The 70,974-nt window shown below is 45.8% G+C and overlaps 4 protein-coding genes across 4 annotated transcripts; 2 read left to right on the top strand and 2 right to left on the bottom strand.

Annotated features, from left to right (window-relative positions):
* Window positions 1-13,011: 13,011 nt before the first annotated feature.
* Window positions 13,012-32,261, bottom strand: LOC139832486 (uncharacterized). Its single transcript, XM_071822262.1, has 4 exons — window positions 31,617-32,261; window positions 30,809-31,384; window positions 15,250-15,519; window positions 13,012-13,044 (listed from the first exon to the last, which is right to left on the bottom strand). Exons 1-4 carry the CDS (start codon window positions 32,259-32,261, stop codon window positions 13,012-13,014), a joined length of 1,524 nt encoding a protein of 507 aa, XP_071678363.1.
* A 2,563-nt stretch (window positions 32,262-34,824) lies between these two features.
* On the top strand, window positions 34,825-39,399 carry LOC127334658 (chaperone protein ClpD1, chloroplastic). Its single transcript, XM_051361176.1, has 12 exons — window positions 34,825-35,429; window positions 35,811-35,980; window positions 36,075-36,304; window positions 36,412-36,520; window positions 36,606-36,733; window positions 36,831-36,932; window positions 37,018-37,299; window positions 37,382-37,485; window positions 37,570-37,864; window positions 37,969-38,202; window positions 38,608-38,838; window positions 38,925-39,399. The coding sequence occupies exons 1-12, from the start codon at window positions 34,840-34,842 to the stop codon at window positions 39,234-39,236; spliced, it is 2,787 nt and encodes a 928-aa protein (XP_051217136.1). The 5' UTR covers window positions 34,825-34,839; the 3' UTR covers window positions 39,237-39,399.
* A 7,619-nt stretch (window positions 39,400-47,018) lies between these two features.
* LOC127334660 (chloroplastic import inner membrane translocase subunit HP30-2) lies at window positions 47,019-50,547 on the bottom strand. The gene is made up of 6 exons (XM_051361178.2): window positions 50,207-50,547; window positions 48,743-48,858; window positions 48,355-48,481; window positions 47,449-47,603; window positions 47,297-47,359; window positions 47,019-47,206 (listed from the first exon to the last, which is right to left on the bottom strand). Exons 1-6 carry the CDS (start codon window positions 50,492-50,494, stop codon window positions 47,179-47,181), a joined length of 777 nt encoding a protein of 258 aa, XP_051217138.1. The 5' UTR covers window positions 50,495-50,547; the 3' UTR covers window positions 47,019-47,178.
* A 70-nt stretch (window positions 50,548-50,617) lies between these two features.
* On the top strand, window positions 50,618-57,632 carry LOC127334659 (protein WHAT'S THIS FACTOR 9, mitochondrial). The gene is made up of 2 exons (XM_071822627.1): window positions 50,618-52,423; window positions 54,119-57,632. The coding sequence occupies exon 1, from the start codon at window positions 50,872-50,874 to the stop codon at window positions 52,042-52,044; it is 1,173 nt and encodes a 390-aa protein (XP_071678728.1). The 5' UTR covers window positions 50,618-50,871; the 3' UTR covers window positions 52,045-52,423; window positions 54,119-57,632.
* Window positions 57,633-70,974: the final 13,342 nt, after the last annotated feature.

Genomic DNA, 70,974 nt, shown 5'->3' with positions numbered 1-70,974 from the left:
TCCACCTTCAGGTTATCATCCGAACCCCTTCCAGTATTAAGTTGCAAAGCAAATGTACAATTGCATTAAGTATGGTGCGTAATGTAATAAACAACTACATCCTTATAAATATCATCAATTTTTTATCCCTAGTGGCAACAGCACAACACAACCTTAGAACTTTCATCACATCGTCCCAGTGTTAATGCAGGCATGAACCCACTATCGAGCATAAGTACTCCCTCTTGGAGTTACAAGCATCTACTTGGCCAGAGCATCTACTAGTAACGGAGAGCATGCAAGATCATAAACAACACATAGATATAACTTTGATAATCAACATAACAAGTATTCTCTATTCATCGGATCCCAACAAACGCAACATATAGAATTACAGATAGATGATCTTGATCATGTTAGGCAGCTCACAAGATCCGACAATGATAGCACAATGGGGAGAAGACAACCATCTAGCTACTGCTATGGACCCATAGTCCAGGGGTAGACTACTCACTCATCACACCGGAGGCGACCATGGCGGCGTAGAGTCCTCCGGGAGATGATTCCCCTCTCCGGCAGGGTGCCGGAGGCGATCTCCTGGATCCCCCGAGATGGGATCGGCGGCGGCGGCGTCTCTGGAAGGTTTTCCGTATCGTGGTTCTCGGTACTGGGGTTTTCGTCACGGAGACTTTTTATAGGCGGAAGGGCAGGTCAAGAGGCGGCACGGGGGCCCCACACTACAGGCCGGCGCGGCCAAGGGGGGGGGCCGCGTCGCCCTATGGTGTGGCCCCTCCGTGGCCCCTCTTCGTCTCTCCTTCGGACTTCTGGAAGCTTCGTGAGAAAATAGGCCCCTGGGCTTTGATTTCGTCCAATTCCGAGAATATTTCCTTACTAGGATTTCTGAAACCAAAAACAGCAGAAACAAAGAATCGCACTTCGGCATCTTGTTAATAGGTTAGTTCCAGAAAATGCACGAATATGACATAAAGTGTGCATAAAACATGTAGATAACATCAATAATGTGGCATGGAACATAAGAAATTATCGATACGTCGGAGACGTATCAGTTAGTCTCGTTCATCCCCTCGTTGCTACCATCTTGTAGATTGCATCTTGGCTTGGATTGCGTTCTCGCGGTCGGAATTTTTTTGTTTTCTATGCTACGAATCCCTAGATGGTACTTAGTCCTAGATGAGTAGTACCCTTGCAATGAAACCTCCACCAATCAACACATACCATGGTTCCATTGCCCACCACATAGTCATATTCATAATTGTAAAATAATATTTTGCTTTTCAATGCAGGAGTGATAAGTATAGTACTTTGCATATAGTTTGATAAAAATAATCAAATGACATGAGCAAGCGATGAACTTGCCTTTCTTGACTGCAAGATTATGCATGCAAAAGCTTCGATACGTGAGAACTCCAAATTCTGAAATACCATCATTGTCCGGTAAGGACAATGTTTAAAGAACTGGCAAATATGCTATAATGCATAGTATGAGATGCAATCGTCCCGAGCGTAACCTAACCTTGATGATTTAGGATGGATGAGTTGTAAAGATTTCTTTAGGGTGCATTGAAATTTTAGGATGGTTCTCAAACAAGGTTCTTATTAGGGTTGGTGATATTATAGCATAAACAAGTGATATAATGCATCATAATAAGCATACACACAAATAAATAGCGGTTATATAACAAGTACAGAGTAGTTGTCAATTTTAAGTTCTACAGGACATGGTTGATGATTACTTATATTATACTTCAAAAGAATAACTTTTGAAGAACATGTTGATTAAGAAATAGTAAGTATTTCAAATAAGACTAGGGCTTCTATGGTTTGATTGACATTTACACTTCAAAAGAATAACTTTTGAAGAACAGGTTAAATAAGAATAAGAACTACTATTAATAGAAGCTAAGTGCTGCTAGGTTTATAATTGGGTTCATTTAGTTCATTATTAGGGACTATGAGTTCTTAACTTGGATGGATCTATATGTAGCAAGTATTGGCAGGTTTATTACTATGGTTGATTATAGGAATCATATCAGAGGATGGTTATTAATGTGGTACCATGAGTTATACCTTAGGGTTTACTATAACTTCTTATTTTCTTCACTAAGTACTCAATCAGGGTTTCTAAGCTAGGTGGTTTATTATTTCCTAAATAGGGTTTAGTGGGATAGGAGCATGTGATGTGAATTACTACACAAGATTGGTATTAGGATTGATCTCCATGGTTCTTCTGGGGTTTGATGGTTGAGGTTGATTCCAATGGTGTGATACTAAGTATGAGGATCAATGGTGTTAATATGTGGGTAACAAATTAGGGTTTGCTCCTAAGTGGCACTAGTTAGTTATATAAGGTTTATTCAAAACAAAATACATAAAATGATGATTTCATGTGAATTGTACCTAGTTTTATTTAAGTAGATCATGAGCATGCATTCATTTGTTTCTTATTAAGATTATATATGTAAAGGTTAAGTTTACATGATCACATGGGCTAAATCCCTAGGGTTTTAGGATTGCAACTAATTTAGGGTGAACACATGAAATAATGAGATCAAGGTTCTTGTTTATATTAGAACTAGGGTTTCTAAATTGTGACATCATTTTTAAAATGATAAATGGAAATGGAGATGAAGCTATTAACTACTTTGAAATAAATTAATAATGGGTTTAACTTTTTTTAATTTTAATTGATTTAATACTTAAGATAATTACTACTTAGGGTTTAATTTAGGAATTAGGGTTTTATAATTGTTATTAAATTTTAAAGTCATAACTTGTTCATTAAAAAGTTTGAGTAAATCAACAACTTTTGTTTACAAAAATAATATTAATTTTTTTAAATATTTTCTTGCTTTATTATTTTTTAAATAAAATGATAAATGGAAATTTGCAAATTAGGGTTTATGAATTATCACTAATATTTAAGTGGATACAATTATGATAAAGAAAATTAATCTAAATATTTTACTTAGTTACTGAATAGCTATTATTTAATTTTTAAAACTTAACTAATTATTGAATTCAAATTGTATTTAAAACAAATGAAAAGGCATATTTAATAAAGGTTAAAATACTTAAATTTTCATTTTGACACACATTTTTATTTTATATTTTTATTGAATAGAGTTAATTTTTTTGAGTATTTTGATATCTTATTTGCATTTTTCATATTTGAAATTAATTTTATTTATTTCATCAGAGTTTCAGTTATTTTCTGGAATTTAGAATTTAAACAAAAGACTACACTTACCCGACCTAACCTTACCCTACAGTCACTGACTAGTGGGCCTTGGCCATGTCAGCTGCCACGTTGGCAGATGACTGGTCAAAATCGGGACATGGCGCTAGAGCTCTCTGCCGGCGGGAAGTCGACGATGGCGCTGGCGACTCGGGCCTTCCCCGGACGATAGATTGGGGACTACGGTTCGCATCAGCGCACGATAAGGAAGCGAATGATGCTATCGCCGCTACCTAATGGTCGCCGGAGCATGATCGACGGCGAGGCGAAGCGGCGGTGCTCACGGGCTCACGGTGCGACGATGATCTAGGATGCAATTGAGCTGTTTGAGGGCACCAGTGGAATGAGTGGCTCACCAGGAATCTGTAGATCTTGACGGCGTAGCTTGAGGTGGTCGCAATCGACAGCGACGACGGTGACCAACGTCGGAGAAGAGGGCTCGGTGAAGATCCTCCAGAGATCTTCTGCTCGATTCCTAGCGTGGGCTGAGCAAGTCGAGGTCGGGGAGGACGATGGTGACCACAACATGGCTCGGGAGTGCCTCCATCGATGGCGAGACGAGTTGGCCGGCTGAAATAGGGTTTCAGCATGAGAAGAAATTGGAGGGAAAAAAGAAACAGGAAGCTAAGGTTCGTCGGGGGTACTTATAGGCTCCCCACGGTCGGCGAGGTGGTCGCAAAGTCCACGAAGACGGCCGGGACATGGCCTTGGCATCGCGCTATCGAGCTCTACGCGTGCGAGGACGAAGGAGATGAGGATAAGCTCGTCTACCTCGAAATATCTTACGCGAAGGGGTATCCGGGTCGGGCTGGTGGTGGGCCTGGTCAACGCGGTGGTGATGGGCTAGTCCTGGGCTGCTACGGTGCTATCTTGGCCTGGCAAGGTAAGCCTTCCCTCTCTTTTTTCCTTTTTAAATTTTCTGTTTTATTTCCTGGTTTGAATTTGGTATTTGAATTCAAATTGATTTCGGTTTTGTTTTGCAGGTTCAAAATTATTTGAACATCAAGATAACTTGATAATAATGCTTACTGTATAGTTTTGTGGTGTAAAAAAAATATTTAATATATGATTAACTTGGTGTTCTTGTGAGGTGCATTTAAAATTTATAATGGGTATGGATTTAAGGGTTTATCTCGATTTCCTATTTAATTTAGGAACTAGATATATTTGAATGGTTTGAAAATTTCTAACCTCTGCATGGTAAACACATGATTAGGTTTTGCTAGTACTTAGCAATATGGATTGTTCACACATAATTTCATTATGGCTAGATTTTAAATTAGATGGTATTGAGAATGGGTGAGTTTATGATTTTATGTGGATAATTGTTTCTAAAGGTTTAAGGAAAATGGTTGAATAAACTTTATGATGACTAATCTCATTTAACCAACTTTAGCTTGGATTGCTTAGGGTAGATCCTATGTTCATCATAGTTAATCCACTGGCTTATACAATGATTCAATTTCATAAAACACTATTTTATTTGGTCCACTAAACAAGTTCCTTGGAAGGCAAAGTAAATTTGGATATTGGTTTCACTCTACTCACCAAATGGCCTTTAGTCTTTAGGTATATATGGCTTGGTTTATACTTGTGATCCATGATACACAAGTTAGGACATAATATTTTATGTGAAGTGGATTCTATTTGAAAGGTTTAAGGTTTTGGTGATGCTTCACTATTTGAAATAGAAAATAGGCATGAGGCATGGCAGGGTTCTACTTATAATCCAAAGTGATACTTCGATTAGTATTCAGATGTTGTCTAGGGTTTTAGTTGTGATCACCCAAGTGATACAAAACCAAGAATTAGGATATGAGCATAAGCTTTGATCATGTTTCATTGGCTAAGGTTATTCTCTTCACTTTGTTAGGCTTCTTGTACCAAGACAATGCTAGGTTATCTCAAGTGTTTGGATAAACAAGGGTTGAGTTTATGCCATTACTCCTCCATTCAAGATATGTTAAAGGGTTTAGGTTTAGTTGCTAGGGATCTATCATTTTATGTGGTGGATGATCTCTGATTATCTCACAAGTTTGTCTTATCATCTTAATCTACAAAGTAAGATCATGCATTAGACATGATCCACTTATTTCTCACTAATCACTCTTTATTATTCCTCTCATCACACTCCCTTAGATTCTTAGGGTTTATGATCTTTACCCAAATTGTAATGATCAAGGTATTGACTTCATAATGGTTTATTAATGAATCATGGTTCTCCTCTCCAAGATCAAGTATTGGTCAATATACTTGAGTATACACATTTAGCTTGAGCTCTCTTGGATAGTTAGAGTTCCTCTAGGGTTTATGATCATTACCAAGGTGTAATGATCATAACATTGGTCTCCTTATGAATTACTAGAGAAATAGGTTCTTACTTACCATCAAGTGTTGGCTAGGTCAAGTAGGGTTTAATACTTGGCTTGTGTTTCTTATAGCATTAGTTAGATCAATGACTTACCTCACTTAGATATGGTTTGAATATAACCTATAGTTCTACTCAATGGATAGTATAAACATATGAATGGTTCTCTCCTTTCTCTAGGGTTTAATAGGAATAGGTTTGAATAAACAAGATTGGAATGGTCAAGCTTTAATAAGGAATTAATGTGAGTGTCCTAGACATGGACTCAGGTATTGTAGTTGAAAAGATATACCATGTGACTCATGGTAGGAATATTTAGTTAGTGAAAGACATGGAAAAGATAAGTAAAGAACAGTTTCTTAATTAATTGTGTTCTCTGATTTATAATTGAATAATTATTCATATGTTGTTGTAAGGAATGTCATGTTGAGATCTTTTATAAGATCTTGTAGTTGATTTTTACTTAAGGTGTTATTTGTTGTAAAGCTAATTCCATTTGATCTAATCCATATATCAAATCATCTCTACCCAAAACAAGGTTTTAGCAAAGATCACAGTGAAGTTTATAGCGCTTGACTTCATGATCTACTTCAATTCCAGCGAGTCAAGTGAAACTTCAGTTATTGTGGTAAGTTTTATTTGAAAGCGCGAAAATTCCCCAGATTTTCTATGCATGAATGCAATGCATACTTTGGTGTTCTCTCATTTTGTTGCCTCTAAACCTGGGATATTACACGGTGTGTCAGCCGAAGAAGTTTGGTAGCCTTGGGTGCTTAATATGGACAAGTTTACTATGGCCCTAAGGCTTCGTTGGCCATGGCTCGAGTGGAGAGAGCCATGGCCAACAAATCTCCTTTTTAGCATTCTCCATGGCTACAAGGGCGAAACCAATCGACGCTGCACCTCTCATCTATGAAGTATTCAAGAGAAAGTATTGGAAAGTGCACCAAGCGTTGTTTGACAATAATTGGGTGAAGAAGATCGACTTAGAGAAAGTCATCAGCTTCCAACAACTTGAGAAATTTGTGGAGCTTTGGGTTCTTATTCGTAATGTCCACCTCAATGAGGCCACCGAGGATGATATTCTTTTGAGACTCATGGCGAATGGAGAATACTCTTCAAAATCGACTTATGAGGTGTAATTCTTGGTTGCTATCGCCTCTAATATGAACAATTTGGTGTGTAAGGTTTGGGCTCCGCCGAAAGTGAAGTTCTTTGTTTGGCTTCTCGTGCAAAATAGGATTTAGACGGCCGACCGCTTGCAAGCGCGGGGGCGGCCGAACTGTGATCGGTGCCCTCTTTGCAAACAAACTTTACAGACCATTGATCGTATATTAATCAACTTCTGCTTCACAATTCGCCTTTGGAACGCCATCAAGGATTGGATTGGTATCCCCAATAATCATCCCCCGCTATGGGCGGGTCTCTCAATCGATAATTGGTGGATCACCATCGTGGGTGGATTCACTCCGCATAGGAAAGGGATTTCTTCGCTAACCTTGCTAGTCGCTTAGGAGATTTGGAACGAGCGCAATGCGAGGATCTTATACAATAAGCACGCATCTATGCAAGTCGTTTTTTATAAAGTTAAGAGCGAAGCCCGGTTGTGGGTTTTTGCGGGTGCAAAGCATTTTGGCAAAATGATGTCGGGAGAGTGATCCCATGTAATAACTACTTTACATGCTTGTAAAACTCCTACTTAATTAATAGATCGGGGCAACAAATCGACATGACTGAGCATGCAAAAGTATGTGTGTTTACACATCCATCCAACTAAGATGCATAGTTACGTGACACATACACCGGTGTGTCGTAATGTGTACCACGGATAACAGACCTTCATAAAAAAGTTGTGAGTGCATTTTCAAACAGAGAGGTGGTTCCACAAGCCCATCTCTGGTGGTGTATGCTACCAACCAGGCAGAGATGAGTGATATTTTTTAACACTTTTTCAAACAAAAAAAAAACTAGCAGATCTCTCATAGAGGTGTGGGTCTTATAGTCGCACATCATGACATCAATAAGAAAATATGTGTAACTATGAATTTGAATATTTTATAGGATAGTCGAAACCACGTATTTGAATTGTAATATTTGTTTTTTAGGGAAGATAATCTCGAAGAAAAGCATAGTCTTTTTGTCCTTTAAAAGGAAGAAAAACGTCTTTGGAAAATGTATAGTCAACTCGCGAAAGAGAGAACAATAAAACTCAAAGAGCTTGTCTAAAAAGCCTTAAACAGATAAAAGAGGAACTTGTTTTCCGGAAATCCAGTTTTGATCTAGGGTGTATATGCTCCTGCTATCAGAGAACACATTTTACAATCAAAATAATTCCGAACAAAACTTTCGCACGTACATGTCAATACTCTGTATGCGCACGCCAAGTTTCGTGGAAAATTAACATTTTTTATGTGTTGTGTAAAAAAGATAAGAAAATTTCCTTATGAAGAGCTCTTTTTAGCTTCAAAATTGGTCTTTTTTACACATGACATAAAAATGTTATTTTTTTGTGAATCAACTTTTCAAGTTCATAGAACATTAAGATGTACGTGTGACATTTTTTTGGATTTTTTTAAAATTTTAAATATATTTAAAAAATCATTTGAAAAATTAGGAGTGGGAGCAAAAACACCACGTCGGTTCCATCTACCCAACTAAGATGCATGGTCACGTTGTTTTCCATCTACCCAACTAAGATGCATGATCAGCTCACGCATACAAGGTGTGGGCCGGAATGTGTACCATCCTTAACCTTCACAGCAAGTCGTGGTTGTATTTTCAACCGAGAGGTGGTTGTTGCACGGAGGCCCATCTTTGATGGTGTATCCTGCTACCAATGGAGAGAGTAGCGATATTTTTGAACTCCTTTTGCGAGAAAAAAAAAAGCTAGTGGATGTATGAGAGAGACGTGGGTTTTATAGCCTCGTATAAAATATGGTGTGAACATGTATTTGAATATTTGACGGGACAATCGAAACAATGGATTTGAATTATAATATTTGACTTTTTTAGGTGGAAATAATCTTGGAGAAAAAGTAGTCTTTTTTGTCTTTTTAAAGGAAAAAATATATAGTCAACTAGCCAAAGAGAGAAGCAACGAAGCTGAAAGAGCTCGTCTAAGCTTCAAAGAGAGAAAAGAGGAAGTTGTTTTCGGCTGAAGTGTGTATGGAGAGTGACAATAAGCCGTGTAGAGGAAACCTACCATTGTCTCCCACGCACCTCCGCACGTCACTCCATGTGCTAGTATTGATAGCTTAGCTTATTTGTCGTGCATTACTACTTGCTTTTCGTGCGCAACCGCTCGTCCAGTACGTCGCCATCTGGATCTGGTCATCGGTTGATAACGAAACTAGATGAACCAAACCAGAGCCTCGTCGCCCGTCGGTCGTACAGTATTATTAAACATGTCAAAGCTCTACTGTAATCAATTTTAAGTTATTAACGACAGCTCCGACCCAAATTGGCAATACGCATGTACGGAAACGAAGGAATTTAATAGGGCGTCGCGCTGAAATGAAGACATGTTCGATCTCCGTGTTACAGATACAGTCATACAGATGTCAGAAAATAGGGAAGGGAAAAATGTGAGCACTGCTGCTTTGCTCGCTTGTACACGTGGTTTGGTTCGTGTGCACCTGGCCCTAGAGCAAGAACCAAGAACCAAGAACCAAGCACGTACCCCAGCTGGCGGCTAAGCCCCAGCGAGTTCTTGTCTCTACGGATGCGATACTGGGAGAGTGACTGTTGCAACTCGTAAGCACCACGCAGGACGCGTGCTTAACTAACAAGTTCATCCGTCCAAATTGAAAAGGGGAGTGTCGGGCGTCTCTGGGATATTTCACCCGCATCTCCGCCTCTTCTAATTGACACGTGTCTAATCTGATCTTAGACCTCGCCGCATACATAATTTGCGCATTGCAGCATCTTTGTAGCATTTTTTCGTGGTGGGGGTTAAAACATTGCAACAATTTGAAAACAGCAATGAGCCTAAAAAAACGAGCATGTAGCAAAATCCCGTACTAGCCATAGCAAATCATGAACCATGACCTTACACGGTAGAATTGTCAGCCTCGGATGGTGCCAACATCGAGCACCGTTGGTATCCGAGCAACGTCGGTAGCAGCGCTGCCTGAAGCATTGCCGACCTCAAGTACATGCACTCTTCATTAGTAGCACGGTCGCTAACGGACGGTAGCACCGGTCTCTTCTCCTGGAAGCATCATCGACCTCCACTTGTAGCATCTGCTTGATCTCTCCTCCTCCCACATCCTACCACCTAAGGCCTTGTTCGGTTTCATCTAATCTGAGGGGAATTGAGGTGGTTTAAATCCCTAACAAGTCAAAATACCCCTCCAATCCCCTCCAATACACTCCAATCCACCTACCTAGTGGTTTAACCGAACGAGGCCTAAGTAGTTGTTATAAAACGAACATGAGGGTGTAATGAAGGGCAGCCTAGACATGGGAATGAAGCGGATGAGGCCCGGCCAGAGCTGGGGGCCATCCGTTATGACCAGATGATACGTCTCCAACGTATCTATAATTTCTGATGTTCCATGCTTGTTTTATGATAATACCTACATGTTTTGTTCACACTTTATATCGTTTTGATGCATTTTCCGGAACTAACCTATTAACTAGATGTCGAAGTGCCAGTTCCTGTTTTCTGCTGTTTTTGGTTTCAGAAATCCTACAAAGAAAATATTCTCGGAATTGGACGAAATCAACGCCCACGATCTTATATTTCACGGAAGCTTCCAGAGCACCGAAGAGGGCCCAGAGGGGAGGCCCAGGGCCCCCACACACTATGGCGGCGCGGCCAGAGGGGGGGCGCCCCCCTACTGTGTGGGCCCCCTAGGACCCCTCCGACTCCGACTCTTCGCCTATTTAAGCCCTAGTGACCTAAAACTTTGAGACGAATAAGCCACGATACGGAAAACCTTCCAGAGCCGCCGCCATCGCGAAGCCAAGATTCGGGGGACATAAGTCTCTGTTCCGGCACACCGCCGGGACGGGGAAGTGCCCCCGGAAGGCATCTCCACCGCCATCTTCACCGCCATCGCTGTCTCCATGATGAGGAGGGAGTAGTTCTCCCCCGAGGCTGAGGGCTCTACCGTAGCTATGTGGTTCATCTCTCTCTTTGTGATCTAGTTGAATATCATCTATGTGCTACTCTAGTGATGTTATTAAAGTAGTATATTCCTCCTCCATGATGTAATGTTGACAGTGTGTGCATCATGTAGTACTTGGTATAAGCTATGATTGTGATCTCTTGTAGATTATGAAGTTAACTATTACTATGATTGTATTGATGCGATCTATTCCCCCTTTCATAGTCTGTCGGTGACGGTGTGCATGCTATGTTAGTACTCGGTATAATTGCAAAGGTCTATCATGCACTCTAAGGTTACTTAAATATGAACTCCGAATGTTGTGGAGCTTGTTAACTCCGGCATTGAGGTGCTCTTGTAGCCTACACAATGAATGGTGTTTGTTATCCAACAAAAGAGTGTAGAGTAGTTTCAGTTATGTGATCAATGTTGAGAGTGTCCACTAGTGAAAGTATGATCCCTAGGCATTGTTTCCAAACATCGAATTTCCGTTTATTCACTGTTCTGCTACATGTTTACTTCCTGCCATAATTATTTCAGATTGCTATTACGACTCATATTCATCCATATTATTTGTATTTCACTATCTCTTCGTCGAACTAGTGCACCTATACATCTGACAAGTGTATTAGGTGTGTTGGGGACACAAGAGACTTCTTATATCGTGATTGCATGGTTGCTTGAGAGGGATATCTTTGACCTCTTCCTCCCTGAGTTCGATAAACCTTGGGTGATTCACTTAAGGGATACTTGCTGCTGTTCTACAAACCTCTGCTCTTGGAGGCCCAACACTGTCTACAGGAATAGAAGCGTGCGTAGACATCACCAGACCCACTCGCCAACCGTCCTGCATGCCCCAAAGATTGCTAGGGTGTCGTGAAGACGAGCCGAAGGTATGGAACGGATAGGACGAGGGCCGGCCGGAGCCTAGGCTGGAGCTAGGGTTAACGGGAAGTGTTATGGATTGCGGTAACACCATGCATGTTAGCGTCCACTCATGGCTAACCGGTACCCGACATACGTTGGGACGCCTATGTGCATACAACTCAGTTACAGGCACAGAGAGTACTCCATCAAAAAAATTCCGAACTGAAAGAAGGAGGAACTAAACATTACGCAATTCAACCGGGCTAAAAAAACTCCCTCCTCTCTTGAAACTTATCTCAACTTTATTTAAATATAGATATATGTAAGCACTATTTTCAAGATACATTCAAACTTAAGACAGTTTGATGGAGAGAGTAGATTGAGCAGTCTAAACACAATTTGCAACTACAACTTTTAATTACATGGCGGAACCCTCTCATTCCCCCCTCATTCTCTCTCACATCGCTACAGTTCCTGAGGGAGAACTTCTCCTCGCCGGGCCGAACCGAAACAGACCTCGCCGGCGATGCCGGCCGAGGGAGGCGGAGGGGAGGCGCCGGGCTCCACTCTGTAGATATTAGGGTTAGGTTTTGGCAAGTTGCCAGTAGTTGGTTTAGTTTAGGTGCAACTCCAGATTGGTTCGGCGAGATCTGGAGGCTAGGGTTATTCCTCGCCTTGGTTCAGCTCCTCTGGCCGGAGCTGGGAACGGCGGCGGAGACCACTGCACGGTCAAATAAAATCGCTGGTTGTCTTCTCTTGCAGGTACAGTTGGGATCTGTTGTGCTCCCCTCTCTGGCCGGCCGAGGTGGCGGGGGATCTGGGCTTGCACAGCAGAGGTTGTTCCGGCGATGGCGTACCGACCTGCAACACCCCCTCCGGCCGGCCATGGAGGCGAGGGGAGGTGGTGCTGCGGTCCATGTACGCCCAAATCAGCAAGGAGGCGGGCTATTCTAGCTTCTGGTTTGCTGTATCCCTCTTCTCTTCTTCCTCTGGATGGCCGAGGTGGCGAGGGGAGATCTAGTGGGTAGGAGGTACATGAATCAGAGCTCCGATGGCACTGGGTTACCTTGAAGCTCAGTTTGCGGCTGATCCCAAGCGTCGGCGACTCTCGCCGCCGCTATCTTTGGCCAAGGGGGCCTCGCCGTACCTCGGCAGTTTCTGCTCCGGGTAGTATCAACTTCCCCCACGCCTTAGGGTTGTGGAGGAAGATCTGCAATCTCAGCTCGGTGATCCATCTTGGTGGCGAACCAAGTGGCCTAGTCCCCGGCGTCATCGTCAGCGACTGAGTCTGAGATTGAATCAGAGGCGCAGTGGAGAAGAAGGACTTGATTGCTTTTTTTTGTTTCTTCTGAGGTCCTTCCTGTAATTTTCCAGGGCTATTGTGCTATTTCTACTCAAGCCAAGATCATGTATGTAACTTTGCCCACCGTTTAATGGAGCTTCTCGGCCCTTCGGGGCTTTCCCTGTTCAAGAAAAAAAAAAGATTGAGCAGTCTGTAGCAACCGCGACAATGGCGTGCTTTGTGAGCACGCGTGTACGGACCTCCCCCGGCTCCCCGAGGCGATTTGCACAAAAATAACCCTTTTGTCAAACTATAGCACAGACTGACCCTCCGGCGAAACTATTTCACGGATCTAACCCTTTTGTGTGGCGCCCCCCTCACGGGCGCCACACATGCCCATGTGGCGCCCCTGGCCCTGGCGCCACACACCCATCCGACGTGGCCCGTCGACGCTGAGCTGGTGACCACGGTCCGACGTGGCAGCAGGAGTGGCGCCGCTCTTGCCGGCGCCACACTTTGAAAGTGTGGCGCCCGTGGCAAGGGCGCCACACATTCACTTAAGTTTGGGCCCCGCGCGCCCCCAGCCCGACTAGTTCTTTCTTCCTCCTCCCTCTGTTCTTCTCCTTCGTCTCCCCCCAGCCCGGTTCTCTCTCTCCTCCCTCTCCCCCCACCAAATCGTGCACCAAATCATCGGATCTGTTCGTGGAGATCGTTCCCCATCCATTTGTGAAGGTAATCTCCTTCAAATCTTCTCCATTCATCCACTAATTTCATAGATCGGCCTATATTTGGACATGAACCCTAGATATGTTTTTTTTTTATTTTGTGCACTCTATATTGTATTGTTTGTGTTGGAGATGGTAGCCTCATGTATGCATGTGTTTGAACCATAGATTTGTAGAAATCTACATATGAAATTTCACATGTATGTGTATGAACTCTATGTATGTATGTGTATGTATGTGTATGAATCCATATGTATGCCTAGTATTTGTGATGGAGTAACTCATATTTGTTAGTGGAATGGATCGTAATATGGTTCAAAAATGTAAACATGTAGGATGGCGGGTCCCGGTGGCCGGGGAAGGGGCCGCCGCGGTCCTGGGCGCCCCCCGGGCCGGGGAAGGGGCCACCGCGGTGGAGCAGCAAGGGCCCCACGGTCACCGTCACCTGCATCCTCCTCGTCTTCGCATGAGGAACGCTGCTTCGAGTTCCTCCTCCGCATCGACAACGACCCACTCGGCATCAAGCGGCTACCGGACAAGTTTGCCGAGTTCGTGGACGGCCACGAGCCGGCGCACTTGCAGCTACGGGAGGCTAGCTGCAACTTCTGCCGCTGGTCCGTGGAGGTCCTGTTCGACGGGCAGGGCAAGATGTACCTGCACACGGGGTGGGACAAGTTCGCCCGTGACCTCCACCTCGAGCCCGGCTGCCAGCTCACCTTCCTGTACGATGGGGACGGCGAGATGATCGTCAAGGTGTTCGACGACACCGCCTGCCGTGTGCACTACCCCCACACCGGCGAATCCGGCTCCGACACCGATAGTTAGATCGTCGAGTGTTGTCAACTCTATGTTCGTTGCTTCGTGTTGTTTGAATGCTATCTTAAATTGTATGAAACTATGTGCTACGATGTTAGGTATGATGATGTTATGTCCATGATGTGTGGACAAAATGGATGTTGATATGATGTGTGTATGACATAGCTTTTGACATGATGGCAGTTTTGTTGGAATATGGTAGGATTTTTCATGGTTTTAACACAAGTCAATGTGTGGCGCCCTTCCAACTGGCGCCACATTGCACAGTGTGGCGCCCGTGGCATCGGCGCCACACATGCATGTCTAATTGCCCAAAACATACTGTAAGACAAATTGTCTGGGACTTAGCCGTTTTGGCGAGGCTCTTTGTGTGGCGCCGATTCCACGGGCGCCACACTAGCATGTGTGGCGCCAGTGGGAAGGGCGCCACACAAAGAGGGTCGCCAAAACGGCTAAGGACTTATCGTCCAGAGCCCCTGGATGTTTTCGACCCAGTAGTTCATATAAGTTGGCATGTGTGGCGCCGATGCCACGGGCGCCACACATGCATGTGTGGCGCCAGTGGGAAGGGCGCCACACATTGACTTTTGTTAAGCCAATGAAAAATCCTACCATATTCCAGCAGTTTTGACAACAAGAAGATTGCACTGAATATGTACCACACATTGACACAGCATAATGGTTCAAATGACAAATAAGGTTCGACGACATCAAGGTTTCAATTACAATAAGGTTCAACGACACGAAGGTTCGAGAAGATCAAGGTTCACACAACATAAAGGTTCGACAACAAGAACATAGCCAAAGGGACATCACTGTGTCGCAAAGGCTCCCTCCCCCCTTGCCTTCTTCTTCTTAGCTTCTTCAGCCAGTTCTTCCTTCTCCCTTAAGTCACGAGCCAACTGAACGACCGAATCGAAGAAGTGGTGGCGCTCCTCCGTCTTTGCAGCTTCCGCTTGAGCTCTCTCCTCCTTGATGCGTTCAGCCTCCCTAGCCACCTCCTCTAGGTGCATCCTATTGGCCCTCTCCCTCGTAATTTGCTCAAGTTGGCAGCTCCTCAGGAATTTTATCCGTGCCTCGCGGTCCCGTTCGGCCTTCAGCTTGGCATTCCTCCTCTTGTGGAACAATATGTATTCGTCATACTGTTTTTGCATACGGGCACGCTCCGCCATCTTGTTGTCTTCCGCCTCCTTCTTCTTCCTCTCCTCCTCTTCCTTATTCTTCTTCCGCACCGTCCTTACCGCCTCCTCCCAAGCGGACTCCTCCTTCTCATTGCCCTCCCATGCTCCCTTCCCCTTGGTGGGTTGAGTTGCCATACCTGTAAACCAAATTGAAAAACCAAAGTTAGTCATGGAATATGAAAATAGAAAGTACAATGCAATTAGTAACTTGGAGACACATACGGATAAGGCCCCGCTAGGTATCGTAGCATACTAGCACCGCGACGGCCACCTCTACTAAGCCCTACATGAATCCTTTGTTGCCTTGGAGGTTGTCGCCATTGTGGTTGATGCCTTGAGGCTTGTTGCCTTGGAGGTTGTTGCGTAGGAGCTTGTTGCCGTTGGGCTTGTGTGCTTGGGGTTTGTTGCTGTTGGGCTTGTGTGCTTGGAGCTTGTTGACGCGTTTGGCTTGGAGGAGTTTGGCGCGTTTGGCTTGGAGGAGTCTGGCGCGTTTGGCTTGGAGGAGGTTTGTCAACACCCGGATTTTTAAAGTCCGGATGCCTATTATGTCATACATCGCAATCCCAGGAAATTGTTGTTGCGAGGCATAATAGTTAAGTATCACAGTCATCATTCATTACAAACCATAATGTCTTACAACTTGGAATCACATGATCCATATTACACAAATAGTTGATCTAATGATCAACGAACAAACACAAGTTCAATAGCGGAAGCGTAAGATACAAGGACTCTCTAGTCCACAGGCCAACGCTTGACGTTAGAAGCTCCTAGTTGTGGTAGACGTCCTGCTGATCGTCCTCCTCGTACTGCTGCTCGGCTTCATATTCTGGCCATTTGAATAGCCAGGGACAAAGCCGTGAGTACTTTAAGTACTCGCAATCTAACACTAAAGTAAGTACTAGCATCGATATAATGGTGTTCTAAGCTCTAAGTTTATTTGCATAAAGCCAATTTTATTTGAGTAAACCTTTTTGTAAACAAACTCCTCATGTGCTAACTAACTCAAGTGGGAACATTAGTGTCATTCCCACAACTCAGTTGTGATACAAAGTCAAAGTCACCGTTCAAGTTCAAGTTCAAAAACACCAGTCACAAAGATATAAATTCTGATGACGGAAACAGAATGGCCTTTCCAATTGTCCATATCTGCGGACGCGGCTATTCGAATAGTTCTACACTCTGCAGAGGTCGCACACTTGTGCCACAACATTTGATTACATCCGTCAGGGATAAAACCCTGAATAATCGTAACTCAGTACGCGGATCATCAACCGTTAACCTTTCACTTACACATCCTAGTATAGGCACCTCTCCCCATGAGCTTGGCCTCCCGGTGAAAACCAACTGTTAACCCGGGAACTGCACAGGGCTTGGGCCGGACATTCACCTCATATTCACGTCATATCACATCATCTCTTTTGTTGTAGAGGCAGCTTTCGGCATAACCCCGATGACGCTTGTTTAGAGGGAACCCATACTAAGACACATAAATTTCCAGCTAAGCCCTACCCATAATCAGGTATTGTGGGGGTACTTAAGTATTGGGAAGGTATCGCATCCAACTCAAACATCAGTTTTTAACCCAAATTCACCAAGTCAACTTCAGTGTCATATTCACCTTCAAAATCTTTCAATGGAAATGACTAATCATTCCAAGGTTTTCACCATCATCATTTCAATCAACACATGTTCCCATCTAGAGTAGTCATGTTGAAATTTAGCACTAGCAACTATGTATGAGGGGTGCTAAGTATTTGCTTTGCTTCTAGGCTAAGTTTGATACTCTTGTACTAACTCCATACTAACCCAGTAAATCATAAATCAAAGATGCTTTGATAAAACAAAGGTAAATAAAGCTTGTAAAGTAAAACTGGGAAATAGGATCATAAGCATAAAGTAAATGGGGTAATGCCTTGCTCATGGTGAGCTTTGCACTTTGCAAGAGTATTATCTTGCCTTGGTTGGGAAACTGGTCAAAGTGGTCTTCTTCTTCTTGGAAGTAGACCTCCTCCTCCTCCTGGTACTCCTCGGTACTAGCGTCTAAAATACGAATACGGAGTACACAATCATCACACCAAACTAATTTACTAAACTATGCACAAACATGGTTCACACACTTAAACTAGCATCACATATTACTATTATGTTGGTGGATGTGTTTTTCTTATTGGTTAAGAAAAATAATTTCCTCTCATTATCTTATTAAGATTTAATTTCTCTTATGCATAATATGTGACCTAGGTTGACCCAAGTCAACCTCTTCACACTTATCATTTGGAGAAAATGATTTAAATGAGGTGAGCACCTCATACCATTTAATTCTAGCATACCATAGATTTAATATCACCAACAATTCCTATGGGACCTAAATAACCAGAGTCTCCACTTCATTTGGAATTGGTGGTGACAAGATTTAAATGAGAGAAAATTCCCTCATAAGATTTCTTAATAGTTTTGGACAATACCTTTGACTAGAAATAGCCATAAGGGCATTTAAAACAACTAAGCCATGATCAATCAAAGTAGGCATGGCATATTTTTGCAAAAACAATTAGTATAAGTGAAAAGTGAATTATTGGAGGTGGAATTAACTAAAAAGCATTTATGGTTGATTTTTAAGAATTATTATAAGGCAGAAAAGTCCCTGCCTTGTTTATTTTTCCACTTTAATTCTACCATAGATCTAGGGTTCTATCCAGTGGCATTGTGTAGATAATTTCCTAAGGTTTCCAAAAATATAAAGTTTGCAAAATTTGGCCGAGTAGATTTGTCACTATTGAATTTCAAAGTTTGCATCAGATTAAGATATTTTTCTAATTTCCAAAATTGAATTCAAAACGTGGGCTCGCGCGGGAAAACGAGAAAAGGGAAAATGGGCCGGCCCAGTACTGCGTCCAGCGCAGCGGGCCGCCTGACAACGTGGGGGCCACGCGTCAGAGGGACTTACTCACCGAACCGGTACGGGAAAGGAGGGGCGTTGGATCAGGCGATGATCGAACGGCCAGGGGTTGTCGTCGTCGACGGCGAGAAGCAGCGGCGAGCGCGGCGGCAGTAGGGGGTCGGAGGGCGCCTCAGAGCTCCGGCGAGCGTCTGGAGGGTGCGCCGCGACGTTGTCGATGATGGTGAAGCCGATGGAAGCAGCGGCGCGTCCTGGGGCGGCCTCCTTCTCCGGCGAGCTTCGGCTACTGGCGGCGGCGGCGAGCTAACAATTGCGGCGGTGTGGTGGCTATCTGGTGAAATTGAGGGGACGAGGAGTGCTGTGAGGATGAGGGGGAGTGAGTGGCGTGCTCAGTTCAGAGGGAGAGGCTCCCCTTTTATAGCGGCGAGAGGTGGCAGTGGGGCGGAGCTAGGTTCGCCGTGGTCGCCGTCGGTCCAGGGCTGCGAAGAGCCAAGGCGTGGGCGCGTACGGTAGCTGGTGCTCTGGCGAAGATGACGCGCGTGACGGCGGTGAAAAAGAGGCACTACAGCGGCGGCGAGCGTGATGGAAGCTTGCAGGTCATGGCGGAAGGGCGTGGATGCTCACGTCGTCTGCGGCGTTCCCGCGGGCCAGGGGCCATGTCCAGGCGTTGCAGGCGGTCGTCGTGCGTCGACTAGCGGTGAGTGTGAGGGCGGAGGTGACGCAGGGGCGCGGGGCGGCTGACGCTCTGGCACGTCCAGGGCTGGCGCCATGCGCGCTCTGGCGTGGCATGGGCGTTCCTGGGCGTGTCTGGGCGCGTCGAGGCTGGCGTGTGCATGCATCGTGTTGACCCTGGGAGGGCACGGGCGTGTCCAGGAGAGTGAGGGGAGGTTGATGGACAAGGCAGGGCATGCTGGAGGTGACCAGATGAGGGGATGGCATGAATTGGACTTGCCATGCCACGGCATGGCAAGGTTTGATTTATTTGACCTCTCCTTGACCAGTGCAAGTGGTGGTGATGGTGTGGTGAGGTGAGAGGGAGGCTCCAGGGTGCAGAGAGGGCAAGGTTGGACCAAGTCCAAAGTAAAAATGAGGTATGGGCTCAGTTTTTCACCCTGCCAACAAGGTGTTCGACAGAATGCCCGCAAGAAAATTATTTTTGAAATTTAAAAAATCTTTTTGGTGGGTTGTAAACAAATAATAAATGGAGCATTTTGGTGGTGGTGGTGGTCAAAATGGAATTGGTATGCAAAATCACATTTTGCATATGATCTTGCATATGTGAGAAAGTTCCAACTTTGCTTGCTTCCCATTTGAAATTGAGACAGAGTTAGAGGTGGGTTTCTTGAGCAAAGTTGTAGTGCTTGATGTTGTCTTGGATGAGGTGAAAAGGTTTGACCAAGTGTAGAAGTGAAAAGTGAAAATCCAGGGGCTCAAAGTGGGCATCAGGGTAAAAATGGCACAAGTGACCATATTGCATGTAACTTGGAAATTGAATTTGATTTTGGTTTGATTTGAGTTTCTTCACTTCCAAAAGTGTTTAAAAGTGTTTAGTAACCAATTACAACCAATGGTGCAAGCCAAAGTGGTCTAGGTTAAGTATTTGCAAAAATGGCATAGGCCTTATGTGAGAGTGAAGAGGATTTTTGGAATTTCTTTTATATTTCAATTTTATTTGGCTAAGGGTGATCCAGTGATCATTGCTAAGGTTTTAGGATGAGAGTAACACACAACCAAGCATCATGGCAAAAGCACACTCAATCAACTTAATAAGGTGAGCTAATATGCATAGTCCTATATGATGAGAAAAAGTTTTTGTTGGCTCCAAATTTTGGATTCTTGAAATCTCTATTTTATTGAAACTTGGGATGTTACAAACCCTTCCCCCTTACAAAAGATCTCGTCCCGAGATCTAGAGAAAACTAGGTACTAAAGAGATCTGGGTATTCCTTCTTCATGTCCTCCTCGCGTTCCCAAGTTGCTTCTTCTTCGGTGTGGTTACTCCATTGTATCTTCAGGAACTTGATACTTCTGGTGCAGGTGGTCCTGAATGCTTCTTCAAGGATGCGAATAGGCACTTCGCGGTTGGTCAGATCCTTGTTGATATCAATGGCTCTGTGGTCGATGTTCTTGAATACTTCGGTCTTTTCCGGCACTTCTAGGCACTTCCGAAGCAGTGAGATGTGGAACACATCGTGTACGGCGGACATCTCTTCCGGTAGTTCCAACTGATATGAGACTTCTCCTCTGCGATCCAGAATCTTGAATGGTCCGACATATCTGGGGGCGAGCTTTCCTTTGAGTTGGAATCTCTGCATTCCTTTGAGGGGTGAGACTTTGAGATACACAAAATCTCCGATCTCGAATGTCATCTCTCGGCGTCTCTTGTCGGCGTAGCTCTTTTGTCTGGACTGGGCGGTCTTGAGGTACTCACGGATCTTGTGCACCTTCTCTTCGGCTTCGCGGAGAACATCGGGGCCGAAGACTTGACTATCTCCGACTTCCGACCAGTTCAGAGGGGTACGGCATTTCCTTCCGTACAGGGCTTCAAAGGGGGCCATCTGTAAGCTGGCTTGATAGCTATTGTTGTAGGAGAATTCTGCATATGGTAAGCAGTCTTCCCATTTGGATCCGTACTCTAGCACACAGGCTCTTAACATATCTTCTAGGATCTGGTTGACTCTCTCGGTCTGTCCGTCAGTCTGTGGGTGGTAGGCTGTGCTGAAATTCAGACGGGTTCCTAGTCCTTCATGCACTTTCTGCCAGAACCTTGAGGTGAATTGTGATCCTCTATCTGACACAATTGACTTCGGTGTTCCATGCAGGCTGACTATTCTGGAGATGTATAACTCAGCTAGCTTGGGGCCTTGGTATGTGGTCTTGACAGGGATAAAATGTGCAACCTTGGTCAACCTATCAATGACTACCCAAATGGAGTCATTTCCTCTGCTAGATTTGGGCAATCCTGTGATAAAGTCCATACTGACAGAATCCCATTTCCACTCAGGAATCTGTAAGGGTTGCAATAGTCCTGCGGGTCGTTGATGTTCTGCTTTGACTCGCTGACAGATATCACACTTGGCGATGTAGCTTCCTATCTCTCGCTTCATTCTGTGCCACCAGAATTGTTCCTTCAGGTCTTGGTACATCTTGGTTCCTCCGGGGTGAATGGAATACAGTGTATCATGAGCTTCTTTCAGAATGACTTGTTTCAACTCTGAATCTGATGGTACACACAGGCGTTCGTTGTACCAAAGAACTCCTTCTTCATCTACGGTGAATCCTGGTGCCTTTCCTGCAGCTATCTGACTCTTTATTCCATCAATGCTGGCATTTCCCTTCTGGGCTTCCTTTATCTGGCTCATCAAAGTGGGTTGGAGCTCAATGCTGGCGAGGAATCCTTCGCTCACTAGCTCTAGTCTGAATTGTTCAAACTCTTGGTACAGGCTTGGTTGCTCTATTGCGATCATGGAGTTCAACTGACACGGCAGTCTGCTCAAGGCATCCGCTACCACATTGGCCTTGCCGGGGTGGTAGTGAATTTCCATGTCGTAATCCTTGATTAACTCTATCCATCTGCGCTGTCTCATGTTCAGCTCCTTCTGGGTGAAAATGTACTTCAGGCTCTTGTGATCGGAATATATCTCGCATCGATTACCCATGAGGTAATGACGCCAAACCTTCAGGGCTAACACTACGGCTGCTAACTCCAAGTCGTGAGTTGGGTAGTTCTGTTCATGCTGCTTCAGTTGCCTTGATAGGTAAGATATCACTTTGCCTTCTTGCATCAACACACATCCAAGACCAGTCTTGGATGCATCACAATAGACATCAAATGGCTTGGTGACATCGGGCATGATCAATATTGGGGCTGTGGTTAATCTGAGCTTGAGTAGTTGAAAACTTTCTTCACATTTGTCATTCCAGTCAAATTTCCGGTCCTTCTTCAGCAGTTGAGTCATTGGTCTTGCGATGCTTGAAAATCCTTCAACGAATCGGCGGTAATATCCCGCCAATCCTAGAAATGCTCGGACTTCAGTCTGGGTGGTTGGGGCCTTCCATTCCTCCACGGTTTTGATTTTGGCGGGATCTACGGCAATTCCTCCTGCAGACAAGATGTGTCCCAGGAATCCTACTTCTCTCAACCAAAACTCACATTTGCTGAACTTAGCGTACAACTGATGCTGCCTAAGGGTTTCTAGAACCACTTCCAAATGTTGCTCATGTTCTTCTTCTGATTTGGAGTAGATAAGGATGTCGTCAATGAAGACAACGACAAACTTATCCAGGAATTCCATAAAGATCTTATTCATGAGATTCATGAAGTAAGCGGGGGCATTGGTCAGTCCAAAGGACATGACGTTGTACTCATACAGTCCATATCTGGTGGTAAAGGCAGTCTTTGGAATATCTGTTGCTCGGATCTTCAGTTGATGGTAACCTGTCCTCAGATCAATCTTTGAGAATACTTGGGCACCGGTTAGCTGGTCAAACAGATCTTCTATCTTTGGCAAGGGATATTTGTTCTTGATGGTGACATCGTTAAGCTTACGATAATCCGTAACCAAACGAGTGGCACCGTCCTTTTTATCCACAAACAAAACTGGTGATCTCCAAGGTGACGCACTTGGTCGAATCAGACCTTTGTACAGCATATCATCCAGTTGCTTTTTCAGTTCCATCAGTTCTGCGGGGTTCATGCTGTAGGCTCTCTGGGCTATGGGTCCTGTTCCGGGGATTAACTCGATGATGAACTCGATATCCCGATCTGGGGGCATACCGGGTAGATCATCCGGAAACACATCAGGGTATCGACAAACGACCCTGATTTGATCCAGAGTTGGCTTGGCTACACTTTGGTTGCAGGTAAATTTTCTGGGTAGTTTTTCAGATAAGTGTTCTATTATTATTCCGGTGCTACTTGTCATGGTGATGGCCTTCTTGGCGCAGTCTATCAATCCATGATGTTTCGCCATCCAATCCATACCCAGGACTACTTCCAATCCTTTTGTTCCCAGAACAATCAAGTTTGCATAAAAGTCTATTTCATGGATTCTGATGGGTACATCTTTGCAAAATTTTCTAGCTTTAGTTGTTGATCCAGGTATTTGAACTACCATGACATGTTTCAAGCTGATTGGTTGAATCTTACTAGTGCACACAAAATCTTCTGTAACGAACGAATGCGATGCTCCAGAATCAAACAACACTCTTGCTGGTATTGAGTTAACAGAGAACATACCCAGCACCACGTCAGGTGCTTCCTGGGCTTCCTCAGCATTCATGTGGTAGAGGCGACCCCCGCGGTTGTTCGGGTTGTTGGGGGCGAACTTCTTGCCGGTGGAGACACGGCGTTGCTGCTGAGCTGGTGGTGCGGGGTTGCCTGCGAGCTTGGCGAGCCTCTTGGGACACTCATTGGAGTAATGCCCCACTACACCACACTCATAGCAAGTGATGGTGGTCTTGTCCTGCTTGTTCGCGACGGGGATTGCATTGCTCCCGGTCCTTGGTGCGGTGTTGGTGTTGTTGTTGCTGTTGTTGTGGTTGGGGGCTCTCGGCGGAGCGCGGTTGAAGTTGTTGTTGGGGTTGTAGTTGTTGTGGCCTCCTGGCCTGGGGTTTCCTCCACTCCGGTTCTGATAAACCGGACGTGACATCTGTGCATTGGGCTTGTTGGTCCTGAAGCCTCCGCCTGAGTTGGGGCGATACCTTGGGGCATTGCTAGGCCCACTCTGATTCATCATGCGGCGCTTGCGGTTCTCGCTGGCTTGGTGCAGTTTGCCTTCCATTTGAATGGCGGAGTCAACAAGGGCTTCGAGGTCGGCAAAGGGGATGTTGATCAACACAGTCTGCATCTCATCATGCAGTCCGTTCAGGAACCTTTCCTTCCTCTTCTCAGTAGTGTCGGTCTCATCCGGGGCATACCTTGACAGTGTGAGAAACTTGTCGCGGTATTCCACCACGGACATCCGGCCTTGCTTCAGTTCACGGAACTCATCTCTCATCTTCTTTATCAGACCCGGGGGTACATGGTACTTGCTGAATTTGAGCTTGAAATCAGTCCAAGTGATAAACTGTCCCGCGTTCATGGCACGGGTGCTTGTCCACCAAGCTCTTGCGGGTCCTGCTAAGTAGTGCGTGGCAAACAGCACTTTCTCATTCTCTTCCACTCCAGCTACTTCTAGATTGTTCTCCATAGTTTGGAGCCAATCATCTGCATCAAGTGGTTCCTCAGTCTTGCTGAAAACTGGCGGGTTAGTGTTCTGGAAGTTCTTGAGCTTTGATCCTGGGTGATCATGATGGCCTTGGTTGTTGTTGACAAGCTGTTGGAGTGCTGCAATGTTGGCTTGCCTTTCAGCTCTTTCTGCTTCCCTATCTTCCAGCATAACTTGCAACATCTGCATCATTGCGTCTTGATTCATGTTGCGAGTTGGAGGAGCCATCTGAGTATTGAGATAGATCATGAGATAAGAGGGAAATTTTCTATGGCTTGTTTTGTGTTTGAGTTCAAAAGCTTAAAACTTGAAGTCTTTTCATGATGACACAAACATACATTCATTCATAGCAAACAACACACATTACAAGCTACCACACTAAGGGTTTTAAGAACCCTTCTTCTCCAAGCTACGATACATGGGGCGGGATACAACTCACACCTACGATAGTGCATAAGTGAACTACTCCTCATCCTCATCAACATCGATGGGGGTGTGGTCATCATCTTCGTCGTCCAGGAAGTCGTAGTCTTCCCCCTCGGTGTTCTCATCCTCCTCGAAGTCGTTGTCGTCACTCAGGTAGTTGCTTCCTCCCTGAATGTCTTCTCCATCTTCCTCCATCTTCTTCATCTGCTCCTCCTGGGCCTTGACAGTGGCCTCGAGTGCGGCTATCTTTGCGCGGAGGCGAGCGATGGTGGCATCCCTCTTTGCCCGCTGCTGGCGGAGGGTCCTGCGGTCGTTGGCGAGCATCTTGATGGCATCTCCTTGCTCGATGATGCGGGCGTGAGTCTGGTTGGCGTACTCACGGGAGTGGTCGAGATCCTGCTGCGTGTGGTACAGCATGAAGTCGAGATGCTCCACATGGTGCTTCAGCTCCGGGTGGGATGACATGTCCATGGGCTCTCCAGCAGAGTTACGCCTCGCGAGGTGAGAAAAGCGAGGGTGCTTGAGTGCCTCCCCGCTCATCCCGCACAGGCGTGCGAGTCCCTCCTGAAGGGCGCGGGCAAGTCCGTCCAGCCAGTTGCTCTCCATGAAGGAGAAGAGGATCCTCTCAGAAGTGGGAGGCTCCATCTTGCCCCTCAAGTCAGCGGTGATGATCCACTGCAGTTCGCCTCCTGGCTGGTTCGCGATCTGGGCTCCGTGGAACTCCGGGTGCGGGCGACCAAGGTGGTCGGACAGGGCGTTGAGGTCGTGCTCGAAGATCAAGCTTCCCCCATTCCCGAGCTGGTAAAACTTCGTGTTCACGGGCTCCATCTGAAAGTGAAGTAAAGGATTAAGTTAGAGAAGTGAACAAGTGTGGCAAAATTTTAGTTATATTTCTAAGGAAGAGCATGACTTTTTGTTTTTCCAAAGAGCTCAAAGAGAAGACAAAGATTAAAATTTTCAGAAATACTTCATTCCTTTTTGAAACTCAATTTTTCAGAACGTCCATTTCTAACTAGGGTCTCCTAAGGTCAAACAATGGCTCTGATACCAACTTGTCAACACCCGGATTTTTAAAGTCCGGATGCCTATTATGTCATACATCGCAATCCCAGGAAATTGTTGTTGCGAGGCATAATAGTTAAGTATCACAGTCATCATTCATTACAAACCATAATGTCTTACAACTTGGAATCACATGATCCATATTACACAAATAGTTGATCTAATGATCAACGAACAAACACAAGTTCAATAGCGGAAGCGTAAGATACAAGGACTCTCTAGTCCACAGGCCAACGCTTGACGTTAGAAGCTCCTAGTTGTGGTAGACGTCCTGCTGATCGTCCTCCTCGTACTGCTGCTCGGCTTCATATTCTGGCCATTTGAATAGCCAGGGACAAAGCCGTGAGTACTTTAAGTACTTGCAATCTAACACTAAAGTAAGTACTAGCATTGATATAATGGTGTTCTAAGCTCTAAGTTTATTTGCATAAAGCCAATTTTATTTGAGTAAACCTTTTTGTAAACAAACTCCTCATGTGCTAACTAACTCAAGTGGGAACATTAGTGTCATTCCCACAACTCAGTTGTGATACAAAGTCAAAGTCACCGTTCAAGTTCAAGTTCAAAAACACCAGTCACAAAGATATAAATTCTGATGATGGAAACAGAATGGCCTTTCCAATTGTCCATATCCGCGGACGCGGCTATTCGAATAGTTCTACACTCTACAGAGGTCGCACACTTGTGCCACAACATTTGATTACATCCGTCAGGGATAAAACCCTGAATAATCGTAACTCAGTACGCGGATCATCAACCGTTAACCTTTCACTTACACATCCTAGTATAGGCACCTCTCCCCATGAGCTTGGCCTCCCGGTGAAAACCAACTGTTAACCCGGGAACTGCACAGGGCTTGGGCCGGACATTCACCTCATATTCACGTCATATCACATCATCTCTTTTGTTGTAGAGGCAGCTTTTGGCATAACCCCGATGACGCTTGTTTAGAGGGAACCCATACTAAGACACATAAATTTCCAGCTAAGCCCTACCCATAATCAGGTATTGTGGGGGTACTTAAGTATTGGGAAGGTATCGCATCCAACTCAAACATCAGTTTTTAACCCAAATTCACCAAGTCAACTTCAGTGTCATATTCACCTTCAAAATCTTTCAATGGAAATGACTAATCATTCCAAGGTTTTCACCATCATCATTTCAATCAACACATGTTCCCATCTAGAGTAGTCATGTTGAAATTTAGCACTAGCAACTATGTATGAGGGGTGCTAAGTATTTGCTTTGCTTCTAGGCTAAGTTTGATACTCTTGTACTAACTCCATACTAACCCAAGAATCATAAATCAAAGATGCTTTGATAAAACAAAGGTAAATAAAGCTTGTAAAGTAAAACTGGGAAATAGGATCATAAGCATAAAGTAAATGGGGTAATGCCTTGCTCATGGTGAGCTTTGCACTTTGCAAGAGTATTATCTTGCCTTGGTTGGGAAACTGGTCAAAGTGGTCTTCTTCTTCTTGGAAGTAGACCTCCTCCTCCTCCTGGTACTCCTCGGTACTAGCGTCTAAAATACGAATACGGAGTACACAATCATCACACCAAACTAATTTACTAAACTATGCACAAACATGGTTCACACACTTAAACTAGCTTCACATATTACTATTATGTTGGTGGATGTGTTTTTCTTATTGGTTAAGAAAAATAATTTCCTCTCATTATCTTATTAAGATTTAATTTCTCTTATGCATAATATGTGACCTAGGTTGACCCAAGTCAACCTCTTCACACTTATCATTTGGAGAAAATGATTTAAATGAGGTGAGCACCTCATACCATTTAATTCTAGCATACCATAGATTTAATATCACCAACAATTCCTATGGGACCTAAATAACCAGAGTCTCCACTTCATTTGGAATTGGTGGTGACAAGATTTAAATGAGAGAAAATTCCCTCATAAGATTTCTTAATAGTTTTGGACAATACCTTTGACTAGAAATAGCCATAAGGGCATTTAAAACAACTAAGCCATGATCATTCAAAGTAGGCATGGCATATTTTTGCAAAAACAATTAGTATAAGTGAAAAGTGAATTATTGGAGGTGGAATTAACTGAAAAGCATTTATGGTTGATTTTTAAGAATTATTATAAGGCGGAAAAGTCCCTGCCTTGTTTATTTTGCCACTTTAATTCTACCATAGATCTAGGGTTCTATCCAGTGTCATTGTGTAGATAATTTCCTAAGGTTTCCAAAAATATAAAGTTTGCAAAATTTGGCCGAGTAGATTTGTCACTATTGAATTTCAAAGTTTGCATCAGATTAAGATATTTTTCTAATTTCCAAAATTGAATTCAAAACGTGGGCTCGCGCGGGAAAACGAGAAAAGGGAAAATGGGCCGGCCCAGTACTGCGTCCAGCGCAGCGGGCCGCCTGATAGCGTGGGGGCCACGCGTCAGAGGGACTTACTCACCGAACCGGTACGGGAAAGGAGGGGCGTTGGATCAGGCGATGATCGAACGGCCAGGGGTTGTCGTCGTCGACGGCGAGAAGCAGCGGCGAGCGCGGCGGCAGTAGGGGGTCAGAGGGCGCCTCAGAGCTCCGGCGAGCGTCTGGAGGGTGCACCGCGATGTTGTCGATGATGGTGAAGCCGATGGAAGCAGCGGCGCGTCCTGGGGCGGCCTCCTTCTCCGGCGAGCTTCGGCTACTGGCGGCGGCGGCGAGCTAACAATTGCGGCGGTGTGGTGGTTATCTGGTGAAATTGAGGGGACGAGGAGTGCTGTGAGGATGAGGGGGAGTGAGTGGCGTGCTCAGTTCAGAGGGAGAGGCTCCCCTTTTATAGCGGCGAGAGGTGGCAGTGGGGCGGAGCTAGGTTCGCCGTGGTCGCCATCGGTCCAGGGCTGCGAAGAGCCAAGGCGTGGGCGCGTACGGTAGCTGGTGCTCTGGCGAAGATGACGCGCGTGACGGCGGTGAAAAAGAGGCACTACAGCGGCGGCGAGCGTGATGGAAGCTTGCAGGTCATGGCGGAAGGGCGTGGATGCTCACGTCGTCTGCGGCGTTCCCGCGGGCCAGGGGCCATGTCCAGGCGTTGCAGGCGGTCGTCGTGCGTCGACTGGCGGTGAGTGCGAGGGCGGAGGTGACGCAGGGGCGCGGGGCGGCTGACGCTCTGGCGCGTCCAGGGCTGGCGCCATGCGCGCTCTGGCGTGGCATGGGCGTTCCTGGGCGTGTCTGGGCGCGTCGAGGCTGGCGTGTGCATGCGTCGTGTTGACCCTGGGAGGGCACGGGCGTGTCCAGGAGAGTGAGGGGAGGTTGATGGACAAGGCGGGGGCATGCCGGAGGTGACCAGGATGAGGGGATGGCATGAATTGGACTTGCCATGCCACGGCATGGCAAGGTTTGATTTATTTGACCTCTCCTTGACCAGTGCAAGTGGTGGTGATGGTGTGGTGAGGTGAGAGGGAGGCTCCGTGGTGCGAGAGAGGGCAAGGTTGGACCAAGTCCAAAGTAAAAATGAGGTATGGGCTCGCTTTTTCACCCTGCCAACAAGGTGTTCGACAGAATGCCCGCAAGAAAATTATTTTTGAAATTTAAAAAATCTTTTTGGTGGGTTGTAAACAAATAATAAATGGAGCATTTTGGTGGTGGTGGTGGTCAAAATGGAATTGGTATGCAAAATCACATTTTGCATATGATCTTGCATATGTGAGAAAGTTCCAACTTTGCTTGCTTCCCATTTGAAATTGAGACAGAGTTAGAGGTGGGTTTCTTGAGCAAAGTTGTAGTGCTTGATGTTGTCTTGGATGAGGTGAAAAGGTTTGACCAAGTGTAGAAGTGAAAAGTGAAAATCCAGGGGCTCAAAGTGGGCATCAGGGTAAAAATGGCACAAGTGACCATATTGCATGTAACTTGGAAATTGAATTTGATTTTGGTTTGATTTGAGTTTCTTCACTTCCAAAAGTGTTTAAAAGTGTTTAGTAACCAATTACAACCAATGGTGCAAGCCAAAGTGGTCTAGGTTAAGTATTTGCAAAAATGGCATATGCCTTATGTGAGAGTGAAGAGGATTTTTGGAATTTCTTTTATATTTCAATTTTATTTGGCTAAGGGTGATCCAGTGATCATTGCTAAGGTTTTAGGATGAGAGTAACACACAACCAAGCATCATGGCAAAAGCACACTCAATCAACTTAATAAGGTGAGCTAATATGCATAGTCCTATATGATGAGAAAAAGTTTTTGTTGGCTCCAAATTTTGGATTCTTGAAATCTCTATTTTATTGAAACTTGGGATGTTACAAGGTTGACGCGTTTGGCTTGGAGGAGGTTGACGCGTTTGGCTTGGAGGAGGTTGACGCGTTTGGCTTGGAGCTTGTTGGCTTGGAGCTTCTTGGCTTGGGGTTTGTTGGCTTGGAGGTTGATTTGAAGCTTGTTGGCTACTTGATGCTTGACTTGTGCTAGCATCATTGCCCTTTGATTTTTTTGCCGGAAGTGCACTTCCTTTTATTGTGGCCCTTACTATTGCATGATCCACAATTAGTTGGCTCGCGAGACTTTTGGAATAACTTGTTTCCCGAATGACCCCATCTATCCATATCTCCGTGATATCTCTTTGTCTTTCTTCTTCCACGTTTCACAACCTTCCATTCCGGATCTGGCCAAACTTGCACTCCATGATACTCCGGCCATTGTGATTGATCCAAGTAAGGAGAAAACCTTGGAGCCCATGTCCTCTTTGTGGCTTCGATTGAGAACTCGGACTCCCTAACGGTGAGCGGGTTATTGTAGTCGACACGTCTAGTGCGTGCCGCTGTGAGCAAGTGGGAGCAAGCCAAATGAAGCAAAGAGGGCCTCCTACATGTGCATTCACATGTCTTTAGGGACACACGGAAAGCCCGGCCTCCATGTTGGACACCACCTTGTGTGGTGCCTCCCGGCTCATTCACTTGGTAAATCCATTCAACATTGTCATAACATGTAGCTGTTTGGGAGTCCGCCTTCCTCGCCTGAAATTCCATGAACTCTTCAACCTTCGTAGGGAACTCGCAATTCCTAGCAATTTCCTTCTCCGTTTCATCGGTGTAGTTCTGGAAATAGACATTCAACTTCTCGAATGTGTATTGAATGATTGCCGTCACGGGCAATGCACGGACACCCTTCAACACATTGTTGAAGCACTCGGCCATGTTGCTTGTCATTTGGCCATATCTCCTCCCATCCTCATCATAAGCTCTTGCCCACTTTGAGTTAAATATGAGGTGTCTATGAAGAAACTCTTGACCACCCGCGTTGAGGTCTTTGTGCTTCAAAGAAGCCGTTGTATAGGTTTGCGAAGCGGCGCTCAGAGTAAGCGAGGCAACAATCTTGAAGGAGGTCAGACAACTCTTTGCTCTTGCATGCCCGGTAGAAGTTTGCACAAAAATGCCTCATGCACCATCGGTGATGCAAGGGAGCATGCCCGGGAATTGCAACCTTCACCGCATTGAGAATTCCTTGATGACGATCGGAGATGACACACACTTCCTTTGAGGGTGGTATGACCCTCGTCCTCAATATATGGAAAAACCATTGCCAGTTATCATTGTTCTCAATCTCTACCAATGCAAAAGCCAATGGTACTAAACGGTTGCTCGCATCACTTGCTATTGCCACCAATAGTGTGCCCTTGTACTGACCGGTCAAGAAGGTACCATCCACGGCTATGACGGGCCTACAATGTTCGAATGCCCTCGTGCATTGCTCGAATGACCAAAATGCACGGTGAAATACCCTCACTCTTTTACCATCATGCAATGTCATTTTGGTTGCGGAAGGCTCCACCACATGCACCATGCCCGGGTTAGTTGCGGCCATCGCTAACAACAACCTAGGGATACGGTTGTATGCTTCCTCCCAATCACCGTACAACATCTTGAATGCGGCTTGTTTGGCCTTCCATGCCTTCCCGTACTTGACGTCGTATGCAAAGGTGGATTTGACCGTATCTTGCACGGACCTAATGCTCATGATAGGAAGTGATGAGATCTCCGCCGAGAGCTTGTATGCAATGAACTCGGATGTGAGTTGACGGTGGTCCGGCTGTGCATCCTTGCCATCAAGCTTCAGCCCCCGGCACATGTGAGTGGCTACACAACTTGTTATGTGCCAAGAGGGCCCTTTTTTGAAAGGTCGTGCACGGACAACCCATGGGCACCTTTTATCCACACATTTTAGCGTGTACCGCTTCTTCAAGTCCGAGTGAACAACGATGTAAGGGCGATGATGCTTAATGGAGAACTCCTTCAACCATATCTTCAATTCCAAGAATGTATCAAACGTTAGCCCTTTAGAGATCATAGCCGTCCTACCATCCACATCTCTCTTGGATTGTGGCCTAGCTCCAAGAAGTAAACTTTTGCCACCATCAACCACGGCTCCATCCGCAAGACTAACATCACGGAACAATGGTACCCGGATATCCCGTCCGGTTACCTTCTTGAAGATCTCGGCTCTTTCGGCTTCCTTAGCCGTGAAGCCATCCTCGTCAACCTCCTCTTCGGGTCCATCATCATCCGAGTCCGACGCATAGCATCGGGAATAAGGAATGGAGTGGTCCATCTCCTCTTGCCTCCAATATTTATCCAAATCACCGATATTGTTGCAATTCATCTCGAAACCATCATCACCATCGTCATGCTCATCATACTCATTATCCAACGGAGGTTGTTGGGCAATGGGAGATTGGACAATGGGAGATTGGGTGGCCTCTTCTTGGCTCATGGGTGGAGGAGTCCTCTCTCGAACGGGGGAGGAGGGCCGGTTAAGGTCAAGCTCGATACGAGCCTCAACCGTCTTGGTTGCAAACAACTCCAAAGCCTTATCTTGTGACCCGGCCACCGTCTCCTTGTAAATGGACCAACGTTGCTCCGAGTTGATACGCATTATCTTCCAACGGGTGTGCATTCCAAACCCCACATTATGCCTTCCCTCTAGCTCAACACCATCATTTGGCCCATTCCAATTCAACTCAACCCTAACTTGTGCTACCACCTCCGCAAAGCTAGGGCTAACGTCAAACACCAAGTCAACCTCTTCCGGGTCCGGCTCTATGTTTCCCTTCAAGAAAGCATCCTTCTCCACATGATGAACATGAACAATTCTTTCCATCCCCCTAGCATAATGGAACACATACACACATGTGTTCATTAGTTAGCATAATCAACATAATCTACCCATACAAACTAGCACACTACCATTTCTTCTACTTCAACAACCCTAACATCCAACCAAATCCATCACCCTCAAATCAACCAAATCCACATCTAGGGTTTCACATATACATTAGAGCAAATACACAAAATAAATGGATGAAAAGAGGGGAAACGGAGGAGATTACCTCAAGCAACGAGTTGGGAACGATCTCCACGGACAGATCCGACGATTTGGTGCTCGATTTGGTGGGGGGGGGAGAGAGGGGGAGAGAGAGAACCGGGCTGGGGGGAGAGGGAGGAGAAGAACAGAGGAGGAAGAAAGAACTGGTCGGGCTGGGGGCGCGCGCGCGGCCCAAACTTAAGTGAATGTGTGGCGCCCTTGCCACGGGCCGGCGCCACACTTTCAAAGTGTGGCGCCGGGGAGAGCGGCGCCACTCGTGCGGCCACGTCGGACCGGGGTCACCAGCTCAGCGTCGACGGGCCACGTCGGATGGGTGTGTGGCGCCAGGGCCAGGGGCGCCACATGGGCATGTGTGGCGCCCGTGGGGGGGGCGCCACACAAAAGGGTTAGATCCGTGAAATAGTTTCGCCGGAGGGTCAGTCTGTGCTATAGTTTGACAAAAGGTTATTTTTGTGCAAATCGCCGCTCCCCGAGGACTATTTGGCGACACGCATCGGAAACGTGGGAGTTTGGAGACGCGTGTAGCAGTCTGGGCGGAAGAAGCTTCCGGTGTGCATGACATGCACATACACACACGCGACGGGAGGTCGGTACCCGTCGGCCACGTTGCGGATGGAGGTGGACGACTGCTTCGCGAGCGCGACGGTTAACTACGCTACGCCCTACCGACCGCTCGTGGCAGCTGACCGCCGGGCCCCAACCGCGTACAGTACGTAGCCAAGTGTGACAATTCCTTGGCTTCCACGTGAGCTGAGCCGCGGCGCTGCACGGCACGGCAGCTCGGAAACGGCCGAAACACCGGCCAAATCGCCCGCGCGGCGCCCGCCGGTCCACGACGCCGCCGCGCGCCGAGCGCCGAGCGCCGATCGCAGTTGGACGTACCGCCACGCATTTTGACCGCGCGGGGCGGTGGCGTGCGGAGCCGGCGCGGGAGAACTCGCCTCGACGCAACGCGGGTGAAACCAAAACCGGCGATCCCTTTCCTCCCTACCCTCGCGCTCATCGATCGATCGCTCCTCCAAACTCTTTCCTTGCGTGCTTCCTTCCCCTACCATGTCCGATGCTACTTTTATAACCCCCGTCTTCCTCCTCACGCTCTCTCCAACCACTGCTCCTCCGTTCCCGCTCCCACACCCACCAAAGCCTCCACTCCAAGTAGCTCTAGTACAGTATACTTACAACTGTCCAGAACCTACTCATTCGATTACGTTACCATACAACTACTAGTAGTATAACCTTCGCTTCCTTTTCTTGTTTTGTTACTGTATTTATCATCAACAAAGTTCATTCCATCCCAAACTTCGGGGAGTCGGCCGTGTTCACGATGGAGGTCTGCTGCTGCTCCACCTCCTCGCCGCTCCTCACAGGTTACCGCGCCGGACGCCGGCCCGCCGCGCCGGCCGCGCGGTACTGGGGCGCGGCGGGGGCCGGCGGCGGCGGGAGGGCCGTGGTGCTCGCGCACCCGCCGCGCCCGGCCGCCGCCGCCAACGCCGCCCGGACACGCCGCCCGGTCATCAGGGCGGTCTTCGAGCGCTTCACGGAGCGGGCCGTCAAGGCCGTGGTGCTCTCGCAGCGGGAGGCCAAGGGGCTGGGCGAGGGCGCCGTGGCGCCGCGCCACATGCTGCTGGGCCTCGTCGCCGAGGACCGCGCGCCCGCGGGCTTCCTCGCCTCCGGGATCAGCATCGAGCGCGCGCGCGAGGAGTGCCGCGGCATCGTCGCGCACGAGTCCGGGGCGTCGCCCACTCCAGCATCGGGGCTCGACACGGACGTGCCCTTCTCCAAGGGATGCAAGAGGGTCTTCGAGGTCGCCGTCGAGCTCTCCAGGAACATGGGATGCAGCTTCATCTCCCCGGAGCACCTCGCCATCGCGCTCTTCACCCTCGACGACCCCACCACAAACAACCTCCTCAGAAGGTACCTAGTTACCTACCTCTTCCATTCCGTCCTTTACCTCTTTATTTCTCGGCCCAATTGTTCATTCAATCATCCAGTGCGGTGCTACCTGCTGATCAAATATCCACGTGTATAGCCAAATCATATTCTGAGATCATCTAGTTATAAGCACAGCACGTCACTCCAGTTTTATGGACCACAAGTGTACAAATAAGTCAATAATACAACCCACACAAGTTAACCTTGCTTTAAAAAAACAAGCTCCCACAGTAGTAACGATTATACTGATCAGTAAGATCATGCTGGGATGTTCAGAACAAATACCCTGTTCACTTCACAATTTTTTGCCATCACCGATGACACATAATATCAGAGAATCAACGGCCTATCTGTTTATTCTAGCTTGGGAGCCGATCCGAGCCAGCTGGCATCCGTCGCGCTCATCCGGCTCCAAGGGGAGCTTGCAAAGGACGGCAGAGACCCCGCAGGAGCATCTTCTTACAAAGTACCCGAGAAATCTCCCGCTGGAGCCGGAAGATCCGCATTCAACAAATCCTTGGGTGGCAAGAAAGGTCAGCAACCACCTGTTGTTGTACTGAAGCTTATTACGATCATGGTTTTTTTTATATAAACCATGGAATCTCAATGCAAAATTCTCCATTTCAGAGAAAGGTGCGCTAGATCAGTTCTGTCTTGATCTGACCACGCAAGCCAGCGGAGGGTTTATCGATCCTATTATTGGCCGTGAGGAGGAGATTGAAAGAGTGGTTCAGATAATATGCCGGCGCACAAAGAACAATCCCATCCTCTTGGGAGAGGCAGGTGTTGGTAAAACTGCAATCGCCGAAGGGCTCGCTCTTCGGATTGCAAATGGCGATGTCCCCATTTACCTCGTGGTAAGCTTGAGTAGCGGATGATGGATATAAATTCATACATTTCTGAAATTTAGCTTGCACCGTTGCACATCAGTAAGTATTTATCCCCAATTCAAACTGTTACGCAGGCAAAGCGTATAATGTCACTAGATGTTGGCCTACTTATTGCTGGTGCAAAGGAGAGGGGCGAATTGGAGTCCAGGGTCACTGGTTTAATTCGTGAAGTCCGTGAAGCAGGTCAGTTTACAATCTGAAATGTTAAAAGATTTTATTTGGTACCTAATCAAAAAATTACTCATAATTGTTTCAATTTGTTGTGCAGGTGATGTTATTCTTTTCATCGATGAGGTTCACAATCTAATTGGATCTGGAACTGTTGGGAAGGGTAAGGGTTCTGGCCTCGATATTAGCAATTTGCTAAAGCCCCCACTTGCAAGAGGTGAACTGCAGGTAATAGTCTCACCCTGCTTCTCACTTAGTCGTGTCCAATAGAAGGATTGATATATTTTTCCATCTATTGTATCTTACGGGTTATATTTATTTGCAGTGCATTGCGGCTACGACTTTAGATGAACACCGGATGCATTTTGAGAAGGATAAGGCTTTGGCCCGCAGGTTCCAGCCAGTATATGTAGATGAGCCTAGCCAGGTATTAAAGATATTTCCATATGAAAGTGTAGGAATGTGTAGTATGGGTACGTTTGTTTATTAACCATCCTTAACACCTAATGCAGGAAGATGCTGTGAAAATATTACTTGGGCTTCGTGAGAATTATGAAATTTATCACAAATGCAAATTCACTCTAGAAGCCATCAATGCAGCTGTTTATTTGTCAGCGAGATATATCCCTGACAGACAGCTTCCTGACAAGGCTATTGATCTTATTGACGAAGCTGGCAGTAGAGCTCGAATTGAGTCATTCCAAAAGAGGAAGGAAGGACAGTCTTCCGTTCTCTTAAAGGAACCAGATGAATACTGGCAAGAGATAAAAGCTGTTCAGGCCATGCATGAAGTGGTAGATATCTTTGCACTGGTTGTATTGCAGGAAGAAAAATCCATCTGATGATATTAACACTTTAATGTCCTTCAATACTCAGGTTTTATCTAACAAGACGAAATATTCTCCAAATGAGAATGACAGTGCTAGCACTGAAGCACCACATCAGGATAAGGCTGGGTCAACATCTACCTCAGTTGAGGAGTAAGTTTTCTCATGTCAATATGTCAGAGAGTAATCTCTATTCAGTACATATCTGCTGAGCATGGAACATATTTTGAAATGCAGGCCAGTTGTAGTTGGAACAGAGGAAATTGCAAGAGTCGCCTCATTATGGTCGGGTATACCAGTCCAGCAGCTCACTGCTGATGACAGAAAGACCTTAGTAGGACTAGATGATGAACTCAAAAAGCGTGTTATTGGTCAAGATGATGCTGTTGTGGCAATATCGCGAGCGGTGAAGAGGTCGCGTGTTGGACTCAGTGACCCTGACAGACCTATCGCTACCCTGCTCTTTTGTGGCCCCACAGGGGTTGGTAAAACTGAGCTTACCAAAGCACTAGCGGCAAGCTACTTTGGATCGGTAGGTCACAAAATCATGTCCTTATCATCCCGTGGTTATTTCACAGATGTTTCGATATTTCCGCATATTGTGGCTTGACAAGATGTCTTTTTTGTTTTAAATAGGAATCTGCTATGCTTAGATTAGACATGAGTGAATATATGGAGAGGCACACAGTGAGCAAGCTGATAGGCTCTCCTCCAGGGTACATCGGATATGGTGAAACTGGTACTTTGACAGAAGCAGTCAGGAGAAAACCATTTACTGTAGTACTGCTTGATGAGATAGAGAAAGCTCACCCTGATATTTTCAACATTCTTCTCCAAATTTTTGAGGATGGGCATCTGGCAGACTCGCAGGTATTAACTGGTAGATCTTAATAATATATGTGCAACCGCTTCGGTTACATGTCCACACATTAGTGCAAAGAATCGTTTTTCACATGTTGAGTAGTAGAATTATCGGCCAAGTTTCATCTAGTCTTATCACTAGAAATTGTATGCTAAAAATTGGCCAGCCGTGCTCATGTATTTCTTTGCTAGTCCTTCAAACTCTTCTTTAACTTACAAGTCAAGTTACTTGCTCTTACGGAATTTTAGGATGCAACTTGCTTAAATAACTCCTAGACCTCCCAATGAAATTAGACGTCGCCAGCACACAAATCCAGATGCATGCTGAAAATCTTTTTGGTCTTCGGTAGTTCCTAGACCTCTATGTATGCTGAAAATATTTTTTTACTTACATTAGCTTTTTGTGGACTACAGGGTCGCAGAGTTTCGTTCAAGAATACATTGATTGTCATGACATCGAATGTTGGTTCTACATCAATTTCCGACGGACGACGGAGCATAGGTTTCTCGACAGACGATACTGAGTCAAGCACATACATCGCAATGAAAACCCTCGTGATGGAAGAGCTGAAGGCATTTTTCCGTCCTGAATTGCTCAATAGAATTGATGAGATGGTTGTGTTCCGTCCTCTGGAGGAGACTCAGGTATGTTTCTCACTCACACGCACTTTGTGCTGAATTGGTATACGATTTACTATGAGACACTAATTCTCTCCGTGGCACACTTGCAGATGCTAGCAATTCTCGATATCATCCTACAAGAACTGAAGGGTAAGCTCTTGGCCCTTGGGATAGGCCTAGAGGTTTCAGATGCAATGAAGAGTTTGATTTGCCAAGAAGGCTATGACAAGAGCTACGGTGCACGGCCACTGAGGAGAGCCGTCACCCAACTGATGGAGGATGTCATCAGTGAAGCAATTCTTTTCGGCGAGTACAAGCCTGGCGACACGATACTGGTGGATACCAACAAGGAGGGGAAACCTTGCTTGAGCCGTCTGAACCAGCAGATCGTCCAAGTGTCTGACCCAACTAGGACATTCTGATTATCTGAAGCTCTTGTGTAGTAGTAGTAGAGTAGAGGTCTAATTTTTTATTCTTTCATGCGACGAGATTAGTAATTCTTTGATAGGTAGACACCGAATATTTCATTATGTATATAACACTCCAGAGAATTCGTCCCAGCAACCTTGTTCAGAAATTACCCAACTGTATATTGTCCTTCCGTTAGCAAATATATATATATATATATATTGTTTTGAAACAGTTGAGCTGAGGTACAACATTCTCTCAAGATACATGGTAATATAATATATATAATTTGCTTGCCTGCAGCATTCCAGTATTTATTCGCGATTATTATTATTTCCTAAAGCACAGAAAGGATCTGTGTTTCTTTCTATTCCTGATGTGGAGCCTGGACATTGAGGTTAATGCCAAACAGCCTGCACCGATCTGGATCAGCGACCGGCGGCGCCACCTGTGGCAGGGTGCTGCCATCCTCGCTCTCAGTGTGCTGCCTCCTGTACCCTCCAGTCTCCTGCCTGGTCTGCCATCCCTGGTTGAACATCCTGGTGTAGCGCTCCATGAGCAGTGCCCTGGTGGACGCCGACATGCCGCCCCGCCGGCCCACCTCCTCGTCGCCGCCTTGCCTGTTCTGGTGGTGTGCCTCCAAATCCAATGCAGTCTGCTCGTTCTGGGCCTGGACCCTCCTGTCCTTGTTGTGTGCCGCCATGTGGCCGCCTAGCGCCTGGTGCGTAGGGAACAATGCCTGGCAGTGCTTGCAGATGTAAGGGCCTCTGGCCTTGCCTGCGCTCGCAACATGATCCTTCTCCTTCCTGCGCGCCTCTCTTGCTTCTTTCGACTTGTTGGTCCTCTCCCTCTTGGACTTCGTTGGGGCCTCTACGGCTACGGTGGTGCAACCATGTTCACTGGGGCGGCGTACCGGCTCTGCAGTGGAACCGCCGTGTTCGCTGGGGTTGTCTTCCTCTATCGTGGTGACTGAACCTGAACTGCAATGTCTGTCGCGGAGGGTGACACCGTCTCCTCCTGTTTTGCTCACTGCTGAACCTTCATCTTCATCTTCAGCTTCAGGTGACACATCTGGTTCTCTCTTGACATTGACAGACTGCTCCCGCTCCCGCTCCCGCGCGATCCGGCTGTCGCGGTGCTTGAGCGTCAGCATTATGTAGCCCGCCAGCATCTCGAACGCGGTCAGATTGGGGTCGCGCTGGCTGTACCTCGCCACGGCCACGGGGCGGTCCTCAACAGGCGACGGCGACGGGCGGTTTGACACTGGCACGAGTCTGGGCTTGGCGCGTGGCGGCGTGGCGCCTTTGTACCCCCGGTCCGGGTGGCTCCTCAGGTGCCCGAACATGGACTTGTCGCTCCTGAAAACCTTCCCGCACTCCGGGCACTCCACATCACCGCCGCTGCTGCTCCCAAGCTCCTCCGAGTCCTTGCTCGCTTCAGCAACGGCATCATGTCCACGACCGCCGAGCATCGGGCTCTCCTCACCGTCTGCAATCTCTTCTTCATCAGCACATCTGTCGGGATCTCGTGCGATGAACATCGTTTCATCCTCCTCGTCTTCTCCGGTGTACTCGTCACCAGAGAAGAACGCTTCTGCTCCATCCATGACGGCCTCCTCTCGCTCTCGGGTCCAATCTCCGGGACAAGCGCTGTCGCCGTTGAGCTCATCGTCGCTGCCGGCATGGCTCAACATGAGGCCGCTCGGTCCCCGGACTGGATCTTGACACAAAAAATCGTCTCCAATCTGATGGGCGGAAGCAGTCACGGCCAGCTGGTGGTAGCCGGCGAGCAGAGCCTGCAGCACCAGCAAGACGCACAGCAGCAGCTTACTCATGTAAAGAGGGAGGAGGATCAAGGAGACGGAGCGATCGATACTGGTGAGTGGGCAGGAAGACAGACAGACGGACGGCGGTGGTGGAGAGCCGCCGGCAGCGCGCGTACGTGGTTGCGGAGGAGACGGAAGTACTACCGTACCTGCGCGCTCAAGAGTAATATTGATGGGAATCCTTATCTCTCCCTGTGATCATGCATGTGAACCAGCCTTTCTTTTGGGAATAAAAACGGCGCCGATTTGATTTTCGATCTGTTGCTATTCTTCCTGTTTTTCTTCATTGTTTTGTTTTCTCATGGGTTCTCATACTGACCTGATGGGCCCAGCCTGGCCATTAATATATCGTCCCTGAAGTTTTGTGTACTGGATTAATTGGTTTCCAACCAAACGGACTGCCAAGATTAATGTTGTATGTGAAGCTCTTGGAGTTTTCTCTTTAAGAAAAAAATCTTATTTGCATGTTCACTTCCTTTAGTTCCTTAGAGCATCTCTAGCAGATCCCCATATCGGTCTAGAAACACCATTTCAGGTCGATATGGGGGCTGCGGCCGTTTTTTCATCCAGACTAGACCCCGTATCGGTGGTCTGGCTGGAAAACGAATCTAGGCCGCAGCCCAAACCCCGGACAAGCCTGCATATATAGCGGTCGGCGAGGCGGATGGGGGCTAAACCCCATCCGCTCCTCCGCCTCTCCGCTTCCCCGCCGACGACGAATCCCGCCCCCTCCGGCGAGCAATCGGCCTAGCCGCACGTAGATCGAGCAACCCGAGCTCCCACCGGCGACAATGGTGGTAGGGCCCCGCTCCAATGAGCGCGGGGGCGGCCAGATTGGCCGAGGCGGGAGCTCCACCGAGCGCGGCGGAAGCTCAACCCCTCCTCCCGCCGGCGAGAAGGAGAAGACGGAGGCGGAGAAGCTCCGCTCCGACGCGGCATGCATCCGCGGTAGCGGAGCTACCGCAACTCGCCCATCGACGCCGCTGGTGGTGAAGATGGAGGTCGACGCCGAGCCGGAGCCGCCGCGCCGTAGTTCGGCCCCGGCGACTTCCTCGACGACGTCGAGCTGGAGCGCCGCCTCCCGCAGCTCGGGCACGCGGGGTTCGCCCCCGATGACTTCGTCGAGGAGCGCGACCTCGACACCGTGGTCGGCCTCGTCTCGCGTTCAAGCGAGCGCGACACGAACAAGGCCGCCGAATGGCAGCGCATCGCCGAGGAGCAGGGACGTGTCTTCGTCGACCTCGGCAGGGACACGGAGTGACGAGGACGCTCTGACGCGCCACCGCCACAGCATAGGGCTCCAGTGAGTATCTCGGAGCCGATTTTGCTGTTCTAGGTTGCCGTGGTGGCGGATTTCAGCTCGAGTTTAGCTAATTCGAGCTCCTTTTGCTGTAATATTGTTGAATCTAGCGCGCAATGTACGCATGAACCGTTGAAATGAAATGCAAATCCGTTTTGCGCGTCTTTTTTTAAAAAAATATGCAGTTCTATATGTCTTTTCTAAACTACCCGCGTGTTCTTCGAACCCCAAATCAGCGTTGGGTGCCACGAATAGCTCCATTTGGGTTTGCAGTTTGCACAAACCGCAAACCTCAAAATAGACGTATGGTTACCCAAGCGCGTTTTGCAGGCTGAAAAATGCGTAGTCTAGACGTGCCAAATATGACCCGCATAACAGGATATTCGGGAATATGGTGTTATGTGTGCCGCATTTGGCGCGTCTGTACTGCGCTGCCGTTTTTCAGCCCGCAAGCAAAATCGTAATGAAGGGTTTTGCAAAATATCACAATCAATCAATTGACACAACAAATATTTTATAAAATACAGCAATAATCCAAATTATTACAACAAATGTTTATTGTCATAGAATACAAACAATACGAATTAGAACAAATGTTTTGAGAGAATATGGATCAAATGATACAACAACAATTGAATAAATAACAAATGGTTGGAAATACAAACAAATCCTAGTTGTCCTGCCTTGCAAATGGTTGCTAACGAGATCTTCCTGAAGTTTTTTTGCTGACCTGTCACTCCTAATCAGCTGGTAAGTTTCAAGAAAAACTTGACAATATCTGGATTTCTAAAAAGTGTGATCCGAGTGCCAACATTATCAAAGAAAAATGATAAGTTCAAACCCCTCTCATCCTCGATGATCATATTGTGTAGAATCGCACAAGTAGTCATGATATCGTTGAGTGTATCAATATCCCAAAATCAGGCTGGTCCTGAGACTATTGCAAATCTAGCTTGCAAAACACCGAAAGTCCGCTCAATGTTTTTTCGAGCTGCCTCTTCTGCTTTTGCAAACTCAGCTTCAGCTCTGTTCCCTGGCTCCCTGATGGTTTTCACAAATGTGGCCCGATCCGGATATATACTGTCGGCAAGGTAGTACCCCAGTGTATACTCCCTCCCGTTGACGGTGTAGTTGCAAGCCAGGGCATCACGTTTAGCTAGCCGAGCAAGAGGATGGGAACTATACAATACATTGATATCATTGAGAAAACCGGGCAAACCAAAAAAAACTATGCCAAATCCAAAGATCATGTGATGCAACTGCCTCGAGAATGATTGTTGATTCTTTGCTCCGGTCACAGTACAAGCCTTGCCAAGCTTTTGGATAATTTTTCCATGTCCAATGCATACAATATGGTGCCTAGCATACCTGGCCAACCTTGTTGTTCGTTCTCCGTCATTAATCTAACGGTATCTTCGTCATTGGGGGCAAACCAAAAAAAACTATGCCAAAGCCAAAGATCATGTGATGCAACTGCCTCGAGAATGATTGTTGATTCTTTGCTCTGGTCACAGTACAAGCCTTACCAAGCTTTTGGATAATTTTTCCATGTCCAATGCATACAATATGGTGCCTAGCATACCCGGCCAACCTTGATGTTCGTTTTCCGTCATTAATCTAACGGTATCTTCGTCATTGGGAGCTCAAAGATACATCGGCCCATACACACGCATCATAACCTTGCAAAACCGATGGACATATTCCATCGCCGTATCTTCACCTATGCGAAGATACCCATCGGCATAGTCTTTCGGAATGCCGTAAGTAAAGATGCGCATCACGGCGGAATTTTTTGGTGCGCACTAAATCCCATAAGCCCGGCCGTATTCCTCTTGCGCTTGAAGTAGTGTGTATTGTCCTCGCACATAGCGACGATCTTGTTGAATAAAGATTGTCGCATTCGGTCATGCCCATCTTCGCCTACAACATTCCGACAGATTATGCCGATGAGTATCTTCGCATAGGCGAAGATACGACGATGGAATCTGTCCGTCGTTTTTGCAAGGTTATGAAGCGTGTGTATGGGCCGACGTATCTTCGAGCTTCCAATTAAGAAGATATTGTTAGATTAATGGCGGAGAACGAATAACGAGGTTGGCCAAGTATGCTAGTCAGCATTGATTATATGCATCGGACATGAAAAAATTGTCCAAAAGCTTGGCAAGGCTTGTACTGTGGCAGGAGCAAAGAACTAACAATCATTCTTGAGACAGTTGTATCACAGGATATTTGAATTTGGTGTCTTGCCCATTTTTTAAAGAAAGAGGACCCAGTAGAGAGAAAGACTCCCATAACTTCTTCGAACCTCGTATGGCATTATTTTTGGTTTGCCGGGTTCTCTCAATGATATAAATATGTTGCATAGATCCCATCTTTTTTGCCCGGCTAGCTAAAGGTGATGCCCGGCTTGCAACTACATCATCAACGGGACGGAGTACACAATGGGGTACTACCTTGCCGATGGTATATACCTGGATCGGACCATATTCGAGAATATGCTGTTATGCGGACCACGTTTGACGCGTCTGACCTGCGCGACCGTTTTTTAGCCTACAAAACACGTTTGTGATGGCCTGGATAGACCTATTTGGGATTTGCGGTTTGGGGGTCCGCTAGAGATGCTCTTAAGGTGAGAAACAATGCAAGAAAGAAGAAAACACCACTGACATTCTTTTTCCCGAGCTTCCTCGGCGAAGTAGGAGTCAACCACTTGTGGTAAGCTTTAAGGTGACCTTCAAACCCTCGCAGACTTTTTGGAAGCTCCGATCCACACATTGGGTACTTTCAAGCAGCCCTAGAGCACATGGGGTTGCCGACAAATTCAAGAGTAACAAGTAACTTACGAATTCAAGGGAGAATCGCTTTTGGATTCGTAGGATTATAGATCTGGATCTCCTCTATTTCCCTCAAATAATTTGAGTTTCTGTGGAGGTATTGGAAGATCTCAACACCTATTTGTTCGATTTAGCTCAAACGGAAAACTGTTGGGGAATAATGATGGGCCATTTATAGATCCCAAAAATCTCCATGTTGGCCAGCCTGTTTGCATTCTTCCCTCGGGGAAGGTCTCAGGGCAACCCAGAATCCATGACTCATCTCACATGAGTCGAGAACATGTAGTTTCACTTCAAAAAAATTCCGGAATGCAATCCAAAATCTTGGTGCCCTAGAGGCCGACTCGGAACCTCCAAGCTCAATCACCGAATGCACAAAAAAAGAGGAAAGTCAAGGTTATATATCTGTGTGCTTTCTTGTTTTCTTGGAGTTTATCGAACTTGGAATGTGGAAAGCATGTTTGTGGGTATATGAGACCATTGTCAATATCACCTTGAAACCCCTCTTAATGGTGTGATCTTCTTATGACCTAAAGCATAAGATAAATATATAGAAAATTAAAGATGTCATCTTTTTTTCTCTTTTTTTGAATAGGGGGCCTCCATCCGCACATTTATATTTCCAACAATATAGACTACCACATGTTCATACCACTTTATAGCATGGTTAGTCCCTTAATCATGTGTCATTCACACCAAAACCCACCTAGGGACTAAGATGCCCTTTCACAATGTCGTATATCTAAGTGAGTGTTTGCGAATTCGCAAGTTTGTATCTATGTGAGTGCTTGCAAAGTCACAATATTGTACCTATGCAGAGTGTTTGTAAGGTGGGACAACATACTGATTCAGTAATGAAAACAGCTTTCCCAATTCATGGCCTATGTATTTTATCTATAGTTACAATTATTATCTTTTCACATGACGTGGTTTCCGTTGTAGGAAGTCCACAAGGTAACATTTTTTTTTGTCAATTAAATACTTATATATGAGATCATCTTCACTATCTCTCCAATATTTACCATTTTATCTCATTATGTATCCTAGGTTGCAAGTTATAGGATATGCTTTATCCTAGATTTGAAGTTATATGTATTGTTACCTTGAGCTATTACATATGACTCTCAAAGAAAGATGATGTAATATATTGGCAATATAATTTAGTTAGTATATATTTTATGCAAAATAGTGGGCTACCCACATTGCTACCGGAGGTTACTGCCACCACTTCTCCCCATGCCTCTTCACATAGACGATATTTTGGACTAAAGATCAACTCTTTTTTTAAGTTTATGTCATACTTACAGATTGTTGACAGTGTCAATGATATGTACAGTATTACTTTGGGAAGGGTCAGAATAAACTCATAAAGTTTTCTTTTTGTTATTGGTGCAATGTCTTGCAAGCTTGTTTTTCAGAACACCGGCTGTCAAGTTAGTATCTGCAGCTGGCTTTTGGAAAAAAGTTCCGTGACTTCTGTCTAACACTTCAAACACTGCTAATATAAGACCAGTCCGCTTAAGATGGAGACTTCTAGCTCACGGGCCCTAGTTACCCTAAACTTTTGAGAGAGCAATAAAAACTGTACTTGAGTTTCAAAAGAATCGTATTCAAATCCACATGTATATGTAGATTTGCACAATGTTTGATTGATTTATTTATATTTATTGCAAACACAAAGCTAACTGGAGCAATTGAGCCATTTGAGGTATCTACTGTTGGCGGATTCACTTCCATGGAAATTTGACACTTCACTGGAGAAGTTCTACAGCTGTTACAAAATTCAACAAACACTTACTGCTCATTGAATCATAGAGCAGAATAACTGAGTTGAAACTCAACTAAAGCACACAACTACTTATTACTAGAAAATCAATACAAAAATGCAAAACTGACTACAGTCTGATAATAATAACTAGAAATCGAGACAGACATAGCTTCCGATAATCCTTATCTATCAACCAAAAAAATAACCACCAGCAAACAGACGCAAGTTTTCACTGTGCTTTCGCCAACCCAGGATCCCTAGAAAATATGTACGAAATAGATCATAAATAAATTCAAGTGACGGAAACAAATCTAGAACCATAAAATTCGTGTAGAATGATTTCCAACCTTTTAATTTGATCAAGTATGAGAAGTCTGGGCCCAGGGGGGATCTTCACATCTCTCAGAGCACTAAAGCAACATTAAGTAGAGTATCATGAATATATCATACATGCATGGCTAAAAGGGTTTATAATATGACTGAACCTACATAAACATACCTGTCAGTAAGGAGGGGCAAGGTATGATCAGTAAGAAGACCCTTCCTGAAATTCTTCTCATATTTCTCGAGGCCTAGTTCTTGTAACATGCTCCTTGTACTGGAATAATAGGTATCTTCACTCACACCCCGTGGCTTCGAGAACTTCTGCCCAACCTACATATATATAGACCGATGGGCAAAATTATTGCAAAATAATAATACCAGAACGACCATCATATCAGGTCGTTGTGGATTGATGACAAGACAACCAAATAGTAATTTCATCAAGGCAAGGAAGATTAGGGAGAAAGAAGCAATTCCTTTTGATTTGACCATACTGGTTTGAAGGATCAAATGTGTATTTACACTCACTAATTTAGCACAATCCATCCAAATTTAGAAAAAATTCATCGAGCTACCATGAAACAACAAATTTTCTCTTTCATGCCCAATATTCTTTTCTTGTTTTCTGGAGACCGAAGTCCTGTAAGGCTCCAGCCTCCAAGTGGTTTCCAAATGTGGCCACGCTCTAGAGATATTTCATAGTGAAGTTTGTCACAACAAAGGAAATAAGACAACTGAAGCGCGGAAGTACCTTGTCATAAGAATACTTTGGATGTGCCAAACATTACCATGCAAAACCAATAAAATAAGATTCATTATGAATTTAGAAGGTAAAAGCCACTTAATAATGCTCCTGTCAAGCACAAGCTGTATCTAGTTTAAAGTTGGTTATGATTCGTCAAATGCACAGAAGCAACTGCCATCTCGACATGCAAGGTAAAATATTATTCATTCGCTCAATAATAAGCAGGCAATGCATCAGCAACTTGACTCTTCATCAACTATGAAAATTTAGTGATAAGATGGAATGAACAAAAAATACTCCAAACTGTAATACCAACAAACATGTCTAGATCATTACCATGAAAAATCCACCTTGAAATACCGCAAAAGCGACACCAGATGTAATGGCACTTGCGACTGGATTAGGAGTCCCCATTCCACTCACTAGAGAGAACAGAACACCAGAACCAAAAGCAGCTGCCATGCTATAAAAACACAAACAGCACATTTATCATCCATACAGTAGCAAGTATCTATTTATTAATGAGAATTAATGAATTACCATAGCTTTGCAATAAGGACCATCTACAGCACTGGAAGGAATATTAGAATACAGCATATTTATCATCCATACAGCACTGGAAGGAATATTTTTTGCATCTACGCATTGCTAATACTAAAATGCATATATCAGACACCAGTCCTTGAAATGTAGAGCCAACTAAAATGAAATACCAAAGCCTCACCTGCCCTGGATGTCCTCTGCTCCGCGTATCCTTCTCATAACACATGATATGCCTGCGTTTGCACCAGTCATAACTGCGAAATTCCGCGCTTGCACCAACGGTCCACCAGCTAAAGCCTGTGAGGCAAGAAGCTTCATTACCATCATGTCTAAGAATTTCAGAACTTAGATTCACGAGATATTGATAGGGTCAACATTTGACATGATATCAAACTGAAAATTCTAGCTGTTGACATAAGATTTGGAGTCACAAGTAACAGGCCACAAGCGAACATTAAAAATGAACGAGCTTGCACTTTTATAATTTGGGCTGGTGGGAGAACACACATGGCATGGATGTTCCTATAATATAACTACGGAACTACTTAATCTACAGCTACTTTCTCACTTTGCCCCTTAACTCGTTCTTCTGTGTTGGGTCTCCCTAAACTTGTCTCCATTTGTCACATGACTATAGGGTGAAAAAGATCTACAAGAGAAACGGAGGCATGTATTGGGAGGCCCATGCAAAAATATAGGCTGGAGGAGTTGCGATGCAATTTTTTGATAAAACTATTTATCAAATTTTGGTTTTCATATTATAGTCATGTCCACTCTTGCGTCATCGCCTGACTATGTTGCTCTCCTCACCTGTATCTAAGAGCTCCTTTGATTCACAGGATTTGTATATGAATTGTGTAGGATTTGGATCCTATTGGAAATTTTCTACACAGGTTGGTTGATTCATAGGAACTAATCCTATAGGAATCTTGTAGTGTGAATCTTATAGGAAAAAAAACATTAGGTCATACCTCATGAAAAATTCCTTTGGTACAATCAAACACACTTCATCTTTCCATAGGGTTCAAGTAGACATGGCATCCCATTCCTATGTTTTTCCTATTCCTATGCTTTTCCTATCCTATGAATCAAAGGAGCCCTAATTCTTTCCCAAAAGCATCATTGTGCTTACAACGATTTGTTCAAGCAGAACTGCAAGTGTAAATAATGTCACGAGTTACCAATAGACTCAAGCTCCATAGAAATTCGTTGTATAAATCAACTCCAGTTTGCAGTAAAATAATAGATGAAGTCAGAAAGCTAAGGAAGATAGATTGCTTCATTATCGAACACATACACCCTGTATAAATCTTACACCTCACAGAAAGCGGAGAAAACTAACTCTAAATAAGCTAACATAAACGCAACCGTAATGGCCGTTCTGCGGTAGAGCACCATAACTCTGGGAGGAGCTAGGCCAAGTGCTGTAGTGGAGCCAAGGACATGGGGGCATGACTCAATGTTCTTCCCCAACATGTTTTTATCAGTAATAACAAAGGGCCGTCTTCCGCTAGTTAGATAAACATGACGCTGATTGCAATTTTGATATAGCATGTCCCAATCGTTCACACACACTAGTTTATAATCCTAACTCATCAAGTGCAACAACAAAAAAAAGAGCAGAGGATGTGGTAGGGTTGGCAACCTGCGCCTGCTTGAAAGATGCCACGGCCTGCGGGTTGGCGTTGGGCGGCGGCGGCGGCATGGGAAACGGCGATCCCCCATCGGCGGTGAGTGAGCCCATGAGTCCCCCGAGCGCCCCGCCCTGAACCACCCCCACCGCCGTGGTCACCGCCGCCTCGACGTGGATGGGCTGCTTCGCCATCCACGCGCGGAACCCCGCCTCCAGCGCCTTCACGCGCCCGGTCAACTCCTCCAGGGGGTTGCCGCCGCGCGCCGGCGCCGATGACAAGGACGAGGAGGAGGAGGCCATCGCAACCGAATCCCCTCTGCTCCTCGCCTACTCCCTTCCCTTGCGTCTTAGAAAACGGCCACTCTCTTTATCCCCTCGGATTCTTCGCTAACCAGCCAGGCTCGCCTTGCGGGCTTAGCTTCGGCCCGTCATTTGTAAGCCCAAGCCCAACCCAACTTAGTAACTTGCCTATTCGTGGTCTACTTCTTCTTCAGTGTCCTCCATTTCAGTTCAGCAACTGCGGCGGCGCCATTTGAGGAGCTTCAGAGGGCCTACGGCCATGGCGCAGAGACGGGTACCTGGGTAGTACTAGGTATTCGCGGCGCGCGCGGGTTACCGCCCTGTGCATTCCTGGCCCTGTGTATACGTGTACCCACGCCACGCGAGGTTGGTTCCATATGGCAGGGCAGCTGCTGCGGGCGGCGACGGGAAGGAGGAGGGGGTGGTGGGAGGCGCCGCTGTTTGCGGCGGAGCAGCGAGCGACGCTGGTGAACGTGAAGCTTAAGTTGGTCAAAGACCGGGCGCTCGACGGGGCCGTGTCGCGCGAGCGCCACCTCCGCTCCGCCCACCACCTGCTCGACCTCGTGTCCACGCGGCCCGGCCACCGCATCTCCTGCCCGGAGCTCCTCGCCGACAAGTCCGTGCACAGGCTCTTCGGCTCCGCGGAAGCCGCGCTCGCGTTCCTCCGCAGGTACCGCACCTTGTTCGCGCTCTCTCGCCACGGCGGCCGCGGCGTGTCCCTCACGGACGCCGCGCTCGACCTCCGGCAACGGGAGCTGGACTGCCTGAACGCCTCGGAACCCGACCTGCTCGCCCGCCTCCGCCGCCTGCTTATGCTCACCCTGCCGCGCTCCCTCCCGCTCCACACCATCGACCTTCTCCGCTGGGACCTCGGCCTGCCCCGCGACTACCGCGCCTCAGTCCTCCGCCGCCATCCCGACCACTTCGCCCTCGCGCAGCCCGAGGGCGACGAGCGCGTCTGGCTCCGCCTCCTCTCCTGGGACGACCGCCTGGCCGTCTCCGAGCTCGAGAAGGGTGCGGCCGGTGGCGACACCACTTGCCTCCCGTTTCCGGTGAGCTTCACGAGGGGTTTTGGCCTCAGGAGCAAGTGTATGGACTGGCTGAGGGAGTGGCAGGCGCTGCCGTACACTAATCCGTACGCCGACGCCTCGGGCCTTGACCGCCGCACTGATGTGTCGGAGAAGCGCAACGTCGGAGTCTTCCACGAGCTGCTGCACCTCACATTGGCAAAGAGGACGGAGCGCCACAATGTCAGCAACATGAGGAAGCTGCTTGGCATGCCACAGAAGTTTACCAAGGTTTTTGAGCGCCACCCGGGCATTTTTTACCTCTCAAGAGTACTTGGTACACAGACAGTTGTGCTCAGGGAAGCTTATGGTGGCGGAAGTCAGCTGCTTGAGAAGCATGCACATCCACTTGTTGCTATCAGGGAGGAGTATGCCACCATGATGAGGGCTGCATTGCCACCAAGAAGAAGAGAAAGCCATAACTCTTGTATTGAGTTGGATGATGAAAGTGAGGAAGGCGAAGAAAATGAACTCTCTGAGTGAATGTGTTATACGTATACTTCATTGATTCTTACTTCACTGAAGCTAGTGAGCTCAGAAATGGATGCTCTGCAAGTGCATTTCTTCAACAGGTATTGAGTTGGATGATGAAAGCGAGGAAGGCGAAGAAATTGAACTCTCTGAATGAATGTGTTATATGCACACTCCATTGATTCTTAGTTCACTGAAGCTAGTGAGCTCAGAAATGGATGCTCTGCAACTGCAGTCATTCAACAGGTATTGAGTTGGATGATGAAAGTGAGGAAGGCGAAGAAATTGAACTCTCTGACTGAATGTGTTATATGTACACTTCATTGATTCTTAGTTCACTGAAGCTAGTGAGCTCAGAAAAGGATGCTCTGCAACTGCAGTCGTTCAACAGGTATTTGCATATTCCTGCATTGCCTTGAACTCACATTCTTATACTGCCAGCATTAGCATGTATTTATTCATAATTATGCGATCACCATGAAACAAACTGGCAAGTGTTTAACCTTGAGGTGCTGTTTGGATGATCGTATCGCGGGTTAGGCAAGATGGGAAAGGGATTTTTTTTGTGATGGGATATAAGGTAGTGGGTTGAGAAATGGGATATGAGATATGAGATTTTAAACACATCCCCTTGTTCTGTATTTGATGGGATGTAGCGTAAGAAATGCAATTCTAGTGAGTAAAATTCTCTTTATATTACTTTTTGTGGGTTTAGACCTAAACAGGGATTATGTAATTTCGCTTCTCTTATTCATCTCCTTCATAACCAAGACACACTGCATTGGTATTGAATTTTTTTTATATGAGTCTCATGTGTCTCAATCCTATCCCACTTATTATCCCTTTCCCCCAATCCAGATAATAGATCTGACTAAACCCACCAATCGTTTCATGATCATTCTGCATTCCCACCTCCCATAACCCACAATCCTGAAGAAAAAGTATATCTGGGTATGACTTGACTCAACATAGTTAGTTCAATTGAAATATACATTTCCTCATGCTAGTATAAACTGGCCTACTCATTTTCTTCTTGTTGTCAGTATGTTACTGAAGCATATATTTCATCATAAGTTATGTACCCTAATTTGAATGGCATTCCAATCGACGGAACTTCGTGAAAACTACACTATTTGCCTGGTACACTCTTTGTTGCCATTCAAAGGACCTTGTTTTCATCAAATCATAAGCATGCAAGGTGCAAATTCCATTCATAACATTGTTAGAAACACTCAAGCACCATGAATGCATTTTTTTTATGGACAACGGATTGAGAGGACCAGACCGTGTGCGTGTTAAACTTACAATATATGAAGTGTGCACGCTTGCTGCATGAGTCGTGTGAGCATTTGGTGTTGTCCAGTCTTTATTGCTGGCAATATGGTGCTCTTATCTCTTACCATAGCTGCAGTGGTTATACACTGCGAGCTTGGGCATGCACAGACAATAGGAAAACATGGGGTGTGATAGGTTCCCTTTCTCATGAATTGCAAGTGGACGCAAACAATGCCTGCGTCCATCACAAACTTAGCGTGCTAACTTTTAGAGCACAGATAGTTGAGATGTACATGTTATTCATACCCCCATGGGTACTATTTTTTCCCTATATTATATGGAAATACTTTTGTACTTACACATGTTATATAATATATCCCTACTTGTAATCATGACATTTCCTGGACTTGCTTTAATCACAAGTTTGTAAACAAGCTTGCTATCATCTTGGTATGTTTTTTTTTATTTTGCAGTAGAATGCTCGTACAAATCGGTCTAGTAGTGAAGTAACACTCTCACTAACCCATCTCATCATCCTCTAAGTTTAACTAATTGTTACTCCATCTGTTCCATATTAATTGTCGCTGATGTAGCACAAAGTTATACTAAATCAACTACAACTGATATGGAACAGATGGAGTAAATGTATACTTATAGCTAACAGCCTAACAAGAATATTTTTGTATGTTCCACACGCATGCTATGCGTGATTGGGAAATTAACTGGGCCTAGCTCTTAATATGATAAATAGTGTCATTTGGAGGTCTTCTTTTAGAATAGATGGTTTATTTGAGCCTATTATGCTATGCAGGTTGTCCCCAAAGGTTATCAGAATGAATTTGTGAAAGTTCTTCTGGGTTCACAGTACATCACAAACAGATGGTTGTTTCAGTCTAGGTAAAATTGTCTGATGTTGATTCCTGGCAGTTTCAGAAGTCGGTTAACCTTCAGTAAAATTGGTAAAAAAAAAAAAACACTTTGGCTTTCAAGGGTCATAGTTCCTTTTCTTTGAAGGTCCATCTAGTAATTTCACGGGTCACTACTTACCTCTGCATCACAATGTTGCTTACTTCTAGTTCTTATAGCAAACTCAATGCAAAGGTTAAATGAACTACATGGTGAATCTTCTGCATGGTTAACATCCTACTTTTATTTCACTGCTAACTGTTTCATTTGTGTTATGTTGTGCTTTCGCACCATATGATACCTCCTCCCTATAGTAGCTTATTAGTCAAAGAGAAATGTACTTGGCACCTAAACTTGGTGTTTTTCTCTAAAATGCCGCTCCAAAGACTCTTTATTTTCTAAGTAATTAGGTTTTAAACAAAAGTACATGGAATGATGGAAACATAGGTGAATTGATAGAAATGGAGGATACACGAAGAGCTCAACAACTGCTGCTTCCAGTTACTAGTTTGGTACAATTCAAATCCATGTGGTAATGTATGCATTTTTGCCAGTCTAAACCAGTTTCAGATTGAGATGGTTTTGGAAGTACTACTTAAAATGGTTGTAAAAATATTATGCAATTTGTTACTCCATCAAATCTACAAGTCAAAGTACAAATTACATGAAAAATAGATGTAAGATACTGTAAGCAAAAGCGATATGTCTAAACAACAAGAAGTTAGCAAGTAGACAACTATATACTTAGTTGAGCCAATAGCATTTTTTTGGAACCACTTTAACCCCATAGCATTGCTTGACAGTCAGGGAGTGAAGGATATATCTCGGTCCAGCGATCTGTTAACTGCTAGTGAATGAAGTGTAGAGATTCGACGATCTATAACTCTTTTCTTTCATGTGATCATCTGGGCTGTTGGGTCAGAGATCTCAGCAAGTGGCAAAGCAAAGGCCAATGAGTGTAATCTCTTTGTGGGCTCATCTTCTTCCCTGCTGTCGGTACTTCAATCATTGGCTGCCATCGTTGTAGCTTTGAGGTTTCCGGCAAAATTGATGGATATGCTCAAGCCAGGTGAAGCATATCTGATGAATTTTCCACTGCATGGGTTTATTTCCTTAAGAATTCAAATAAGTCTGTTGGATTATTTTCATACGAACTCCAATTACTTACAAATAATAAAATTTGGTAGAGTTGTCATTGATTTGTTTGCTCACCTTCAGTGGTAGGGGACGATTATAAGTAATTGAGAATTCATATGATTCAACATAAGATTACATGAACTTTATAACACCTGGACTTTACTTGATTCTTGAGTAAGGGTCAAGGGAGTGATGTCCTGAGAGGAAGAACTCCATTCCAATTGGGAGTGAAAAATATAGTCTCCACTACATCAGCAACTGATCTTCCAAAACATATGTTTTTATCTCTAAATGAACGCAATCTAGACCTTCAGTATAATGTTTTAATTTGGCAGGCCACTGGAGTTCAAATTACTGGCTAGTTTCTTGGCTCTGCACGTTGGCTACATTGTTCTCGGCTAAGGTATAATATTTGGAGCTACTTTGTGTTCTTTTGATTTCGCCTCACTATTCCACTTTGTTTAAAGTTGAAAAGTTCAGAAAACTCCAAAGATGAATGGAAGCATTCGTTCAAACTCCATACTGTTTGGGCTCAAGGTCCAACAAAATTAGCATTTTTACTGTGGAAATCAACAAAAGGCTGTTTTGATTTGCCAAACGCCTTATATTGTGGGACGGAGGGAATAGAATATAGAGGATTCAAGATAAACATGCCTAAATGAAATGGTAGCTTTATCCAAGAAAATAACTCCTTAGTTGTATGAGCTAAATTAAATGATCACAGGATCACATTGTGCCACTCTTAGTAAAAGCTTCGGGGTCAGAACTCCCTTGCAGACTAAATGGTGATCATCAGTCCATGGTTAAACAATGGTGGTTCTCACTTACCTTATGATTGATCACCGCTTCACCAGCCAATTAGTACTGTTGGAACTAAGAAACCCGTTAATTGATAACAAGACCTGACCAGCATTTGTGCAAGCACATATACTGCCATACTGGGCACCTCTTATTGTGAATATTCCTCTAAATCTCAGAGATCCTTTTTTTAATTACTCATTACCAATGCCTGAAGATCCGCACAAACGACATCTGGAGAGTGGGAGACACTTTTGATGAGTAACAGGTAGTCTGGTACTGATAGGTAACCTAGACACCACAAGCGTCCAGATTTAGGACCTAGTTGCAGTTTTCGCTTGGAACTGCATCGACAAAATTGGATTTCCGTTGGTTCTCACTGTCTGCACAAGATGAGAGATTTAAATCTACTAGGATGATGTTGTATACTTGTATTCCGTTCATAAATTTTGGACAAGCTGGGCACATGTGCTGGCCTGTCGCTTGCACTGTTGGAGAGGTACTCCTGTAGGGCATCAATGCCAGCAGGTATACACATTGTAAATGTTAACCGGCAAGGCTACAGCCACAGCTATGGCTGCATCATCTTGATCTACTACCACTAACTTCGTTTGCAATAAAACAGTAATATGAGAGGGGACCATCCCTTCTTAGTCAATGTAGACGCAGATAAACTACGGGGCCTTGCATGTGAGACTGCATCAGAGCTCACTGGCCGTAGAGCCCGACCATGGTGAAAGGTCCATGTTACTGGAGTAGCATGCATGTTCTCGTTAATAACTTTTGCTGGTTTCAGTTGACTGATCTGTCCCTCCCAATTGAATTGAATTGAATCACAGGTTAGCTTGATCTGGCCGTGAGGCGTTCCTTGCATCTCCACCCACAGGACACAGAGTACACGTCGCCGGTTGACGTACATTGATGGGGCATTTCGTTTGTTACGAACGAACCTGGCCCCCCATCCCACCTCTGTTGCTGTGAAAATCCACCCGAGGATAGAAACATCCATCTCTGATCTACTGATACTTTTGCTCCCTACCTTCCTGCTGCATCCGCTGATGGATATACGCCCTTGACTTTTCCATCCAGCAACCGAGAAAACTGGTGGAAACGGGCTGGATCGTGGCGACTAGCGTGTTGCGACAAACTTAATCCCACACATGGCGTGGACTGGGCGACAGGAGGAGGTACAGGACATGGACGCTGGTTAAGTGGCTGGCGTGTCGACTCGGAGGACGAATAACTGCCGCCTCAGCGACCAGCAAACTGGCCACGCTAGCTGGCTGAATCGACGGACCACAGGAGGCGCTACATGCAGATGAACCGATGTGCGCGTAAGCTGATTCAGCGCATTATTGACGTGTTCCAAAATAAAATTGTTTGACGCGTCCATACAGTGTTGAGTTTTGAAAGCCTCCCCATGCAAACTTTGCTGGGCGCATTATGCATGAAGATTGCTGGATAAGATACGATTTGATCGTGTGCATCCTACTTCTTTTCACCAATTGTTTCGAAGCTCTTCTATCTTGAACATGTCTTGTACGTTCTGTGGTGAGAAGTCGGAGGTACAAATATCATGCAAGCCGAGATCTGCTAAACACTAATGGTGGTTCGAGGCTTTGCGACGATTAGGAATTTGCTTGGTGATTCGGGAGTTGTAGCAATGGTATACAAGTGAGGGCGATATCATAGAAGAAGTTTAAAGTCTGACCTTTTAGGGTGAACATTTAAGGTTTATCCTTATTGGTTGTGTGTGGCATGCATTGTTTTGAGAGCGTGAATTTTCTACATCGCGTAAACCTATGATATATGATCGGCCGACAATGGCACTTGTGCACTATTTCCTTTTTGGATGTGTTACTTTTGGAGAATTTGGACGACATATATTATCGTGGTGATGTACGTACTACTGCTATAATAAGTACTGTAGATTGTTGTAATGAGACTTTTCTTTCTAAGCTTCTATTGTGCATCTATAATTAAAGTATTGTTTTGTTGCAGAAGCTAAATATAATTATTATCTTCACAAATACTAATATATTTTTTATCGGAAAAAAGACAACAGGAACGAGGGATGCTACTATCTACCTATCGATAGTGGAAAGATATACTATGGGTGTATCGTAGCGATGGCATGGACAAGCTGGAGACCTGATCAAGTGCACGGTGCAGCGCCGAGAAACAGACATAGGGGAGTCTGTTGGGTTCGATGATGATGATGATAAGGGGCGCGGGTCGTGCTATTGGGCGGTCAAAGCACACTTGTGTCCAGTCCAGGTCCTTGCCAGCACTAGGTGACAATTACATGGCTGGAAAGCTGCGGGTCCGGAAATCCGTATGCGCTCCGCAGCCGCGGGCCCGCGATTATTAGATTTCCCTATGCTGCAGCCGATTAGCAGCTGCTCGAGTGGAAAGCTTGAGAAGGAGCACCAGCTTGTCCTGCTGCTGTCGACCTGTCCACCCACGAGAATATGTATTTTTTTTTTTTTTTTTTTTTTTTTTGAGAAAACGAGAATATGTAGTTGAGTAGGGGGTTAGGGCATCTCGACTGAACTAAGAGCAACTCTAACAGATACTGAAAAAAGGCCGGAATCGAAAAATTCCGACGAGTTTACGGGTTCATATCAAAATCGGACCAGAACAGAGCTCGAACACGTGGCCCGGCCCGAAAATAGAGTTCGGGGATCCGAGAAAATCGACGGCCGCCCCGTATTTATACAGGGTGCCGGGGTGAGTTGGGTTCCAAAACCCTACCCCCTCGCCGCAGCTGCAGCCGCTCCGCCACACCTCTGCTCCACCTCCGGTGAGCAATTCCGTGCCGCTCCGCTGCTGCCGCCACCACCCCTCCCTCCGCAATGGCGTGCGCAAGACGGGCCGGTAGGGGAGGGGGCCGAATCGGCGGCGGAAAGTCGCCACCGCGTCCACCTGGTGTGGGGTCAGAGGCGAACCGCGCGAGGCGGGCCCGCTCCGACGGAGATTGGAAGAAGGGCTGCACGCAAGTGGCCGCGTAGGTTCACGCGCCGGCCGGTGCGCGAGGAGGCGCGCGAAGGGGAAGCCGAGGCACCCCCCGCCGGCTCGTGCAGCCCGCTGTTGCCGACGATTCCGCCACGCGGCGACGGCAACGATGACGACGATGCAGACGGGCGACCTCTCACCTTCGGGAGCTCGGCGGAGGCGGCGCCGTTCGAGGTGGCCGCGATCGTCGTCGCATAGGCGTCGCCGGCGCGGAAAAACCCTCCATCGCAAGAACAGCGCGATAGGGTTAGTGAAGTATTTTGGCTAGTATTTGAAAATTATCTTCGAATGTAGCTCGATCGGAGCAAGATTTGGTTTCATTTCGCAAGATCATCGCAGCATATTTTCCTGCGATGTTTGATTTTCCGTTTTTCAGTTCGCGAGTTCGGTTTCTATTCTGTGTGGTGACTAAAAGCATCTAAACTGAACAGTTCGGGAGACCGATTTCCGTGTTTTCGGTTCGGATAAATACGGGCACTAGTAGAGATGCTCTAAACCCGGTGACCCAAACAATTTGTTTCTATCCGAGTGGGTTGGCCCGCGGACTCGATGAATCAGCGATCCATTCGGTCCACGCTGGCTTTGTCCAGGCCTGGCCGGTTGGCAAACTCCATTTAAATTTCAACACAAAAACATAGCAAATTGATAATCATAATACGTGGATTTGCCCTCCAGGCAGCACTAACTAGTGGTAAGTGTCTTTGGAATTTGCTTACAATGTATCCAAAATGTAGCACGCTTCACCCAAAAGGTGGCTACTTTTACCCAAATGGCAACCATCTATGAGAATATCGTTCAATCTTCGCGAGCAAGGATCATCTTCTGCCTATTCTCGATCCAAGCCCTTCGCACGGGATCGGTGATGGTGGCTGATGACCCACAAGTATAGGGGATCGCAACTGTCTTCGAGAAAAGTAAAACCCAATTTATTGATTAGACACAAGGGGAGCCAAAGAATATTTGTAACATCGGAGTTGTCAATTCAGCTGCACCTGGAAACAGACTTGCTCGCAATAGTTTATCAGTAGCAACAGTTTTATAGCAGTAGCAGTAGTGAAATATAAGCAGCGGTGTAGTAAAAACATCAGTAGTGATTATAGTAAACAGCAGGATTAAAATACTGTAGGCATAGGGATGGATGAACGGGCGCTGCATGGATAAGATAACTCATGTAATAATCAAGACAAGGCATTTGCAGATAATAATAAAACAGTATCCAAGTACTAAATAACCATAGGCATGTGTTCCGTATATAGTCGTACGTGTTCGCAATGAGAAACTTGCACAACATCTTTTGTCCTACCAGCCGGTGGCAGCCGGGCCTCTAGGGAAACTACTGGTAATTAAGGTACTCCTTTTAATATAGTACCGGAGCAAAGCATTAACACTCCGTGAACACATGTGATCCTCATATCACATCCTTCCCCTCCGGTTGTCCCAATTTCTGTCACTTTGGGGCATCGGGTTACAGACAACAATATGTGTATACAACTTGCAGGTAAGATCATAAAACAATGAATATCATCATGAATCAATAACATGTTCAGATCTGAAATCATGGCACTCGGGCCCTAAGTGACAAGCATTAAGCATAACAAGTTACAACAATATCATAAAAGTACCAACAACGGATACTAGGCACCATGCCCTAACAATCTTATGGCTATTACATGAACAATCTCATCAAATCCCTACCATCCCCTTCAGCCTACAGCGGGGATTTACTCACACATGGATGGGGAAACATGGATGGTCGATGGAGAGGCGTCGGTGGCGATGATGGCGATGATCTCCTCCAATTCCCCGTCCCGGCAGGGTGCCAGAACGGAGTTTCTGATCCCGAAATAAGGTTTTCGATGGCGGCGGAGTTCTGGATGTCTTCTGGAAAATTGGTCGAACCCCCATGCGTTTTTTAGGTCAAGGGCTTTAAGTAGTCCAGAGGGGAGCGCCGGGGGCTGGCCGAGGCGGCGTCCCCATGTGGCGGCGCGGCCATGGTCCCACCGCACCGCCACGTGTTGTGCGCGCCTCGTGGCCCCCCTCCGTCTCGTCTTCTAGCTCCGTGGGTCTTCTCTAAAAATAGACCCATTGCAATTATTTCCGGGGATTTTCCTGAAAGTTGATTTTCTGCACAAAAATAAGACACCAGGGCAATTCTGCTGAAAACAGCGTTAGTCCGTGTTAGTTGTATCCAAAATACACAAATTAGAGGCAAAACAATAGCAAAAGTGTTCAGGAAAGTAGATACGTTTTGGACGTATCAACTCCCCCAAGCTTAGCTTATTACTTATCCTCAAGCAATTCAGTTAACAACTGAGTGCGATAAAAGAACTTTCACGAACACATTTGCTCATATGATGTAAATATTCTCATTATATGGACGAGTATTTAGGCAATTCATAATAAGATAAATGCAAATAAAGTCATCTAATAGTTATCTCAATCATGAAAAAGATACCAACAAACTAATAATAAGCATCATGAAACATATCTATCAGCAGGATTGCAATGCTCATAAAAAGATATGATAAAGTGGTATCTCGCTTGCCCGTATTTGTACAGCAAAACATAAATGCCCAGGCACCTCTGAAATTCATGGGAAGACTAGAAGTAAAGATTATCAAAGATAAAAGCATCAAAGTTATACCACAGTTAACCATATTCTGGGAAAAACATATTACACTAAGAATGACAATTATGCTCTCAAGAAGGTTCTCAAAGAAAGGATGGTGACTCAACATAAAAGTAAAAGATTGACCCTTCGCAGAGGGAAGCAGGGATTAACATGTGCTAGAGCTTTTCATTTTTAAAACAGAAGTAAATTTTTTTTGAGAGGTGTTTGTTGTTGTCAACGAATGGTAGTGGGCACTCTAACTACCTTGTCAACCAGACTTTCAAGAGCGGCTCCTGACAAGGGATTAACTTGTCAATGCCTATGGATTGTAGGCTAGGGTTTAGTTAGAAGTAGAGGGCAAGTAGATCTCGAAGGTTTCAGCCGAAAAGTACTCGACGATTGTGAAAACTAGGGTTTGCAGACAATGATTCGATTGATTCTTTGTCCCTCGACTCCCCCTTATATATGAGGTGAAGCCGAGGGATTCGTGCTATACAAGTTTACAGAGTCCGGGACGGTTTCTAACTCATCCCGCCAGATTACAAACAACACTTCCTATTACAACTCTATCTTTCCTTAGTAAATCTTGGGCTCCCGAATCTTCTTATTCTTCGGGTATTGGGCTTCCAGTAAACCCCGGGTACCATCTTCGGCAGGCCCATTTGGGATGCCTATGTCAAGAGTCTCCGAGATTTTGCTTGAATCGTAGAGTCGTGGAAAATCTCCATTGTTTATTTTTACTCGAAAGCTTTAACCTTTTATATTTCTTCACATAAAATTCTATATTGTACAGGATACTGGTAATTGGGGCTAGTTCATCTCGACGGATCAGGTACTAGTTAATCGCTCTAGTGGCAATCCGCAAAAACCTACTTCAAAATCACGTCCCCGGACATGATCTCGGGATACTGGTGTAAACGTCGACAGGTGCCGCTTAAGGTCTTACCATTCGTCGAGTCCCGCCAAATTTATCGGGTACCTAACGCGTCCGTTAGGATTTTTCTTCGTATCTCGTTGATACGGATAAAAGTAGCAGAGCGCAGTCTTTGGCGATGCCACGCCCAGTAACGGATCTGGTGTCTTACATTCTCAAATTTGCGGCATTCATAAATTGATCGCAACTTCGGCGTTCGAGAATATATTGTCGAGTGCTTTTCCGGCTGTTGGAATGGCACATTTTATCGAGTCATATATGACTTATATTGTTCTCCCGATGGGAGTATATGTAGAGTTAATTATAACTCGAAATATACTCTCTTGTTTTTCTATTTTTGTTAATTTCATCGGGCACGCGAACAGCGTTCCCGATGGGAGTAGCCCCCGAGGCTACAACCAAGAACTTGTGCTTGGTTGTAGGCTCAACATTTTAGTCCACCTTGTCGCTATATTTTCATTACTTCCCAATATGATCTCTTTCTTCTTCTCTCCTTTTTTTTTTTTTTTTTTTTTATCTCTCGGGTGCGCGAACAGCGCTCCCGATGGGAGTAGCCCCCGAGGCTACAGCCAAGGACTTGTGCTTGGTTGTAGGCTCCCGCAATTTCTATATTTGTCATACTCGAAAATTTACTTTTTTCTGAAGTAGCCCCCGAGCATTTGGGCAAAAACTTGTATTTGATCAAAGGCTCCCGAAGTATTGAATAATTCTTTACGTCGCCACTTTTCTTTTATTTTTCTTGTCGACATACTTCCCTTAATCAAATTTACTTCATCCTTCTCGAATAGTCGTGAGTTCTCTGCCCTGTGGGTCCATTGCTTCGACCATGTTGACACGTCGTGCAAGTGGGGGACACACGTCCTCCGCTTTTCCTGGCGCACGTACGGTAACGCCTATCTCAATAAAAATACTGTTTTGCCCTTGTGTCTAGAAGATCCATTCTCACCACACGATTTCTTCATCCAACGGCACACTGCTTCACCCGATTCTTATATAAATCCTTCTTCAACCTCCGTTCATCCCCTTGCTTGCGCCGCTTACCATTCCTCTTCGCAAAACTTCCCCGCGCCCAACTCTCTCCAATCTTCCGTACGCACATACATTGCTCGCCCACCGCCGTTGATGCCACCGCGCACGCGTCCCGACTTCCGCCACGCACGCCGGAATCCAAGATGGCCGCCGAGGATCTTGAGTGGGAGAGATCCAAAATCTCCAATCAAGACATCAACACGGCGAAGAGGCTCGGCCTCATGACGAAGGAGGACGCCATCCGCTTTCCTAGCGAAGAAAGCTACCCCAAGCCTCCAATGGAGTATCGGGTTAGTTTTGTTGATCACCCGATCCGCGGCCTTTCAACCCCAATCCACGATTTCCTCCGCGGCCTTCTTTTCGTTTATGGGATTCAACCGCACCCGCTTGACTCCCAATTCCATCCTTCACATTTCTATTTTTATCACACTTTGCGAATGCTTCCTCGGAATCCCTCCCAATTGGGCTGCGTGGAAGCGCATTTTCTGCCTCCGCCGTAATGGCTCCCACAACGTCACTTATAACATAGGTGGCGTTGTTATCTGTGTTCGGACCGATGTCGATTATTTCGACGTCAAGTTTCCCGATTCTGTCCAAGGGTGGCGCAAAAGTGGCTCTACATCCACGAAGAAAGCGCCAATTCTGTGGAGCACAACATAGTTCCTTTTGACGGAAGTGCCGTGGATTCAGCGTCGCCGTTCCCGGGATGCCGAAGCTTCAAGACGAGAAAAGGCGACGCAGGCGCTCATGGCTCGTATCCGTCATCTTCAAAACACTCGAGGCAAAGAGCTATCTCGGTGTTCAAATTATCGCCTACTTCCTTAGGATTAGAGTGCAGCCTCTTCGTGCTCGCAAAAATCCCCTTTGGACGTATTCTGGTGAAAATGACGCCAACAGAATCTCCAAAGGTGATCTTTCTGTAAAGGACTTGGAAAAATTGGTTCGAAGAATTTCTCGATTAGGCAAGAAGGATCCTATTCCCTCCTCCTGTCGAGTGGAACCATACGGTGCTTCCAATCCTCTTCCCGAGGTATTTTCTCTTCTCGAAGTTCTATCTTGTTCGAATCGTTCCTCGCATCTTATTGCGGTGGTATCTCACTTATTCTCTTTTGTCACTATTTCCTTGTAGAATCATCCTACTATGGCTTCCCTTCCTCCTCTTCCCGAGGATGGAGAGGTCGAAGAAAGAGCCGTTGTCGATGATGTCACCCAGAGACCCCCTCTTTTGTGAATGAACCCGCAGATTCTCGAAAATCTGCGGGATCTACCGAGAAGGATGCCGCCTCTCGAAGATACAACATCAGCGCAATCTCCTCCTCCTGCTGTTTCTCCGAAAAGCAAAAGGAAAAGGAGCAATGCCGAAGATTCCGGGACCTCGAAACCCGAAGAAACCGCTCCGCACCTCGAAGAGCAGCTTATGATCCATACATCGAGAGTATCATCACTCGTAGGTTCCTTGCTCTTTTCCTTTTTTATTTGAAGAATTTTATTTTGCCTTGCTTTTATGCTGCCACTATTTTGTCACGGTGATGATGAAGAAACACCAACTTTAGATGTGGCTGCTCGAACGAGCACGTCACATACTTTAGTTATTTCGTAAAAACCAGCTTGAAGGGGAGGAATCGTCGCCTCCTCAACAAAATGTTGATACATCTACTCCTTCGAGCCCCGTGCCCCTTCACCAAAAAGGGCACGGGTTGAAAATATTGTTGATCCTGCCCCTCGGTTGGGCGGTTCGTCGCCCCGCTCCTAGATGATGTAAGTTTGTCGACATCTATATTTTCTTTATTTTGTTTCTTCACATCTCTTCTTTTTTTTTTTTTTTTTTTTTTATTTTTATGCCGATGTTTATCTTAATGTTTTAACGTTGAACAGCCTATGATCAAGGATCTTCTCCGCATCGGTTCCCAATTTATTGGGTACCGTGAATATGCTAATAGAGCCGAAGGTAACGACTTTCATACTTGTCGTTTTTCCTTAATTTGTCACTCCTGTTACTTGCCGCGATTTTTTGATCTTTCTTCTCTCTTTTTTCCATATCTCGACAGAGAAACTTGCAGAGGCTAACGAACGCGCCGACGCACTGGCTCAAAAACTTGAGCAAAGTGAGGCGGCTCGCAAGAAAGCCGAACTCGCTGCTAGCAAAGCCAAGGTCGAAGCTGATGAAGCTAAGGCGAAAGCTGCTGGTGTCGAGGAACTACAGAAGAAACTTGAGGATGCGACAGCTGCCTTGGATGAGCACAAAGCTGCACAAGCTTCTCGTGACGAAGGAATCCTCAAGCGTTTGAAGTCGCAAAGTCGACGTACTCTGAGTAATATTATCAATCCCTTTTATTTTACTGCACTTCCCGTTTCTTGGTTGTTGACTGATGTCTTGTCTCGTGTGGCAGCCCAAACAAACCAGGATTTTGATCTGGATAATCCTGTCAACGATCCTCTCCTTGACGCACTTTCTCTTCTGGAGTTTCACGGGCGCGAAATTCGTGAAGGCGTGGCGAATGCTAATGCAGGATTGTCAGCGTTGTTCCCTTACTTCTTCCCGAAGAAAGAAGAACCCGCGACTTTCCTTAATCTTGCCAAGATGTTCAATACGTCGGAAGACCTTGGACTAAAGGTGCGCCAAGAGAATATGAAGGTTGCCGTTGAGAGCACTGTCGCATTGGTTGCGACGATCAACGAGCCTATTGACTCGGATGAAAGTTGGCGACACCGAGCAGATAGAACAATCACGGTGGAGGTCGCTGATTAAGGCAGCCAAGCCCAACACAAAGAAGATCTTGGCCTATCTGGGGATCAAGCCAGCTTCGACTCCTAGCTCGTCAAGGCCGGAGGTCTAGTTGCATGCCTCTGTTTTTCTTTCTGTTTCTTTTGATCTTGTCGCCAAAGTAGTCATTTTGGCGACACGTACTTCCTTAGCTCCACTGTAATGCCCTTGTAATTACTCCAAGAAATTAATGAAAACTTCTATCCTTGCTTGTTGTTTGATGTTGTCTTGTTTAAATTTCAGTTGATATTTGATAATTATACTCCATCTTCCGCTCCTTCGAATGTTTCGCCTTCTTCTTCCCACGCGAGGAGGGCTTTTGTTGATACCGCTCCTGTCGACGATACCTTGTCGCAAGAACTGGATGAACTTCGGCAGCAACTTCAGTATGCGAAGAAACAAACACTTGTGATGATGGAGCAATCTCGTAAGTCATCTGAAGCCGAAAAAGTTGCGCTTCAGCAAGCTCGCGAAGCCGTGGCTGCCAAAGAAATTGCTGCTTCTGAAGCTGAAAAGGCGACTACTCGAGAAAATTTCATGCTCGAATTAATGAATGAAGCCAGTGTAGATATGTCGGGTATGCCTGCTTCATCCTCTGATATCTTCCATCTTCATGCTACTGTCTTTTAAAGGTTTCCACTTCTTTGTTTTGATAGGTGCCTTTACTGATGCTGCTGCCGAAGAAGAGAGGGTAAATGCTAGGACAACCCTCCTTGTTAATCTTTCCCTGGACCATGGTTCTTTGTTTTGGGCTACCCCGGAGAGGACCCGCCAAATTGTCAGATTTCAAGATCGCGCCTCTCAAACTCGCGATTTCCTTGACTTCTGTACCAAGTCCTTGTCCATGGTTTACAACTCCATGTTTCCTCGGAACGTCCAACCAAAAACTCTTCCTGAATTGATGGAAAGGTTCAAGGATGCGCGCAGTATCCATGATTTTGTCAAAGCCCAATTGGTAGCTGGCGCCAGATTTGCTCTTATCATGCTCCAGATCTGCCACTCGAAGCTTGACCTTACCCAGGTTGTCGAGAGGGTTCATCAAAAGGTAAAACGTCGGAGAGTTGGTATTGACAGGATTAACACAAAGGTTACGCCTATAGCCGAAGAAATGATTGAGGACCTGCTTCGGATGGATGCCGACTTTTTTGCCGATGGCCATTATGCCGATTTCCTTGGTGCCGCTCCTGAGGAAAACAGAATTACTCTTGATGACATATTGAATCAAGACTAGTTATTTTCTTCTTGTAGATATTTCTTCTTTGTAATCCATGACTATATTGTAAAGCAATCATTATATTTCTCTGTTTGTTTAGCCCCCGAGTGTTTCGGTGACTCTTTACTATATTTGTATGTTTGCGAGGTTTTGAACCAAGGCATTTATATTTTTAAAGCGAATATGATCCCCCGAGCTTTTTATTGAGTACTATTTTGTATTTTTGTTTACTCACGAGGTATCTGAATACCAAGGCAAGGTTTTTCTTTTGTCGATGAACTATATTGAAATTCGTCGGAGCGAAGACTTTGGTCATGTCGATAAAGAAGAAAAGTTATATTGTCACTATCTTTATTATATTGCAGCACCGCGAGCCCGCCTCATTAAAAACCTTCTCCGGCCCCACTCGGTGCCCCGAAAAAGGAAAAGAGTGCGTCTGAAAACTCGCGGGCGTTTCAAGACATTGAAGCTTTACAAAGACTATATTTTGACTCTAGGCGTAAAAACGCCTAAGTTGCGCCACGTTCCAGGGGTTTGGCTCCTCCACCCCTGTCCTCTTGTCCTGTATTCTGTATGCTCCTCCTCCGATTACTTCCGTGACGATGTAAGGGCCAAGCCATGGTGACTCGAGTTTTTCATGACTTTTTTGCGTGAGTCGAAGGACTAGGTCTCCCACCTGAAAAGATCTTGGCCGCAATCGTCGGCTGTGGTAATTTTTCAAGTCCTGCTGATATTTAGTTACCCGAGATAATACTTCATCTCGAGCTTCATCAAGTGCATCGACGTCATCTTCTAGCGCTCTTCTCGACGTTTCTTCATCATATTCAGCGACACGTGGAGAGTTGTGCTCTATCTCGATTGGTAGTACTGCCTCTGCTCCATGAACCAGGAAAAACGGTGTTTCCTGCGTTGCTGTGTTTGGTGTTGTTCGGATGCTCCACAACACGCTTGGTAGTTCTTCTGGCCAGGTATGTCGAGCTTTTTCCAGTGGTCCTAACAAGCGCTTTTTGATACCATTGCAGATGATGCCATTGGCTTTCTCGACTTGCCCATTGGTTTGAGGATGTGCGACTGACGCAAAGTTCAGCTTAATACCCACCTCTTCGCAATAATCTTTGAATTCATGGGATGTGAAGTTGCTGCCGTTATCTGTGACGATCTTGTGGGGCACTCCAAATCTGAAGACGAGGCCTTTTACGAATTTTATCGCGGATGCTCCATCTGGTGAATTTATCGGCTTCGCTTCTATCCACTTTGTAAACTTATCGACAGCTACTAGCATGTACTCCTTTCCTCCCGGCCAGGATTTGTGTAACTTACCCACCATATCAAGTCCCCATTGAGCAAAGGGCCAAGACAATGGTATTGGTGCTAGCTCTCTTCTTGGAGAGTGAGGTTTTGCGGCGAACCTTTGACATGCGTCGCAAGTTCTTACTATGTCCTTGGCGTCCTCGATTGCCGTCAACCAAGAGAATCCTGCCCGAAAAACCTTGGCTGCGATAGCTCGACTACTTGCGTGGTGGCCACATATTCCTTCGTGTACATCCTTCAGGATTATTCTTCCTTCTTCGGGTGTAACGCACCTTTGCAAGACGCCTGAAATACTTCGCTTATACAATTCTCCCTTGACCACCGTAAAAGCTTTGGAGCGTCGAATTACTCGCCTTGCTTCAACCGGATCATCGGGTATTTCTTTCCTCATGATGTATGATATGTACGGCTGCATCCACGGTATCCGTATCACCATGACCAAGTCCTGATCCTCTTCTTCGTCCTCTTGCTTTTCCTTGGCAGCCCCCGAGGGTTTCTTCTCCTTCTTTTTGACTTTGTTGGCTTAGTGGATCTCTCTGTTATCTCTTCCCGAATACACCGCGGGACCGGGAAGGCACCGTGACCCGATGTTTGCAAGAACGTCGGCTTCGTCATTGCTCAACCTGCTAATATGATTTACTTCGCATCCATCGAATAACTTCTCAAGCTCGTTGTACACCTCCTTGTATGCCATCATGCTATCATTGATTGCATCACATTGGTTCATAACTTGCTGAGCCACCAACTCGTGAGTCGCCAAAGATTTTTAATCGAGTTGCTCCGCAGCTTTTGCCATCTTCATCCCGTGTATGAGAGCCTCATATTCTCGCTTCATTGTTAGATGCGTTAAGGAACGTCATCCGGAGGATGTACTTCAATTTGTCGCCTTCAGGTGATATGAGTACTACTCTGCGCCAGCTCCTTCTAGTCTCTTGGACCCATCAAAGTTCATGGTCCAAGTTCTCGATAAACTGGAGGTCCTGTATTTTGCAACTCCATCCATTCTCGCGATGAAGTCCGGGCGATTTGCGACTTTATTGCTTTTCTTTTTTCATACGTGATGTCCCGAGGAAAGTTCTATTCCCCAAAGGGAGACACGACCCGTAGCTTCGGGTTATTCAAGATATTTGACAAGGGAGCTTCGTTGACCACTATGATCGGGTGTGCCGAAAAATAGTGGCGCAATTTTCGTGCTGTCGTGAACACTCCATATGCTAGCTTTTGGTGCGAGGTACCTTTGTTTTGAAGGTGACAAGACTTCGCTCACGAAGTATACCGTCGCCGCACTCCATGGATTTTCCCTTCTTCTTCTCTTTCGACAACTAATACTGTGCTAACCACTTGGGGCGTGGCTGCAATATACAAGCAGAGAGGTTCCTTTTCCTTTGGAGCCACCAGGATTGGTGGTGTCGAGATTTTTCGCTTCAGATCCTCGAAAGCTCTGTCGGCCTCTTCGTTCCACCGGAATTTATCTCCTTGTTTTATCAGCGCATAAAATGGTAACGCTTTTTCTCCTAACTCGGCGACGAATCTGCTCAAAGCTGCGACTCGCCCGGTTAGCTGCTGTATTTCCTTCAACTTTGTTGGCTTCCTCATTGTTACTATGGCTTGTATTTTGTCGGGATTTGCTTCAATCCCTCTTGCTGAAACTAGAAACCCCGTAAGTTCTCCTATTTGGGACGCCAAAAGAACACTTCGTCGGGTTCAGTTTGAGGCAGAATTTGTCGAGGTTGTCAAAAGTTTCTTTGAGATCCTCGATCAATGTTGTCCCCTTTTTTGATGTTATGACGACATCATCGATGTATACTTGCACGTTTTTCCCGATCTGTGTTGCTAAACACTTCTGCATCATCCTCTGATATGTTGCTCCCGCATTTTTTAAACCAAAGGGCATTGTCTTGTAGCAAAACACGCCGTAAGGTGTAATAAACGCTGTCTTGGCTTCATCA

The sequence above is a fragment of the Lolium perenne genome, chromosome 6 (genome assembly GCF_019359855.2).
Source record: "Lolium perenne isolate Kyuss_39 chromosome 6, Kyuss_2.0, whole genome shotgun sequence".
Classification (NCBI taxonomy): Eukaryota; Viridiplantae; Streptophyta; class Magnoliopsida; order Poales; family Poaceae; genus Lolium; species Lolium perenne.
The sequence above is the reverse complement of the archived record's forward strand: the minus strand, read 5'-3'. Positions and strand labels throughout refer to the sequence as shown.

What these genes read in the sequence shown, in the direction of transcription:
- LOC127334659 (XM_071822627.1), top strand. Translation starts at nt 50,872, where the DNA reads ATGGCAGGGCAGCTGCTGCGGGCGGCGACGGGAAGGAGGAGGGGGTGG.
- LOC139832486 (XM_071822262.1), bottom strand. Translation starts at nt 32,261, where the DNA reads ATGTGCCGGGGGCTGAAGCTTGATGGCAAGGATGCACAGCCGGACCAC. An exon ending in CGGAGTATCATGGAGTGCAA is followed by an intron (nt 15,520 to 30,808) that starts GTTTGGCCAGAT and finishes TTGTTCCACAAG; the next exon opens with AGGAGGAATGCCAAGCTGAA. An exon ending in AAGAAGCTAAGAAGAAGAAG is followed by an intron (nt 13,045 to 15,249) that starts GCAAGGGGGGAG and finishes TTTCTTGAACAG; the next exon opens with GGAAAGCCCCGAAGGGCCGA.
- LOC127334658 (XM_051361176.1), top strand. Translation starts at nt 34,840, where the DNA reads ATGGAGGTCTGCTGCTGCTCCACCTCCTCGCCGCTCCTCACAGGTTAC. An exon ending in ATGTCCCCATTTACCTCGTG is followed by an intron (nt 36,305 to 36,411) that starts GTAAGCTTGAGT and finishes ACTGTTACGCAG; the next exon opens with GCAAAGCGTATAATGTCACT. An exon ending in TCGTGAAGTCCGTGAAGCAG is followed by an intron (nt 36,521 to 36,605) that starts GTCAGTTTACAA and finishes TTTGTTGTGCAG; the next exon opens with GTGATGTTATTCTTTTCATC.
- LOC127334660 (XM_051361178.2), bottom strand. Translation starts at nt 50,494, where the DNA reads ATGGCCTCCTCCTCCTCGTCCTTGTCATCGGCGCCGGCGCGCGGCGGC. An exon ending in CATCTTTCAAGCAGGCGCAG is followed by an intron (nt 48,859 to 50,206) that starts GTTGCCAACCCT and finishes CTTGCCTCACAG; the next exon opens with GCTTTAGCTGGTGGACCGTT. An exon ending in ATACTTGATCAAATTAAAAG is followed by an intron (nt 47,207 to 47,296) that starts GTTGGAAATCAT and finishes CATATTTTCTAG; the next exon opens with GGATCCTGGGTTGGCGAAAG.